Source organism: Papaver somniferum, chromosome 7, assembly GCF_003573695.1.
Source record: "Papaver somniferum cultivar HN1 chromosome 7, ASM357369v1, whole genome shotgun sequence".
Classification (NCBI taxonomy): Eukaryota; Viridiplantae; Streptophyta; class Magnoliopsida; order Ranunculales; family Papaveraceae; genus Papaver; species Papaver somniferum.
Genome location: NC_039364.1, coordinates 203,053,961 through 203,126,049, shown reverse-complemented (window position 1 = coordinate 203,126,049; position 72,089 = coordinate 203,053,961). Strand labels below are relative to the sequence as shown.

The 72,089-nt window shown below is 37.5% G+C and overlaps 2 protein-coding genes and 1 long non-coding RNA gene across 6 annotated transcripts; all 3 read right to left on the bottom strand.

Moving 5' to 3' along the window:
• Positions 1-27,092: 27,092 nt before the first annotated feature.
• LOC113299398 lies at positions 27,093-36,476 on the bottom strand. 4 transcript variants are annotated; one of them, XM_026548418.1, is made up of 9 exons: positions 36,048-36,476; positions 33,224-33,511; positions 30,666-32,848; positions 30,399-30,497; positions 29,788-29,912; positions 29,518-29,703; positions 27,998-29,007; positions 27,675-27,890; positions 27,093-27,563 (listed from the first exon to the last, which is right to left on the bottom strand). In XM_026548418.1, exons 3-7 carry the CDS (start codon positions 31,231-31,233, stop codon positions 28,930-28,932), a joined length of 1,056 nt encoding a protein of 351 aa, XP_026404203.1. In that variant the 5' UTR covers positions 31,234-32,848; positions 33,224-33,511; positions 36,048-36,476; the 3' UTR covers positions 27,093-27,563; positions 27,675-27,890; positions 27,998-28,929. The 4 variants fall into 4 exon arrangements, with proteins under 4 accessions (XP_026404203.1, XP_026404204.1, XP_026404202.1 ...); XM_026548419.1 differs by having other exon boundaries at positions 30,666-33,534; XM_026548417.1 differs by having other exon boundaries at positions 30,666-33,511.
• Positions 27,501-28,096, bottom strand: LOC113295821. Its single transcript, XM_026544152.1, has 3 exons — positions 27,998-28,096; positions 27,675-27,890; positions 27,501-27,563 (listed from the first exon to the last, which is right to left on the bottom strand). The coding sequence occupies exons 1-3, from the start codon at positions 28,094-28,096 to the stop codon at positions 27,501-27,503; spliced, it is 378 nt and encodes a 125-aa protein (XP_026399937.1).
• A 26,720-nt stretch (positions 36,477-63,196) lies between the features above and the next one.
• LOC113299397 lies at positions 63,197-64,853 on the bottom strand. The gene is made up of 2 exons (XR_003334858.1): positions 64,589-64,853; positions 63,197-64,412 (listed from the first exon to the last, which is right to left on the bottom strand). It is a non-coding gene; the product is annotated as an uncharacterized LOC113299397 (long non-coding RNA).
• Between the last annotated feature and the right edge of the window lie 7,236 nt (positions 64,854-72,089).

Sequence of the window (72,089 nt, the reverse complement as noted above, 5' to 3'; positions counted from 1 at the left end):
TGTGCAGAAGAAGTACCCATTCCTGTAGTGGAAACTGATATGGAAATCTCCCTACATGCTCTCAATGGACATCACAGCACTGAGACTATCAGAATATTGGGGTATCTCAAAAAACAGGCAGTGACAATCCTTGTGGACACAGGCAGCACTCACAGCTTTATAGATGCTGCTCTAGCTAAAAAGTTAGCCTGCTCTGTTAAGCCAACTTCTCAATTACTAGTCACAGTGGCAAATGGTGACAAGGTTACCAGCTCAGGAGTGTGTCATCAAATGGAGTGGTAGATGCAAGACCATCAGTTCCATACTGATTTTCATGTCCTTGCATTGGGTGGATGTGACATGGTTTTGGGAGATGGATGTCTCAAAACTCTATGTGATGTAATGTTTAACTTTTCCACATTAACTATTTGATTTACTCACAAGGGCACCAACATAACCCTTACTGGTATTTCTAATAAACCATCATTTATGATGGCTAGTGGTCAAGATGTTCACAACTTCATTAAAAACCATACCCCAGCCTTTGTGGGTCACTTTTTTTCCATCTCAGCTGAAACACCTATTACACCAACACCCACACAAGTACAAGAAGTATTGGATCAGTTCTCAGATGTATTTACTGAACCAACTCAATTACCCCCTCAGAGAACACTAGACCATAAAATACCACTCAAACCTGGTGCTCAACCAGTTAACCTCAGACCCTATAAATGTCCTCACATTCACAAAGAGGTGGTTGAATCCTTAGTGGAAGAAATGCTCAATGTTGGTATCATCCAAGACAGTCACAACGCTTTTGCATCCCCCATTCTCTTAGTAAGAAAGAAAGACAATTCCTGGAGGTTTTGTGTGGATTATAGGAATCAGAATGAACTCACCATCAAAGATAAGTACCCTATACCTGTCATTGATGAACTGTTAGATGAGCTTTATGGTTCTAAAGTTTTCACAAAGCTTGATTTGAGATCTGGATACCATCAAATCAGGTTATTTTCAGATGACATTCACAAAATTTCCTTCAAGACCCACCATGGTCACTTTGAGTTCAAAGTGATGCCATTTGGACTCACTAATGCACCAACAACATTTCAGTCCCTTATGAATTCAGTTTTTGGGCCTTACTTAAGAAAATTTGTATTAGTTTTCTTTGATGATATACTTATATACAGCCAATCACTTGAAGAATATGTAGAACATCTTTCTATAGTTCTAGGCTTACTAAGACACCACCAACTTTATGCTAAATTCTCTAAATGCTATTTTGCTCAGTCATCCTTGGGGTATTTGGGTCACATTATAACTGCAGATGGTGTAGCTGCTGACCCAGAAAACATTGATTGCATGAAAAATTGGCATGTACCTACTTGCCTTAAAGAGTTAAGGGGTTTTCTTGGGCTTACTAGTTATTATAGAAAGTTTGTCAGGCATTATGGACTTCTTTGTAAGCCACTTACAGATCTTTTGAATAAGAATGCCTTCCACTGGTCTCCAAGTGCAGATGAAGCCTTTCAAAAACTCAAACAAGCTATGTGTACAACACCAGTGTTGGTGCTTCCTGATTTTCAAAAAAAATTGTGCTAGAAACAGATGCTTGTTCTGTGGGGGTAGGAGTTGTTCTAATGCAAGAAGGCAGGGTTATCATCTTCTACATCAAACTTCTTGGTCCTAAATCACTAGGACTTTCTACTTATGAAAAATAACTTCATGCAGTAGTCATGGCAGTAACAAAATGGAGACACTATCTTTTTGGCCACCACTTCATCATTAACACTGATTAGCAAAGCATTAAATACTTCATGGATCAGAAGATCAACACAGTTCTACAACAAAGGTGGATCATGAAGTTATTGGAATTTAATTATACCATTCACTACAAAAAAGGCATGGAGAACAAAGCTGCAGATGCACTCTCAAGGCTCCCTACTCATTCTCATTGTTCATCCATGTTTGTGTCTACTCCCACTTGGGCGCAAGAAGTTATTTAAAGCTATGACAATGATGAATGGGCCACAACCATCATTACTCAACTATTGGTAGCTCCATCTTCTGATCCTCATTATACTTATACAAATGGTATTCTGAGATATCAAGGCATAATATATATGGGTACTAATAACAATCTCAGGTATACCATCCTACAATCTATTCACTCCTCTGTCATGGGGGGACACTCAGGAATGCAAGGAAGTTACATCAGGGCCAAGAGACATTTATATTGGAAGGGTCTCAAAAAGGAGATGTTCATGTTGGTTAGTCAATGTGATGTGTGCCAAAGAAATAAGATAGAACACACCCTTCCTGCAGGATTACTCCAACCTTTACCAATTCCTTCACAAGCTTGGCAACACATAACAATGGATTTCATAGAGGGATTGCCAACTTCAAACAAAAAAGATGTTATTCTTGTTGTGGTTGATAGGTTTACAAAATATAGCCACTTCATTGGCTTAACTCATCCTTTTATAGCTTCCACTGTGGCTCATGAGTTCCTTAATCATGTCTTCAAATTGCATGGTCTGCCAACCTCAATTGTATCTGACAGGGATAAGATATTCACAAGCAACTTCTGGCAGGAACTGTTTAAGGCACTAGGCACCAGCTTACAACTAAGTTATGCATATCATCCTCAGTCAGATGGTCAGACTGAAAGAGTCAATGCCTTCTTGGAGAATTATCTCAGGTGCATGACAGGCCACCAGCCCAAACAATGGTTCAAATGGCTGCCCCTAGCTGAATTCTGGTACAATACAAATCATCACACCAGCTTAAATATGACACCATTCAAGGCATTGTATGGTTATTCCCCTCCACATCTTGCCTTTCCAAATGAAGCTCTTACTTCTGCGGCTGCTGTTGAAGATTATTTAGCTCAAAGAGATACCATGTTGGAGCTCTTAAAGGATTCATTGCATAAAGTTCAAGAGAGAATGAAAGTTTTTGCTGACAAAAGGAGAACTGATCGACATTTTGAGGTGAGAGATTTGGTTTTCTTAAAGCTGCAACCCTATCACCAATCTTCCATTGCTCTGCGCAGAAATTTCAAACTCTCAGCAAGATATTATGGTCCCTTCCATGTCATTGCCAAAGTTGGCCAGATAGCTTATAAACTGGAACTACCTTCTTCATCTCAGATCCACCCGGTGTTCCATGTCTCACAACTTAAGAAGCGCATTGGCTCAGCGTTTATCACTGCTCCAACTCTTCCTCAGACTGACTCTGATGGTGAAATCATTCTGAAACCAGTGGCATTGCTTGGCACCAGAGAAATATTCAGGGGATGTGTTGTCATTCCTCAAATGTTAATCCAGTGGTCACACACGAAAGCGGCAGATGCCACATGGGAGGACACATCACACGTCAGAGCCCATTTTCCTAAGTTTCATCCTTGAGGACAAGGATGTTTTCAAGATAGGGGTATTGTCATGTATCCGTACAATTGGCTGCCCTTATCTAAAGCGGGATGCAATTGACAGTTATTTAAGTAATGATTAGCTTTAATTGTTAGGTTAGGAAGTTTCTTATTCAATAAGCTAATAGGAGCGTGTGACAGGATGTTGTCCACGTGCAGTTTGTAGAGCCGTTGTTGCTCTTAGCTAGGGTTATTATTATTATTTATACTCGCTTTCTCCCTTGTACTGAACTTAAGAAATTAAGAAGAAAGAAAAGATGAGTCCAGTGAGGCTGCAGCGTACTTTGGTACTCATCTCCCTCAATAATCCTTTGTGTAGTCATCATCAACCATAACATACCCCAAATATTCAGCTCCATGTGTCAAATTGCACTAAGTCTAAAGAAGCTTGGGATATCTTCGAAACCGTATTTGAAGGAAATACCAGTGAAAAGGAAGCTAGGCTTCAAAACCTTAATTCCGATTGGGAAAACCTTTGTACGGAAGATGAATAAACATTTGATGAGTTTAATCACAAAGTGTCTGAAATTGTTAATGCATCTTTTGCATTGGGTAAGACTATTTCTGAAAAGGACATTGTGATGAAAATTCTCAGATCGCTGCCATCTAGATTCGACTCTAAGAAGCATGCCATCGTCAAGGGAAATAACCTAGATAATCTCTCCAGAAATACGCTGGTTTGGAAGCTTAAGATCTTTGATCATGAGCATTCATCCAAATCTAAGGATGTTGCGTTCAAAGCACTAAAGGACACTAAATTACTTGATAAAAGTAAAAAAGTGTATATCTCTGAAGACGATCACTCTGAGACTGATTCATCAGATGAAGATCTTGACAAATCGGTCTCGATGATCACAAGACAGTTTAGGGATCTTCTGTTGAAGAGAAGTAAACGGTTCTCCAGAGATAAGCCTAAAGCATCAGTCAAACCTCATAATCGTGTTCCTCCTAAAATAGGGATATTGATGAAACTGATGACGAGGATATGCCTCAGTGCTTTAAGTGTAAAGGATTTGATCATTTTGCAAACGAGTGTCCAAATCGTAGAAAATACACTGGGAACAAAGGTCTTGCTGCAACTCTTGATGAAATGTCTGACAGCTACGATTCTAATGAAGACGAAAAATCAAGTGTTGCACTTCTTGGTGAAAATATGGATTTTGATAATTGTAGCAATACATACATCAATCTTGATATTCTTTCAGAAGAAAACCCAACTAATCTGGAAGAAAAAATTGACCCTTTTCTTGGAAACTCTATATGTAATGTTTCAGGTTCCACCATGTGTCTAGCTTCTTGCACATCTCAGAAGCCTTATTTTTATTCTAGATTGACGTGCTCGTACTGTTCTATAAAGGTTCATGAACTTTTAAAGTGTTACAAGTACAAACACCTTGAGGCACGTCAACAAACTTCAACGAAGAGCAAATAAAGTAGCACACAAGCTTAAACTTGCTCAGAAGACCGCTGAGGTATGTAGGATTTTATCTTCGTCTAAGAAGTTAGTTTCCAAGGATAAACCAAGACCATTAGAGAAGAAATTATGGTCAAATCGCTTTGATAGACAGAAGTCCGTGGATTCCTCTCAAGAGGAAAATGGTGGAAAAATCGTTGTTCACCGCAGCACAACTTGATTGTGTTGATTGGTAAATTCTGTCTCATGTGCCTGATCAAAAGAGACAAGATTGTGTACCTCTCAGGCTTTTAAGAAAAGTTTTTTTCTCTTCTTTTCTTAATTTTGTGTCTATCAATTAAGGAGGGTTATTCTCGACAATTCTACTCTCTTTAGGGTTCAAAATTGTGCGTGCACGAACCTGTTAAAGGTTAACCCTACATTCCTTTTTCCTTCCTTGAAACTTCTTTTCATCTCAAGACCACTTGTTGAGATTGTGATTTCCTCTCACAAACCCATACGCCTATGGATGCTCCAAGTATCACGTCTTCTGATGGAAAGGATGTTAATATGATTTTCAATCCACCAATCATGAAGGAAAAAGATAAATCTCCGCTAGCTCCGACATTGAAAAGAAAAAGAGAAATCTCCGCTAGCTCCGACATTGAAAAGAAAAAGAAGGACTGTGAGGAAGCCTAGAGTTGTTCCTTCAAATTCTCAGAAGTTTTCCGATGTTCTTGAAGTGTTGAAGGAGATGCAAAAGGAGATTCATCAAATAAAGGCTTTTGTGTTTAAGACTCATGAGATTAAGAAGGCCCTGGTTCGACATCAGTCAAGAAGGTTTATTGATATTAACTCCTATCTTCATGAACCTTATGTCCCAATGGTTATTGACGACAAGTAGTTCGAGGACGATAAAGAATTCTTCAAAGGTCTTAACGTCTAGTAAATCTTATATTTTCTTATTTTGTTTAGAAGAATAACTAGAGTTTGGAATAGACATTATTGTGATTACACATAGCTATGTCCAACGTTTTCATCTTCATGTTTTTAGATTTATTGGTTTAAATTCTAAAATTGTTTGGAAGATGATTTTTGCAGTATTAATCTTTATGGTTTTATATATTGCAATTTGCTATGGGATATATGTGTTTGCGTCCGTGAACCGTGATTGTCCCATACCTTGTTGAAAGTTAAGTCCTTTATATGTCGATATGCATGTGTTGATAAAAGAAGGAATGAACTTTTGACAAATACAAAAGTTAAGCCTATTATGTCAATTATTGATGGAAGATAGGATAAAATCTTTTGTTTTCAAGGATTATGTCTATTATATGTCATTGTGCAAATGATGATGGAAAATAGAATGAATCCTTGTTTATTCCACGGTATAAGGTCGATCTCCGATCCACAATTTTTGTATACATACTGTGTTGTTCCATAAAGTGTCTTATGTTGAGCACAATCGACTGAGTTATTTTTAGCTTAGTTGTTGCTCCGTGAAGTACTTTATGTCGAGCATGTTCAACTAAATTAATCATTCTCGTTTGGTTATTTAGTTGTTGCTCCGTAAGTTCTCTTATGTCGAGCATGACCAATTAAATTGATTACTTTTGTGGTTAATTTGGTTGTGTATTCCGATTAGATTAATTATGGGTTCTCTTGTGATTAATCTAATTGAGTATTTTTGAGTCTCCATAAGTTCACTTATGTTGAACATTTCCGATTAAATTAATCATGGATTCTTTTGTGGTTAATCTAATTGAGTATTTTGGATTCAAATTCATACTTGTATGTGATTTGTTATGTCCAAAGAAATCCTTCTTTTCTTTTGAAATTAAGGTCGCTTTTGTTGTTCCTTTGGGAATGACATATTATGGGGGAGATTTCTTAATTGAACTTGTGCTTAATTGCCAAATCTTTGTGGGGAGTGCGGCTGTGGAATATTATAGGGGTTATCTTGTATCTTTATAAACTCCTTGATGAATGCATTTAGCTTCGGCTACATGATTGCATCTAAATAAGATGATATGTGCTTTCTTTTGGTCATGAAATCGGAAATTTCATTAGGATCCCGTTTTCGTACCTTTGCCAATTTTATTGACAAAAAGGGGGGGGGGGAATTAATATGTAGTTCACACTACAAATACATATGGTTTTCGGATCATTATGTAATGGGGGGTGGTTTCCATGTGAGACGGAGTATTGTCTAAGGGGGAGTGATACATATCACCATAGTATTGTTGTCGAAGTTGTGATGCAATTGAACTTTGATACTATATAATGATACTATGACACTGTATAACAATGATTGAGAACTCTTGTTTTCTCTTTGTTATAGCTACGGATTTTCAACAACGATGATGCTGAACTTACAACCTTTGGGATCATTGGAGTACTTGGAAGTGACGAAGATTTCGAGTAATGTTGAAGATTAGGCATGTGGAATAGGAGCTACAAAAGTTAATTCATTTATTTTTTGTATTCCATATGTATTGATAGTTTTGTCACTAAAATTGACAAATGGGGAGATTGTTAGAGCAGTGCTCGGTCGAACTCGCATGCGTTGCTATCTCAAGCATGTTTTTCAATGTCAGTGATCAAAACTATAAGTCTTGATTTCTAGTCTACTATGGCTAAGTCTTGGATTAGGATAGAAAGTGTAGTTGAGCTCAAGAACTCCATGGCAATCATCATACAAGACGAAGAACTACTCAAGGAACTGGTGGATATTCATCGACTAAAAGGTATGTGGAGACTTGAACTTATCTATCACTCAAAAGTCTATCTACTTTATCTCCTATTTTGAGACAAAAGTCGTTTTGCTATATAGACTTTGATTATACACATTTGCTATTTCGAGCCGAGTTTATCTCGCCTATCTATTTCTCTAAATGTGTGTTGGTAAGCTTTTGCTTTGGCGAAGTTCATCTTTACCTAGTGACGAAAGTCATGACACGTTTGAATCACCTTGAAAATTGCTTACTTTGACGAAATGTCCTCTAAGAATGTTTCAATGGTTGAAATGAGAGTTTAGATTAAATAGCCAATGATGGATATAAGCATTGTGTGGCAACACATATATGTATAAGTCCTTTTTTCCTTGAACCGAAGTTCGCGAACTTTGTTGATCAAGAGAACCGGAACAAGAGCCGCGAACCCAGTCCGCGAACTGGCGGAAGTTCTCGACCCGAGAAAATCTGCTGGAGTTTGAGAACTCCTTCCGGGAACTTAAGTCCGCGAACTAAGTCTACGAACTTAAGCTGGTTATATCTAAAGACGATTGTTTGTGAACTTATTTATATTATCTAAGGAATGCTAAATGCAAACCTTGGCTATATAGTTCATGAATCGATTCGAGTGAATCAAATCGTTTTTACTTCAATTGTGTCTTGTGTAGTTACATAAGATTTCCTTGCAATTGAACAACTCTCTAACTAGTTCATTTGAGTCATTTGAACTAGTTATGGAGAAGAAGAACATGGTTGATATAAAAGTGCTCATATGGCTAACCTTTGGTTAACTATTATTGAACCAACAAAAGTTCATGTTTGGGTACGGTTACATAAACCCAAAATAGTACATTTCATTTGTGTATAACAAGCAAAGTTTTCGATCCAACGGTTGAAAGGTATTAGCTTGAATCTAATCAGGTTTTCATCTAACGGTGAATATTGAATGCTTTGTTACCAAGCTAACATTGATTGCAAACCCTGATTTGAAAGATTATATAAGGGAGAACTCAAGCAACTGGGAAACCTAATCCCCACACCTCCTGTGTGATACTAGTTGTATTAACTAGAGCCGATTCTCCTTTAACCTTTGGTTTCTTCTTAAAAACCAGGTTAACGACTTAAAGACTTCATTGGGATTGTGAAGCCATACCGATACTACTTTCTCATAGTTGTGTGATCTGATCTTGCTGATTCTATCGTTTTGAGTACAATCGTAACGATTGGCTTGAGATCTTTATCTCCGATAGGCAAGATAGAAAAATAGTCACAAACATCTTCGTCTCATCGTTTGTGATTCCACAATATCTTCTTTCGCCGCTGATCGCTGTCATATGCCTCAAAAATAATTTCACTTTCTTACTTAATTTAAAATAAATATAGTATGCGATAAGAAAGAGTTCGTTCCCACAGAGAGGCTTTTGTTGTTATCAAATTTCAGTTTCTTAGTAACCAATGGGGGATTTTTGTTTTAGAAAAGCAATAAAAATAATTGAAATCAATAATATATGAAAGTAATCAATAAGAGGGAGATATCGGTCACGGGATAGTATCATTCACAAACATGTATTTTCATCAATGACTAGAATTGGTATTTTAATCTCTCATTTATTAAAAGTCCTAGGATACCTTGATCGCAAGTATATCCCGCTAATTCCCCGATTTCATCACAACCACATTAAAAGATGCATATGTGAATTCTTCCTAGAAAGGAACCTGAAGCGTAAAATCACAATTAAGTTTAACTCCCTAAAAGCACTAAGTTCTATGGAATAAGACTAATCAAGGCAATCAAACGTGTAAAAGCACTAATTCAATTTAACCAAGGTTATGATTCATTTGTGACTAGTAGGATATATCACTACAAGCACTACCCACAATTATGCTACTTAGAATCAGGGATAAACAACTTTTTCGTATTGAAAACCCTAATATAGCTTTAGAAATGAATATAAATCGGATTGATTCCGGACTCAACCAAACAAAAAATCAAATCATATAACAATATAAACCATGAATCATAAATAATAAAGTTGAGACAAAATTAATTCATTGAAACAATATCATGTTGTGAAATCAACTTTATCTCATAACCAATAATATTTGTTTAGCTACACATAGCTTTTGAATTCATCATATTCAATAATAAAATGAAGAAGATGAAAAATAAATGAAAGCAAACCCTAGTCGTCGGTCTCTCCAAAAGCTCCAAGTAGTAGTGTAAAGATACGTGATCCTCCAAAAAGAAGAAGCTTTTCCTTTTTGTATCCTTTCCTCTTTCCAAAACTAGGTCTTCAAAGCCCAAAGTCCAAGTGGTCCACCAAGCCCATATGTGAGAAAAACCCAAGTGAAAATATGTCCCAAAAGTAGTTGCCGGAAAACTGGTATTATGGCTAGAAATTGGCCGGAGAAGCCACAAGGAAGTAGCTCAGCTGACCAGCAAAGTCCACCCGGTCACCGGACAAAGTATCAGTCAACCGAGTCAACTCTGTCTGAGGATGAGTCAAGGCAAATCAGCTGGGTCAGAGTCTAACTTGTCTTAATAAGGTCTAGGCCAAGGATGTTGTCATTTTGCACAGGACTAGGAATCTTGCATGAGCAATATCCTCTGTGTTGCACCATTGTGGTGCATCACAACTCCATTCCTTCTTCAGCCAATTATCAACACACCTCTCATCTGCAGCACCGTCAATTCTACCAACAAGTTGTAGCAGCTTCATTAACATCTGCAACAACTGACATTCCCTTGCTCAGTTCCTTGAAGTAACAACAACTCATCTGTAGCTTCTTTAACTATAGCTACCAGTTAATCATTGGAACACCCTTCTCTTGCCATTCCTGCAATTGCCTCAAGCTCGTCTTGCGCCTGCTTCTCTTTTAGCCGCAACTCAGACCAATCTGCAACTGGCATAACCCATTCTCTGTAATAACAGTACCCATTACAGCACCACCATTTTTCCAGTTCAATGTTGAACCTGACAATTCAACTCAACATCATTATAATTTCACCACTTGAGACAACAGCAGCAACTCCAACTGCCTGCACTCGAGCATCAGACAGATCCATAAAACACCATCATAGCATCTCCTCCTTGAATTGCACCTGCAACTTCATATTCTTCTCAGCTACATACCATCACCAGTTCCATCATCGCCTCCAATTCATCACCAGAACCAACAACATCTGCAGTTCAAGTTCACGTGCGAGTTCGCCATCGCCTGAAGTTTTATACCATTATTGCCTCTACTTTCTTTCATCTCAACTCTGCTATTGTATCAGCTGTAGCTCAACTTCACAGCCACACAATTACCAATGCAAATTGACTGCAATTCCATTGCCATCGCTTCCACCTCTGGAGTCACAGCCAAACAGACTCCAATTACAGCTGCTACAACATTATCTTCAGCTTCATTACAAAAATACAGCTGCAACACCACTTCCCAGGTCAGAGTTATTTCCATTACCAGAACCACCACCAGCAGTTGAGCTTCAATCTCCATTTTCAGCCTTGCAGTCTCCCTGACTTCACTGTAACCAACATGGCACCATTGAACCAAAAACAACACCAACACTTCAGTCATGTAACCTGTAGTGCCTTAACCAATTCCCTCCATCAACTTTAGTTCATCCAGCACATTCATCTAATTCAGCTCAATTCCTTCCACAGAAATTCCATCCTTGACTGACATCAACATCATAAACTTCAGCCCCTTTGCATGCAATTCAAATCCTTGAACCCATGAAGCAGTAACAGCACCACCTTGTATTCGATTCTCCATCTCAGTTCATTCCCTGCACATTCCATTCATATACATATTCCTAATCATTCATCTAGTGCAATTTAGGCATTCTCACAGCTCAACCTTCAATCCATTGGCTGTAGCTTCCACTTTCAGCTGCATCTTCTATTCTGCAGCTCATTAACAACTGCATCTCATACTTTCCATCACCTGCAACTCAAGCAAAGTCTCAACTCACAGCCACTGCACTTGTACCTCATTTACCTTGCATCCATTATAATATCTTGGCTTGACTATAGATTGATTCAAACCCTAACATACATCTATCTCAGCTTCAAGCCTTCTCACCACCAACTACAGTTCACAACAAAGAATCCCAATAATCCATTAAAGCAACAACAACAAAATTACCACCTTCTTCTTCCCTGTAATCTCCATAGATCATTCTGTAATTCTGCTCAAAACCCATTGTTTCTTCTTCATCTCCTGAATCACAGAAACAAACCCATTCTCGATTCTATCTCATTAATTTGAGCATAGCTGCTTGAATTCCTTCTCCAATTTACAGATTCTTCCATTTTCAGATCCCTAATTTCACATCTCAGCTCCCCTTCAACCAACGACACAATTCATCACATCAACAATTAGCTAAAACCCATTTCTCCAATCTTGTTTCCTCCATGATTCTCAGATTCAACATAAAGAGCAACCTAACTGATTGCAATCATTTCTGCTAACTGAACTCCTCAATTTCCTCCATCAACAGATACTAGAGACTATCTCAGTACCTCCATCAGAATCTCTTGAAGTCAACATCATCAACGTCTTCATTCAATTTCAGATACATTAAATGTGTGTAGCCTCCTCCTCTCACTTTCAGGGGAAGAAAATAACGAAAAGAGATGAATCTTCTCTAGACTTTAGGGTTGTGTAGGAAAAGGCTAGTGGATATGGCCACCTTGGTGAAATGGATAAGGGTTAACCAAGAATATTTGGCTCTCAGTTTCAGATAACTGACTGCCCATTGTTTTCTTGCTAAATTGCCAGTTGCGCGGAATTGACAGCTCATTTCTTCACCTCCTTCTTGCGCAACCTAGCCCGCTCCAAGTATCTCTCGCATCTGAATTGACCTTTTTTTCTCATTACACTCCAAATTGACGTTTTCTCATTCTTTTACTCCGGATGACCACATTGCACCTAATAAACACAAAAGCAAACATAAGATACATAATTTACAAGAAAAGTAGCAAAGAAAGCATAAACAATAGATAATAGATAAGGTGTTTACAACATCTATCAAATTCCCCCACACTTAGACTTTGCTAGTCCTCGAGAAAATCAAACAAAACTTATTTTAAAGGATACATACAACTCTAGTGAGGGTTTACTAGAGATCTACCCACAAAACCCACATTTCCAACTTACTAGTTCTCCGTAATGATAATATCCAACTCGCTAAGAAGACATAGAGATTCTGCACACTAGTCATAAGAAGTTAGACACATATATGAACACAAACTCATCCTTAAAAGTTGAGAGAGAAATAACCATCCCTTATCGAAAGAAATTCGGGTTCGGAGTGATTGAAAGTCTCGACTCTGCCTCACAAGAAAGGGTTTTATGAAGTCGCTCTCAATAATAAATAGCTCTTTATGGGTCACACATGTGTCCAGGTAGGAATGAAGAGAGAATCCTGCGACACGTTGAATAGTAGGAAGGTAAAACCCTCCGAATTGTTTTGAAAACCCACATCTTTTATTCACTTTTAAAACCCTTTTTCCTGACGATCTCTAAGAAAGTAAATCAACCACTTAACGAAGGTGGGAATATGCTTACTTACCTCGTTATCCGTTCGGCGTGCAGTTAGCACCACTCTCACAGCATCCATAGAAACGTCTTCGGTCTTCAATCCTTGTCTTCATCTCCATCTTCGGTCTTCAACTCTTGATGATGAAATCTTGAACTTCGTAGAATCTTGACAATGTGATTCTTTCCTCTAATTCCTTGTTGCTTGAAACTCCATTATAAATATTTCTTCTTCCATTGGCTTTATTGAATGCATACAAAACCAAAAACGAACTAAACAAACCAAATATGATGCAATGAATTTCTTTTTTTTTTTTTTTTTATATTTTTTTTATAAGATGCAAAATAAATAAAGTAAATACAAAAACAAACAAAATATTAAAACTAATGATGGACCTAATGAACATTTCTCTTATTTTTATTTTATTTTTTTGGACAAGAGAAAATAATATACAAATTAACAAATAAGATAACTAAAAATGCAAGTACAAAGGCCATGGTGTAAGTACTTTACCGCTTGATTCTTCACAAATTGTATGTCTCGATATCATAAACTTCTTGAACTCATCTTGATAATCTTCACTCTTGTACAATAGTCTTCAACTTGTAAAAATTCTGCTCCTTGTCTTGTTGCTTTACTTGAATCTGAAATCTTCTCATTTCTGTATCGTTGCTTGTAAACCTTGAACGTCTTCAATTTTCCTTCGAATTTGTGATTCTCCTCTTGTTGATGATGATAGTGTCTCTATGGACCTGTTGGTGTAGAGAGAGATAAAGTAGATGATGCTAACTGCGAACAAGATTACAAGCGGTATGTAAGTTAGCAATTCGATGTCACCATCATGATTGATAAAATAGCACTCAAGAGATCAAAATAGTGCTTCTATTGGTGGGAGGTTGGGTAGCTCACCATTCTGCCCGGAGTTTATGTACGGTGACACACACTCTAAAAGCACAAATTTAGACAGGTACAAAGAAGTGAAGGTCGGTGCCTCTCATGATGTAACATGGGTAGTCTCCACTATAGGGGACCACTACTCTAATACCGAATTCAGTCTGCACCTTATTTGCCACTGGCATGGATAAATCCAACTTTAACTCTCATACAAGTAAGAAACCCGATCATGTTCTCTGTCATCTCTAAGTTCAGTCACTCTTATGAGAATCTCGATGTAATCTTAGTAACATGTATACTATGTGACTCTAAACTAACTACAAGTTGGAGTTTTTTTTTTATTCACTAAATTACACAAAAGTTGAAATTTTTTAAAATTTTACAATGCAAATGCTTAACCACTCCCCCACACCTAAACTTTACATTGTCCTCAATGTAAATCGACTCATCCAAAGTTAGTCAAGGTGGGAAATTCTACATGATAATGTGACAAGAAATCAGAAAAAGTAAATGCAAGACAAGAAAAAGCTAAAAACAAGACAAGAAAATAAAAATAAGACAAGAAATACTCATCCTATGGGTTGCCTCCCATTTAGCGCTTGGTTTAAAGTCGTAAGCCCGACTATCTCCTTGCTTTATATGACTCCTCCAGAGGGAGTACATCCACAAAATTAGCTCCTTCCACCACTTCGAAAGTGAAATTTTCATAATATGGTTTCAACCAGTGCCCATTAACTTTAAGTTCATTTCTTATAGCTATGCTACGAATTTCCACTGCACCATGAGGAAACACATTAGTAACAATAAAAGGTCTGATCCATCATGACCTTAATTTACCCGGAAATAAATGCAAGCGAGAATTAAACAAAAGCACTTTTTGTCCAACACAACATTATTTTCTAGAAATCATAGTATCATGAAAGGCCTTCGTTTTCTCCTTGTAAATGCGTGAGCTTTCAAATGCATCATTGCGAAGCTCCTCTAGCTCTTGGAGTTGTAACTTCCTTTGCTTTCCAGCCCCATCCATCTCCATATTGCATTGATTAATAGCCCAAAACGCCTTATGCTCAATTTCAACGGGTAAATGACAAGGTTTACCATACAAAAGCCTAAGGGAGACATCCTGATAGGTGTCTTGTATGAGGTTCTATAAGCCCACAAAGCATCATTAAGTCGCATGCTCCAATCTTTCCTTGTTGGATTCACCGTCTTCTCTAGAATGGATTTCACCCTCCCGGTTAGAAACCTCAGCTTGTCCATTTGTTTGGGAATGATAAGGTGTTGCAATCTTGTGCGACACATTGTACTTCTTCAACAAGCTTTGTAAGATCGTGTTTTTGAAGTGAGAACCCCCATCGCTAATTATGGCTCTTGGAATTCCAAACCTTGCAAAAATATTAGCTTGCACAAAATCTGAAACCACTTTAGATTCATTAGTTACGGTGGCCTTAGCTTCCACCCATTTGGAGACATAATCAACAACAAGTAAGATATAAAAATTCCCATGAGATTTGACAAAAAGACCCATAATATCAATACCCCATACATCAAAAACTTCAATAAATTGAATAAAAGTTTGTGGCATTTGATTTCGAGCACCTAGATTGCCTGTTCTTTGGCACCTATCATAAGTTGTACAAAATATATATGCATCCTTGAACAAGGTTGGCCAATAGAAACCACTTTCAAGTACCTTGTGAGCGGTTCTCTTACACCCAAAATGTCCTCCGCAAGCATAAGAATGACAAAAAGACAAGATAGAATGAAATTCAGATTCGGGAACGCACCTTCTTATTACTTGGTCGCTATAATGTTTCCATAAGTATGGATCACCCCATATGTATTGGTTCCCCAACTTCTTAAGTTTGTCCCTCTCAGCACGAGACAAGTTCTTTGGGATTTGTTTATACACCAAGTAATTCACAATGTCAGCATACCATGGTTCTCCAAAGGCAATTGAGAATAGTTGCTCATCCGGGAAACTTTCACGCAATGGGATAGCTTCCTTGTCCACAGCAAGACGGCTCAAATGATCCGCAACGGTGTTCTCAATTCCTTTCTTGTCCTTGATTTCAATATCAAACTCTTGCAAGAGTAAGATCCATCGTATAAGCCTTGGTTTCGCTTCTTTCTTCATTAGCAAGTACCTAAGTGTTGCATGATCAGAAAAGACAACAACTTTTGTACCAATTAGATAAGAGAGAAACTTTTCCAAAGCAAAAACAATAGCTAACAACTCCTTTTTAGTGGTTGTGTAGTTTTGTTGGGCCTTATTTAACGTTCCAGAAGCATAATAAATAGCATGAGTTATCTTCCCCACACGTTGCCCAAGCACCGCACCAACCGCATAGTCACTTGTATCACACATGAACTCAAAAGGCTTGCTCCAATCTGGTGGTTTAATGATAGGGGCTGAAATCAAAAGTTCTTTCAAACGATTGAATGCCTCCATACACTTTTCATCAAAGTTAAAAACCACATCTTTTTACAATAAGTTGCAAAGTGGTGATGTTATCTTGGAAAAATCCTTGATAAATCTACGATAAAAACCTGCATGACCAAGAAAAGAGCGTATCTCCCTCACCGTAGTGGGAGGGGTTAAAGCACGAATAAGGTCTATTTTAGATTTATCGACTTCCAAGCCTTTAGAAGATATTATATGGCCTAAAACTATGCCATGAGTTACCATGAAATGGAACTTCTCCCAATTCAGCACAAGGTTTGTTTCAGCACATCGTTCAAGGATTAGAGACAAGTTGTTCAAGCAAAGGTCAAATGAATCACCAAAGACACTAAAGTCGTCCATGAACACTTCAATTATGTTTTCAACATATTCTGAAAAAATACTTACCATACACCTTTGAAAGGTAGCTGGAGCATTGCAAAAAGCCAAAAGGCATCCTTCTATAAGCAAAAGTACCGAAAGGACAAGTGAAAGTAGTTTTCTCTTGATCCTCCGACGCTATCATAATCTGATTGTAACCTGAATAGCCATCAAGGAAGCAATAGCAAGAGTGTCCAGCTAAACGTTCAAGCATTTGATCAATAAAAGGCAATGGAAAATGATCCTTCCTAATAGTGGCATTCTGGTAGGACGCGAAAGATACCTACAATTATATTGCAAGTGCACAACGTCTATAGTAGACAGCGCAAATACAGGTCGATCCCACAGAGACTAGGGCGATGTAGAGTTGATTTTAAGGTCTTTCTATACTGATTAGCGAAATGGGTTTGTCGATACGACTAGTATGAATGATTATACTACACAAACAATATTAGAATGCAATTAGAAAGCACTAGGGCAGTCGAATCCACCGCTTAGCCTGCACTACATAATTCAGTTATGGATATTACTCTTGTCCTTTTAGTGAATAGCGGTGAAGATTCGTGTCTGCCGCTTATTCAAGGTGATCTGAAGATGGATGACTAATCACAACTAAAGTATTTATCCTAAGTAATAATTGTCTGATTAAAGCACAACTATTCAAAAGATAAATCAAATCATTTAAGCATGAGTTGCAGCACAACAACATAGAATTGTTCCAACTACCTACATTGCATGACAAACAAGGTGAAAGTAATATGTTGTAGCACAAAGATAAAATCTATCCTTAAGCAGTTAAGCACAACAAGAACAAATTCATAACCAAAATTATCTGATATTAGATTAAGAGCTTCATCTAAGCCCTAGTTAGAAAATTAGAACATTATAAGAACTAAAACATAAACCTAAATACTACTACTTGCTTGCACCGGCTAGTCCGGGGTTGGTTCAAAATACAAACTCTTCCTCCATTTATATAAGAACCCCATACTCATAATCCCCAAAATCAAGAAATACCCAAGCAAAAATTTTGGGATTTGATAGATTACAACTCAACACTGCAGCAGTACTTTTTATCCTCCACAACCATGACATTATCTTCACTGAATTGCTGATGTTGTCGCTGTTTGAAAAGAGATCAGATTCAGACCCAATTGACAACGCCTGCTGCTTGTGTTCTCTTGTCAATTCGCTGCTGCATTTTGTTGGTGTTTGAAGGAACATCAATTTCAGACCTAGCTTGTCAATTTATTCACTCTTGAGAACCAATTTAGCCGAACTATTCTTTCTCACATAATAATTACTGATTCTAGGTCTAGCTTGATTGATTTGTGAAAGATGGAAATAGGGTATAGAGAAGATACAGCCTCTTAGGGTTAGGCTCTGGTTTAGGTGTTTGAACAGATGGATGGAGATGTTTCTGGGTGAGAGATGAGGTGATGTCGGGTGTCATGGTTCTGATGTGAAATGGTAAAGTGGGAGGCAAAAATATAGAATACACAGTAGAGGGATGGGTTAACAGACAGATAAAATGGAGAAGAAACATCCTCTTTTCTCACGCGTGGATGTGTAGGTTTAGGTGTTGGTGAAGTCATCAAGGGAATATTTGGTTGCTTACTTTAGATTTGAGTAGATATGATTTAATGACACACCTTTCCTTGGATATTAACTGTGCTAGCCTCTCAGTAGCAAGACCAACTTATCATACTTTGTCTTCACCAGCCCCCAGTCTTTGGTTCACCATTTAGTATCAGTACCTACACCACAACGCAAAAATGAAATTATTCCGACAATATTACCCGCTAATAAACATATGCACCAAAATACAAGATTTGATATAAAATGAGATCTTATAACACTTGGGATGTGATAAAAGACAACAAAATGGCCAAGAAATATGCATTATTAGGCACCGATCACACCCCCAAACCTGAATTTTGCTCGACCTCGAGTAAAACAGAAAACTAAGAAATATAAGCTCAGATTCCATGAAAGTGATACCTGCATTTTAGCTCACAACAAAAGGATATGTCAATCTAGCTTTCAAAGGCACAATTATAGCACTGAAACAACTAAAGACATGTGATAAGAGTGTAAAGTGTATCTACACATGTTTAAAGAATGATCAGAAGTTATGACCGCCAATTCCTAAGAGATAGTTTTTAGGCTAAGAACTGAATTCAAAGCCAATCTAGATGTCCGGCTTTACGAGAATTGTGAATTTTCACCTAAGAGTTGGTGATATTTCAGCTTACCCGCGTTGTACATCGATGGCTACACCCTCCTTCCATATTACAAGACCATTTACAACACATAACAACAAAGAACATTGACTGCAATCTTTACATTGACTACTCTCATTTTGAGGCAAGAGAGACACTTTAACATTTTTACTGAAATAGAACATAATAACAGATAATGAGTACTTTTTTTTTTTATTGAACTGAATTTTTTTTCTTTCTGGATTTTTCTGATTTTCTTTTTCTATTTGATTTTTTCTCTGAGTATGGAATAGCAAGATATACAAACACAAGATGACGCAACAACTTTACACAAAAACAGAACAATACATTACATGACACTTTTGGCAAGAGGCAGCCCTTTTCGATGCACCCAGTCAAATTTAATGGTTGCTTTTCTTAACGTATCCTCCAACTTCTATCCCAGCCAACCAAAGAACAAGCTAGTCAAGTCTCATTCAGTATTCTAGATGATTGGCAGTCTACTTAACCGATAAAACACCTGCGACCCGAGGCTATACATGCATCGGTAGATCGTGCATGTGCAAATTTCTTATCAACATGTGAATTGTGCTAGAATCAGGGGTGCCTCATCATCTAGACTAAGAATCCTAAGATATTATACATGCGCAGGCATCACAAATCAAGGTAAATGAGCTCCATTTTTCATTTTTTTTTTATATGGCAGAGTTCAGTTTCAAAATATAACACAGTGACAGTCAATGGCATCTACTCTCCACCCCAAACCTAAACTGAACATTGTCCTTAATGTTTCTAAAGATTAAAAAAATTATAATTGTAACATACCAGGAGAAACATGCTGAGTTTGAGAAAAAGGAAAGAGATTACCAGATTTGACGAAACAAAGAACCGAACTCCATTATTCGCGGCTGGAATCCAACATTTTTCAGCTGAGATCACATTGGATTAGCACAATACATACAAAAGAAACATAAGACTCAACTGAAACATTACCTACTGGATTATATACAAGAAAACTTCACCATACACATACAACCTAAAGAGTTGAGGATCAACCCAAAAGATGATGTGCAGAAACATCATCAGTCTTACACATATATAGCATGGGAGTGTATGTAAGACTACGGATGAATATGAGATACCCCCAAACCTGAAATTTTCAACATATGTATTTTTGAGCACAAAATCTTGCAACTTTAGGGGTGCAACATGCACAAGGTCTAGTTCAAAGTGAACTATGTTAGGAACGGGCAATGATACACATTCCAACTGTGGCTCCTTAAAGATGTTATATTTAGATGCAAAATGGTCCAAAAGAACTTGAGAAGCACACAGTTCTAGTCCTAGATTAGTGTGGATGGGGAAAAACGATTTGCTGGTTTTTAAGGAATTGAGGAGACGACCGTACGGAGGAGACTCCTCGAACCGAGCGAAATGTTAAACCTCACACAGATGCACCGCTGCAAATGGGGTGCTTTAGATTCTAGAGATCAATCTGTAGTACTCCGGCCTAAATCAAGACAATGACCATTCCAGAGTAAATTCGGTCACAAGAGAGGATGGGTTGATCTGTAGGAGGGAAGGTGGGAAATGTGTGGAATCAATGGTAATCAAAGATTGTGGGTGTGTGAATTCCGAATATGATAAGCTCTGAATGATTGAAATTTCTCAATTGATGAGTTGATGATCTCGTGTTGTCGATGAGACGTGAGATTGATGATACTGTTGATGCTGATTCAATCATGATTCAGAGACTTATTTATATTGATGGAATTGTAGACACCATGATTCCATGAAGTGTGACAGTTGATGGAATCAAGGAGTGGGGAAGTGGAGATCGTGTTTGAAACCAGTTGCTCAACGTGTGGAGACTTGGTCGATTTTCCACCCACTACCTCGTGAATTCCTTCAACTGATTGCACGACTTGCTCACATTCCATCGTGTGTTTGAACAAACGTGTCGTAGACCGCCAGACCAAAACCATAAGTGATATCCCCCCAAGTGACACGATTGACGTCTCATGGTTTGTTAGTCAATTGATGACTTCGTGGTTTGATGGGACGATGAATCCATGTAGTCGTTGAGTTAAACATGATGTTCTGAAACTCATGAATTGAACATGTCATGGGACAGAGGTATAGTTCTTACGATGAAGTGAGCAAGTATTGCTCATTCGGTGGATCGTTGAATATCGATTGTTGAACCATTATTCCTTGGTTTGAGCAAATATTCCTTATCTGAGCAAATGCTGCTCATGTGATGAATTGTTGAATATTTGATCGTCTGAGCATGTGTTGCTCATCTGATGGATTATTGGCAGCGTACCAAAATATTAATTAAAGTACTGGTTGTTGAACCGAGCATGATTAATAAGATTAATGACCATGAGGTCGTCATAAAATTATTAAGGTTGGAATCTGGAATGATGATCCTTGGATTCAGACCCTAATTTGATCAATTGATGATCAATTCACGGTTCGTCAGAATTTTAACCATGGGACGAAGGAGGGAGCGACTACATGGGACTATGGATCAACCATGTAGTGTCCATATGCTCACGTGAGAAAATACGAAGAACTCCTGAAGAGTTGACGATTTGTTGGTGAAAGAATGATTAAATGCTGGCTTAATCATTTATTCAAAATGCTCGTATGAGCCTTAGGTGAGAAAACCTAATTAATTATAACAAGGTGAGGGACCGACCATGGAGTCATGAAACCAGCCCTGGGTTGTCACGTGACTGCCTGACGATCACTTCATGAAAATCCAAAGTGTTTGGAAGAGTTTTGGACCTAATACGAGCAATTGTGCAAATTAGGTCAAAACTGTGAAAATTGATGGGACCGGCTTCCGTGAGCCAAAGAGACAATCTTGGTCGGTCAAGATAGCGTGCTCGTGTCCCCAAGGCGTCCGCGGCTCAGTCCTGAGAATTTTGATATTTTCTGGCGTGCGATTGAGCATCCATTCGAGAAAATATGCCAAAATTAGGGTTTCGACGAAACTGAGGAAAACACCATGAGATGATGAAAAATAATTATAAAATAAGGAATGAGGAGGCGTGGGACCACCGTGGTCAAGGCATGGTCGGCCGGTCGTGACCACGATCCCGTGGTGCCTTTTCCTTAATTTTATAATATTTTGATGATTTTATGAAAAATTCATGAATTTTGAGAAATTTGATGAATTTAGGGAGTTTTCATGAGTTCAAGGAGTTTTCATGAGTTCAAGGAAGCAAAAAATATTAAAATAATAAAAGCAAGGGCGTGTGGGACCGTGGAAGGCATGGTCGGGCGGCTAGGGGTCGGTCCCACGAGTTTCCCTAATTTTATAATGATTTTATGAAAAATTCATGAATTTTGAGGAATTTGATGAATTTTGGGAGTTTCCATGAATTGAAGGAGTTTTCATGAGTTCAAGGAAGCAAAAAATATTAAAATAATAAAAACAAGGGCATGTCAGACCGTGGAAGGCATGGCCGGCCAGCTAGGTCCCGGTCCCACGAGTTTTCCTAATTTTTTAATATTTTTAGGTATTTTGATGATTTGAGGGAATTTTTCCTAATTTGAGAGAAATACCATGAAATCAAGGAGTTTGATGAATTCAAGGAAAACTAAGAATAAAATAATAAAACAAAGGGGCGTGTGGGACCTGCTAGGGCATGGCCGGCCGGCCAAGGCCCAGTCCCACAAGTTTTCATAATTTATTTTATTTTATTATTATTTGATGATTTGTGCAAAAATACCATGAAATCAAGGAGTTTTTTCATGAAATTAGAGAAATAATAATAATAATAATAATAAAATAATAAGGAACCGTGGGGTGTGCGGCCGGTTGGGACCAAGGCATGGCCGGTTGGCCAATGGTCACGCCCCACACTCCTTTCCTTAATTTTATATTATTTTTTATGGATTTATGGAAGTACCATCAAACCGAGGAGTTTCCTCGAGACGAAGGAAATTTGATAAAATGAGAGAATTTTCATCAAATCATGAAAAATAATAAAAATGCATTAAAAATATAAAACTGGCGTGGGATTGACCACGACATGGTCGGTTGGTCGTGTGTCCGTGCTCCCAACACCCTGGTCAATATTTTTAATTATTTATTATTTTCTTCTCTATTTTGCATAGGTTCATCGTTTCGTTGTATTTTTGAAATACTCGTTCATGCGGTGACTGTTAGTGTATCATCGTTGGATACACCTTCACCATTTGAATCGGGGCTTACTTAGAGGTAGTTCAGACGCCCGGTTGTTGATTATTTATTACTAATTGTGGAATTCAGTGGAGAATAATTCACAAAACTGAGTAATAAGATGTTTATTATTAATTCATAGGATCGGCTGAGGACTCGACTACGAATTCAGAATAATAAAGTGAGCATTACCATTCCATGGGATCGTAGATTCGACCATAGAATCAGAGTAATTAAGATTTATTTATTACCATTTATGAGACCAGTTGTGGATTCGATCATGAAATCGGAGTAATGAGATAATATATTTATTGCTATTCTATGAGATCAAGCCGTGGATTCGATCATAGAATCAGAACAATTGTTTATTGCCATTCCGTGGGACCAGTCGCAGATTCGACCATGGAATAGGAGTAATTGTTATTGCCATTCCATGGGACCAGTCGTGGATTCGACCATGGAATAGGAGCAATTGTTATTGCCATTCCATGGGACCAGTCGTGGATTCGACCATGGAATAGGAGCAATTGTAATTAAGAATAATTAACTTTGTGGCTCTATACTAGCAGAGCAAGCTGTCTAGGAGCATTAATTATCCCGATATGAGCTTGTCGGTAAGTCATATCCTTTATTTAGTCAGGGTAAACTCGTTGTTTGTTCCTGAAGACGTTATCGCTCTGTACTAGCAGAGCAAGATGTCTAGGAGTCGTCCATCTCGTGATACTATATAGAAATAATCACTGAAAGTGTTCAGTATTCATGAGATATGCCGTTGTCCAGTCGTGAGACTACATATCTACATGTACTCTGAGAGAAAGTACTCTCCGTTGAGAATTCGATGAGAGACCCGCGTCTCAATACTCACGTCTAATTGCTGGATCAGAGCTTCGTATAATTATGAGTTTACGAATTTAGCCCTTGTCGAAAATCCACCATCTACAATTAGGTATTCTCAGAAAAGATGGTTTTACAATTTTGTTACAAACCAAATCTAGGTTGGGTGGAAGAGTCTCAGTTTGTGACTTAAGCAGGGAGGTAGGCACATCTAAGTTGTTTTCGTGTATAAGACCATTAGTACCATCACACACTATCCCTAAGTTAGAAACAAGTATATCATGCTCACATTCATAGAAAAAATCAACAAGACCCAAATCAGTATCATGATTATCATCATCTAAAACTTCAGTTTCATGCATAGGGATATCATAAGAAACTTCACACTGTGACCTAGGCCGACAATCAGACACATCAATTATATTTTCATGCATTGAATCATTTGTGTCAACAGACAATTCAACCTTTTCTACGCCGGACACAAAATGTGTGTCTTGCTCTTTTTCACAGGTCAGTTGCACAATATCTAAATCAGTAGCCACATCATTCAACAATTCAATGTTACGAATAAGAAAATCAGAAGAAACATCATTTCTCGAAGTCACAACAAAGGAGCCTAATGTCTCAGAAACAACAGATTCCATAACAACATTTTCAGAGTGGACATATTCTTCTAAATTGTTATCATCATCATCGTAACATGAGTGGTTTATCCCATCAAAAATAATAGTATTTCCAGTCCATTCATTTGTTTCTACAATAGGTTCATATGCAATATCAGTTGCATGAGTAAGACTAGACACACTGTTTCCACAATTTATTTCATTAGGACAAACACACATTTCATTATGAAGTTCCTTCATTTCTTCATTTTGTAAATGAATCAGGTTCATTTTCAGAATCATATTAAGTTGTTCTATGGAAGGAGAGTCTTCAATAGTGGGCATCCTCGTTTCATATGAACATTCAGTACATGGTTGTGCATGAGGTCCACTATCGAAGGGAAATTCAGATGTGTTGCTATATGGATGAACATGCGATGCTTGCAGTTCAAATCTAGCATTATTTTGTTCAATGAGTTTGAGATTCTCCATCACAGATTGCATACAAGGGCTCATGTGAGTACAAAATTGTTCAACATCGCCTGGTGGTGGATGATACATGTGTGAATAATCATTAGGGTCTATATATTGTAGCTCAGGACCTAGAAAAGGTCCATAATTATCCCTATAATTATCGACACCATGATCTAATGGAAACTCAAAATGTGAAGCATGTTCATGTGCGAGTTCTCTAATGTGTCTGTGTGATGATTTCTCATCCCCAATACCAGTCCAAAATCCTGACTTTTTTTTTTAATACTCCCTCCGTTACTTTTTAATAGGCTGGTTTCCTAAAATAGACGCTTCAAAAATATAGGATGGTATCCCAATTGGGATTTCACTTTTACGGTTTTAACCTTTATAAAATCGTTTTTTCTCTTTCTACCATTATCACCGAAACACCTTCACCGCCATTACAGGCCTCCTTCAGCTTCATCTTCTCCCACATAAACCACCACCAGCAACACCGTCGCCACCACTACACCACCAGCAACACCGTCGCCACCATTACAGCAAAGAAATGTCAAAAACCCATTTCCCATAACAAAGATCACAACTTTCAGGAGGCCCTTCAATTTCTTCAATAATTTTCTTGATTTCTGGATTCTGTTTAGGAACCACCACTGATTCAATAATGGGTTGTTGGATTTTTGATGGTTTAACATCAGAATCATCAACATGGGTTTCTTGGATTTTTTGATGCTATTGATTTAACATCTTCATTATACATAAACCCAGCAAAAAGAAAGATTGAGAAAATTACAACAATGATTGAAAGATTGTTGTTTCTTCTTCCACCACCACCACCACCTGGATATTTCATTCCTGCTCCTACTTCATACTCCCATGTGTAGAGCAGCAATTACTCTATTAATTGTACTCGAATTGACTGTATATATGTCTAAGAGAATCGGCTTTATTTCAGGTTCTACGGTTGTGGTTGTTAACTCAAAATCTGTCCTTTATAGTGGCTGGAGTTACAGTGACTTGGTTACTGGTGCACTCTGGATTGAGACTTTCAGGTTTTGCACTGTTAATTTCACTTGTTGTGCTGACAAATGTCTCTGGGGCGATCGGTACTCTTTCTACTCTTGCTGGGACTATTTTGGTTGAAAGAGAATGGTAATTAGCTTGATACTAGAATAATTTTCATTTGATTGCTTTGAATTCTCAGTTATTGAAGTTATATTGATATTACAGGGTGATAGTGATTGCGAATGGGGAACCTCCATAAGTGTTAACCAACATGAACTCAGTTATTAGACGTATCGATTTAAGTTGCAAACTGTTCACCCATGTTTCTTCTGGTTTCATTATCAGTTTTATATCGCTTGAGGCATCTGTGAATGGCAAATGTTTGACGTCCATATCTGTGAATGAGAATATCAGGTTTACTAATGGTGCTGAATGGCAAATCTTTGATGTCCATCAACAACTCTGACCTGAAATGTTACTTTGTTGGTAGTGGCTGTGTAAGTTACAGGATATGAAAGAGGTTATGAAGTTAATAATGATGTTGCTGGGTTTGGTGTTAGTTGAATGGTAGTGATCGACAACTGAGCTACTGGAGTTTCAAGTTATGTTGCACTGTGTTGCAGAATTTGGAATTGGGAGAATGGGTGGTAAGGAAATGTCATGAGTAATAATGGACGGTAAGTTTGTAATGGAGTAGATTCTTGTTGTTTCAGTTTAGTCTTAAAATGATTATTGCATAATGATGTTGCTGGGTTTGGTGTTAGTTGAATGGTAGTGATCGACAACTGAGCTACTGGAGTTTCAAGTTGTGTTGCACTGTGTTGCAGAATTTGGAATTGGGAGAATGGGTGGTAAGGAAATGTTATGAGTGATAATGGACGGTAAGTTTGTAATGCGAGTAGATTCTTGTTGTTTCAGTTTAGTCTTAAAATGATTATTGCATAAGTTTGTACTCGGGTCTAATTACGTGTGCAATGGAAAATGAATCATTTCTATAATCTCTTGTACTCCCTAAAATTTGTTCAGGAAGTGTTTTTATTGAAATGAGTTTTTGTTAATGAATCATCATGAATACAATCTCTAGACTTCAATGGAGTACTAGAAGTTTGTGTTAAAGAATGAGTCACCATGAATACAATAGCTGGACTTCAATTGAGTAAGAACAATTGGACTGCAGAAGGAAAAAAACTGGTTGGCGAACTGTCAACGCTTTCCTTCCCTTTCCTTTTCCTGTACAGACTCCTTTTCTGTATTTTCCTCCTTGGCAAAGGCTTTTCTTTAGTGCAAACCAATTTGGTGTTTTCCTTATTGCTATCCTGCAACCTGAACAAATATCAAAGTGGCCTGATTGAAGTTCTGGATCTGACATGTTTACTTGGAAAGCTTTTCCACAGATTCCATAGCTTTTTCCACAGCATACATCATCTTCTTCGCCTGTACGTATGTGCAGCCACAATTATTCAAATATTTTCAATACGGGAGCTGATGCGTAACCTATAGCGCCATTCAAGTGATGGGTTCTGTGTATAGTTGAGTGAAAATTACCTTACAACCCAAAGAACAAAATCTGAATGAATCAAGCAAGGTCCTGGCACAAATTTCACATGTATTTGTAACTCCTTTACCATGTCTTAATTGAGGGCGTTCGTTGAGAAAAACGATTTCAGCATTGTTGATTACATAATGTTGAACACCAGAAATGTCTATGTGCTTCTGAACTTCATTAACCCTTATAACGTTGTGGTAGTTAGACCTCCTTATCTGCAATTGGTGGAACAAAAATGTTAATAAGAGTTCAATCTTCGAAGTGGGTTTTCAAAGATCAAAAAAAAAATCAAAAAAGAAACCAAAAAACTGAGAGAACTTACTTGAACAATGCGATGTTCTCTATGATGAATCAGACAGTAAGAACAAATGGATTTACCCATACAATCCAAGCAGAAATATTTGGATTCACTTTTAGACATTTCTTCCCCATGGTCACTACAAGGATTGAAATAGTTTGCTTCCAGTAATGGCCTTAACCATTGAGCACCAAAGCCATCGTTTTCTTTCATTGGGATAAGCGGAACGACTTAATCAGAACACACAAAGAGACAAACAGAAATCAATACTAAAACTCCATTGAAACCCAGGAAAGAAACCGAAAGCTAGAACAAATAAACTAGAAAAATTGTGGACTGGTGTGTCTTATTAGTAGGCTTGTTCAAACACTTCTACACCTTTCAGTTTTAGCTGATGTACCATCATTACTAAGGAAACGAATGACGAAAAGGAATTGGATTGACATTGTCCCATAGATGTGTACAAAAAGCACTGCAGGGTGTGTATTTACTCCTAATGCTTTCAGATGTTAACATGAAATAAACATTCAGATACGGTACTAGTCTACTGCACTGCGCTATTCGTTCTAGTTCCTACTGCTTTTTCTGTTACCAACCTGCAAGGGCCACGGATCTACAATCATTTTGCAACCTTAACTGAACAAATTCCCTAGAGCAGGTTCAAACAAGAAAGTGTTTTTCTGCGCCATCTTTGTTCGAATAGCTTCTCGCTGGTAGGAAATCTTTGCTTCAGATTTCCGTATATTATTCTTTACCTCTAGAATTTCAGTCTCAAGTTCGTTTTTTCTTGAAATAAGACCAAGGAAACCAATGATGAAAAGGAACCAAAGCAACCAGCAAGCAAATTAAAAACCAAAAAATAGCCTGTGTACTTGCTAACCTAGACATGCTGTTGGATATAAAAACCAAAAAACAGGACTGAAATGAACAAGAAAAATAGCCTGTGTACTTGCAGATCAAGGAACACTGCAGTGATAGAACAATTGTCCACAATTTAGAAGCCTGCGAGAAAAGAACTCCAAGGAGCCTCTTTCCTGATCATCCAGAAAAGAACTATAAAGACGTGACTCTAAAAATGTGTATAAAGCCACTAGTTGAACTGTATAGTCAAATGTAAATTCTACGCTGGATGGGAGCTAATGTAGATAACACGGAAATGTGAAAAAAGTTTAAGAAATGACCAAACACATGAAAAACTTTGGCCACACAAGTGAATGCCTAAACACAACGGGAGCTATATAACGGAAAGGTAACAAATATTCCCCCTGCAACTAATGCCTTACCTGTGCCGCAAGACGCGTCCTCACAAGATATACGAACCATAAACGTAGAGTGCAATATGAGAGACAGAGAATCATTAAACACACAATTATCCATTTTATTCATGTGGGGGCTGCTGAAGTGATTCAGTTTTTCTAAAGTCTAACTTTTCTTTCGAATTATCCATGGTTCAAGATTCATGTGGGGGATGCTGGAGTAGTTGCATTGTTAAAAAACTGTATGCAATTGTATGTACGAAATCAAGCAAGAGATAATAAGCTTACTGGTTCAGGTGGCTTGGGTGCTGAATCACGAGGTGGACGAATGTGGATGCTTCTCCTATATAGCTCAAGCAGTGGCTTCGGATAATAGACCTCTGTGCAATGCTTGCCTGCTAACCCGCATACAATTGCTACTGGAGGGAGGTCCATGAGCTGTGCTATCTTCAATTTATTGATAGATTTGGCTCTCTGCAAAAACATCATAGTACAAAGGTGTTTTTAGCTACAAGGAAAAGACTGCAGAGTACATAGAAGGTGGTGCAATATTAAAACCTTCTTTCTTCCGACAAGGTCAGAGGCGTCCTCAAGCCAGCTCTTGTAAATATCGTTGCCGATGATAGTTTGTTTAAAATCCATAGCAAGCTGGCCCGTTCTTTTTCTTTTCGTAAGCACACATACTAAATATGACAGCAAAGAGCAAATTAGATAAAAGAAAAACAAGTCTTTGAGAACTGTGAATGGTGAAATCATGGTCAACAACATTTAAGAACCACTACCACAGCTTATCGCCCTCATAACCATACTGACATGTATCATTGTAGGAATTAATCATTCTTTGGTAGCTAGCTCTATGTTTTAGCTTGGTAATGCGCATCTGTAAAGGTAACTTATGATCTCAAAAAACTTAGTGGGGAATGAATATCAGTTCATTAAATGTATAAACTGGGTATGCCATAGTAATCCATTTCAGTTAATTAGAGGGAAAGGGGAAACTCAACTAGTAAGAGAGATGCAGATGATTTTCACTTGACGAAATTCCCAGATTCCCACTCAAACTAAAATAATATCTGGAACGTTTGTATTCAACAACAGCAAATTTTCTAATTCATCTACAGATGGTGCAAATTTTTGCATATTAAAAAATGAGTAATACGGATAATAACCTTTCTTATCAGAATGTTTAGAATGCTTGTGCGATTTCTTGTCTCTGTGGCTACTACTACTGCTGCTTTTATGCTGTTTATCGCTTTTAACCTTGTCATCTGTAAAAATAAATAAAAAGAATTCAAGCTTGCCATTAAAGACTTCAATAATGTGTAAAAGTTCAAGAAAATGTCTAGGAATATATGTGAAACTAACTATATGCATTTTGGCATGAGTTAACACCTAGCTAGTCAAAATAAGCGAAAAACAAGTTTGAAATCACATACCTGAAGAACTTTCTTGCATAATTTCATACTTTCTCATAAATTCCCTGGCCTCATTCAATACTTGAGGATCACACTCAAGTACATTTGGGAGTTGTCCATCTCTAATTAAACGCCATTTATGCATATGAGGAATCTTGTAGTGAATCCCACCCTTGATTCTAAGAATCTCCTTCATGCAAGATTGTAATGTTATGAAAACATTATTTGCGTGTTCAACCGAGAAACTTTCAAACGCTCTCGTAACACTTGCGATAAACTCATCTACTGTGGTTGGAGCATCAGTATGATGAAGTGCAGATATAGCGCTGAAGAACCCAAGGTCTAAAACATTCAAGTCGGGACTGTTTGGAGGTTGACACAACAACTCGATATCTAGCCCATAACTTCTAACCGCTTCCATAATTTTTTTATCATTCTCGTGGACATGTGGTTTTGCATTATCTTGTTGTATAAAGATTTTCTTACAATTATTAAACGGCCATTTCTTCTTGATAGCAGGCAGCAATTTCTCAATCAAAAAACACCTCATAACCTCTTTGTTAACAGATTTCATGGCCTCGGTTTCCATTGTCCCAGCTTTGCGGTTTTTGCTGCTCCTTTAACAACAAAAGGCCATATTCCGATCTTACCATCAAAACCCAAGCGAGGACGAGCCACGGCCGTTAAAAACATGATTTTGGTAATACATTTTTTACTTTTACACGTGCGTTAAGGCTCTTCTTCTTCGGCATGAAGATAATACTTTTGTGCTCTTCTTGTAATGTAAAACCATTTTTGATCTATATGAATTCGATCCAACATGTCAATGAATGAATTTGAAGATTGGGTCATACCTTTGTCTATCATTTTTAAGCAAAAATTCACCCTTGCTATCTTGTTTGCATCTGTAAGTCCCGGCCTCAAGGCATTCGAGTGTGGTCGAAGATTCCCATCCTTGATTCGTCGATGTACTGTTGCAGTTGACAAGTTTAGTGCGTGTGCTATTCCTCTTATCGTTGTTCGTTTGCGAAGAGGTATCAACTTAATTCTATGTAAATCTAATTGAATTCTCTTTCTACCAACTCTGCGGACCATCTTAGAAGAGATATCAACCACATCTCCATTTGCATCAGCCAGTTTTGCATCATGCCATAATCTCGAAACAGTTCTGAAACCAACTTTTGCGAAGTCTCCCATCTGTGCTTCCTTGCATCAATTTTTCAAGAATCCTTCTCTTCACATTAGAGGTTAAATTCTTCTTCTTATTTCCATGGCGAATAGGTTCTGGTTCTGCGATGGTGTTAATGGGACAATGTATCTCTTCCTCTTCTTCTTCTTCTTCTTCTTCTTCTTCTTCTTCTTCTTCTTCTTCTTCTTCTTCTTCACTATCACCATCATCACTTTCTTCCGGGTAACATTCGTTTAAATCGATGAGACAATATTGATCTGAATCATTAATAGTTGGAGATTGAATTATAATTGGAGATGGAATTGTAATTGGAGATGGGAAATTACCTTGAGATAGATTATCCTCAGGAATTTGATTCAAGTCAAAACCCATTTCACTCGGTAATTTTATCAAACACGTAAAGGGTGAATCCCCATTGACACACACTGAGAATAATAGCTGGAATTCATCAACACAGTTCACTCAGATTCAATACTTCCATATCAGCTGGAATTCATCAAAACCCATTTCACTCACATTCAATACTTTCATATCAGCTGGAATTCATCAACACAGTTCTCCTTCATCACCATCATACCAAGCTAAAACAAACGAAATAACAGCAGCAACAAGTAAAACCCTAACTAGAGTATCATTAAACTGATCTAAAACCAAACTCCAAATCGAAGGACCGTCATGTTTCTCAAATTCATTCAAACCCTTAAACAATCTGACGACGCTTCTCAACTTCTTCTTTAGTTAATCAAAATTCTTTATCAACTTTAAACTCTCTTAAACAATCTGATTCATCCTTTCCCCATCTTTAATTTAATTCAACAGATCCAGAAAACACACGAATTTTGAATTTGGAAGAGTTGTTTTCTCAGTTTCAATTTCAGAGAGAAGTTTTGAATTTGGTTGTTCTCGGTTTCAATTTTGGAGAGCGGAATTTATTAGGTAAGGGCAAAAATGGAAAAAAACATAAAAAAACGGCGGACTGATAAAATCCTTAATCACGCCGCTATCCCAAACCGACCTATAAAAACGAAACGGAGGGAGTATAAAAAGAAAAGAATGCTTCTACCAATTCCTAAATGATGCAAACAAGTATATAAGCTACTAAGACTAAACACGATAGGCTAAACACACAGTACAAGCTAAAAATTACACAAACTAACAAGAAAAATTAAAAATGTTGCAGATGTGATAATGGCAGAGTGTTGTAACGTCTATCAATCCTAAACTGGGTTTCTATTGGACTATGGCAATAAAAATATGGCAGCTAACGAGAGGCCAACTCATATTCATTAACAAGATATATAGCATAATTGTTAAACCCAATACCCAACCGTTCAGGCTAAGCAATAACAAAGCAGAGACGTCATTTTGTTGTAGTGTTTGAGAAACTTACCTCCGGTGCGCATCCGAGAAAGGCTATTCAGACTGAACGTCCCCTCTTTTCGGTTGAATCTCCTTTGTTCTTACCTATTTAATGGAAGTTTCTCTTAACCACAAACAACTCCAGCGACAGGATAGCGTAGGTACCACAAATCTGGCTCTTTACTTAACTTCTTCAGGCCGGTGAAGAGGTCTTTCAGTCACCTGACAGTACTGCGAGAACGGCCGAGAATGTGAACAGCAATAACGACCTGTGTGAAAGCTTTAGCACTGTCGAGTTCTTTCCTAGCACATTGTAGCACTAAACAATCAAAGCTTTAGCACCTGTGTGAAATCAAATTCTATACAATCTAAAATCTAAATGCAGATTAACAAAATTAAAAAAAAACTGACCAGCAGTACGTACGCCACTAACAGAAGAAAAACAACCCCCCCAAAAAAAAATAAAAAATTACAGCATACAACCAAAACTGGACACAAATCCAAATGTGTCAACGATGATAGTGAGATGCTCTATACTACCGAAAATGGAAGACAACTACATACTAACAAAATATGAAACAATATATTACGAAGATGATTTATGGTTTACAAAATTATTAATAATAGAACTGTGAGATCCTAACACGAGCTAATAATTCTTAAACAATCTATATACACTACAGACTAAACTATACATTTAGCTACAAGACAAAATCTAAAGTGCTAAGATGAAAAATATTAGTAAAGTGCTATGTACAGACGGTTTCAAGCTGAAAAAGAAAACAAATAAGATGCAAAATGCTTGGATTGATATTGTACAGGGTGATAGTGACAATGATCTACTTGATACAGCTACAGGATTATGTAAACTAATAAGCTACAGCACGCAACTGACTTGACTTACAGAACTGGTATGATACAGGACAAAGGGAACAAACTGAGAGACAATTATGTTACAGAGAATGACGAACTTGAAAATGAGAAGTTACAGCTAATAATGCAAAACTAAAATGCAGATTAACTCTACTTACGCTGACACGGTACAAGGAACAAATTTTTACACTAAAACATCAGATATGTAACACCTACTGCCATTATTCAGCCAACATAGAAAAGTTTTCAGCATATTTGAGATTAGTACCACAATGCAACTGAGACAGGGACAAATCAGGCTTGCAGATTATATAACAGATGGATTACAACCAAGTTATACTAGCTATGACTGAAAACAGAGAAATCTAAACACATATTTACAGTACCTACAAAATCTTTGAACTGACACTGAGATGCAGATTACAAAAATTTGTGACTATACTACTGAGATAAGACTGACAAGAGTAAAAAGAAAGAAAGTTCAAGGTATTTACAGGATCCTAGATGATGGGTATCAACAGATGGTAATATGTTTAGACTACGAAAGAAAGGAAGTCTAGCAAAAGTACAACTAAGTTACCGGACACCACTATGAAAAGATGCAGAAATAAAATGACTAAAATTAAAGGTTCCAGCTAAAGGATTTTACAGAATGCAACTACAGACAGCTTTAAAGTAAAATGGAAGTTACAAATTCAAAACATGCTTATATGCTACTGATAAATACTAAAGAGGATAATATCTTACAGGACACAAAAATATTACAACAACAGACAGGGAAACAAGTTTTAATCTATGGCAACTAAAGAGCTACAGCTATAATGTTTTCTTTTTTTTTCTTTTTTTTTTGAATTTAAAGATATGAGGAATGCAGGTAAACAGAATGGTTGAAATAAAAAATAAAAAAACTACAGCTAACTACTATAACTTATATGCTACAGAACTAAGTTACACAGATGATGGAAATAACTAAGTTAAACTAAAGACAGATAAACTGCAAAATGCAACGACAAATGATTTTAACTATGCAGGATATATGATGACGCTAGAAAAATCAAAATCACAACTATACTAACCAACAGAATGCAGTGATCTAACACATATGTACAGGATTGAGCTAAAATCAGTAAAGTGACGACGAAATTTCAGCTACACCGCTACCGAGTCCCCGGCAGCGGCGCCAAAAACTTGGTAGGACGAGAAATATACCTACAATTATACTGCAAGTGCACAGCGTCTATAGTAGACAACGCAAATACAGGTCAATCCCACAGAGACTAGGGCGATGTAGAGTTGATTTTAAGGTCTTTCTATACTGATTAGCGAAATGGGTTTTTCGATACGACTAGTATGAATGATTATACTACACAAACAATATTAGAATGCAATTAGAAAGCACTAGGGCATTCGAATCCACTGCTTAACCTGCACTAGATAATTCAGTTATGGATATTACTCTTGTCCTTTTAATGAATAGCGATGAAGATTCGTGTCTGCCGCTTATTCAAGGTGATCTGAAGATGGATGACTAATCACAACTAAAGTATTTATCCTAAGTAATAATTGTCTGATTAAAGCACAACTATTCAAAAGATAAATCAATTCATTTAAGCATGAGTTGCAGCACAACAACATAGAATTGTTCCAACTACCTAGGTTGCTTGACAAACAAGGTGAAAGTAATATGTTGTAGCACAAAGATTAAATCTATCCTTAAGCAGTTAAGCACAACAAGAACACATTCATAACCAAAATTATCTGATATTAGATTAAGAGCTTCATCTAAGCCCTAGTTAGAAAATTAGAACATTATAAGAACTGAAAAATAAACCTAAATACTACTACTTGCTTGCACCGGCTAGTCCGGGCTTGGTTCAAAATACAAACTCCTCCTCCATTTATATAAGAACCCCATACTCATAATCCCCAAAATCAAGAAATACCCAAGCAGAAATTTTGGGATTTGATAGATTACAACTCACCACTGCAGCAGTACTTTTTATCCTCCACAACCATGACATTATCTTCACTGAATTGCTGATGTTGTCGCTGTTTGAAAAGAGATCAGATTCAGACCCAATTGACAACGCATGCTGCTTGTGTTCTCTTGTCAATTCGCTGCTGCATTTTGTTGGTGTTTGAAGGAACATCAATTTCAGACCTAGCTTGTCAATTTATTCACTCTTGAGAACCAATTTAGCCGACCTATTCTTGCTCACATAATAATTACTGATTCTAGGTCTAGCTTGATTGATTTGTGAAAGATGGAAATTGGGTATAAAAAAGATACAGCCTCTTAGGGTTAGGCTCTGGTTTAGGTGTTTGAACAGATGGATGGAGATGTTTCTGGGTGAGAGATGAGGTGATGTCGGGTGTGATGGTTCTGATGTGAAATTGTAAAGTGGGAGGCAAAAATAGAGAATACACAGTAGAGGGATGGGGTTAACAGACAGATAAAATGGAGAAGAAACAACCTCTTCTCTCACGCGTGGAACCCTAGGTTTAGGTGTTGGTGAAGTCATGAAGGGCATGTTTGGTTGCTTACTTTAGCTTTGAGTAAATATGATTTAATGACACACCTTTCCTTGGATATTAACTGTGCTAGCCTCTCAGTAGCAAGACCAACATCTCATACTTTGTCTACACCAGCCCTCAGTCTTTGGTTCACCATTTAGTATCAGTACCTACACCACAATGTAAAAATGAAATTATTCCGACAATATTACCTGCTAATGAACATATGCACCAAAATACAAGATTTGATATAAAATGAGATCTTATAACACTTGGGATGTGATAAAAGACAACAAAATAGCCAAGAAATATGCATTATTAGGCACCGATCACATTCAATTTCCTGTAATCAATACAAACCCTCCAACCGGTTTGCACACGAGTTGGGACAAGTTCGTTCTTATCATTCTCCACCACCGTCACACCTGATTTCTTTGGTAGTACTTGTACCGGGCTCAGCCACTTGCTATGGGATATGGGGTAGATAACGCCCACGTCCAAAAGATTGAGTATCTCTTTTTTCACAACTTCCATCATGGGAGGGTTCAAACGACGTTGCGCTTCCCTTGTAGGCTTTGCATCGTCCTCCAAACAGATCTTGTGCATACAAACGTCAGGGATTATACCCTTGATATCAGCAATTGTCCATCCTATGGCCGTCTTGTACTTCCTTAGCACCCTTAGAAGTTTTTGCTCCTGTAATTCACTAATCTTGTTAGAAACAATCACAGGTAAATCTTCCTTGTCACCGAATACAAGTACTTTAGGTGATCGGGAAGAGGTTTCAATTCTAACTTTGGAGATTTAACAATGGAAGGTACAAGCTTTTCATCACTGCATGGTAAAGAAATAAAAGAGAAATTATGAGTTTCCGGGCATCCTTTTAGTGAATTAAGATCATCAAGGGCTTCCTTGACTTCATTACCACACTCTACACCATTATCCATGGATGTAGTTAAAACGGTTTCCAAAGCATCGCCACCATTCAATCCAAACACTTGTTGTGCCAATGTATCCATAACATCAATGGAGAAACAAGAGTGGACATCACTAGGATATCTCATCGTTTTGAAAATGTTGAAACGTATTAACTCCATAGTTAGCGTTCCCTTGTCCACATCAATAATGGTTTTCGCCGTTTTCATGAAGGGACGCCCAAGTAATAATGGAAGAGACGATTCCGGTGAACCTTCATTCATATCTAACACACAAAAGTCAGCTGGAAATACAAGTTGATTAACCTGCACAAGAACATCCTCAATAATACCCATTGGGTAGACATTAGAGCGATCAGCTAATTGCAATACAATTCCAGCCTTTTTAAGAGGACCTAAATCAAGTGAATTGTACATAGATGCAGGCATAACATTTACGGATGCATCTAAAACCAACATTGCTTTGTCAAATGTAGTGTTACCAATCTTGACGGGAATGTCAAAGCTACCCGGATCCTTGCATTTCAGTGGGAGTTTGTGTTGTAAGATTGCCGAAGCATTCTCCCCCACACTTAGCACTTCATTTCCTTTGAGCCATCGCTTATTGGTGCACAAGTCCTTCAACACCTTTGCATACTTTGGAACTTGCTTAATAGCATCAATGAGTGGTATGTTCACATGGATCTTCTTAAGAATGTATAAAATCTCCTTTTCTAGTTCCTCCTTCTTGGACTTTGCAAATCTGCGAGGGAAAGGTAAAGGAGGAACATAAGTAGAAACCGGAGTTTTAGAGTTAGGAATAGGTACCTCGGGTGTTTGGGGAATTTCATCCCTCTTTTCCTCCAAAACTGGCCCCATGGGGACTTCTTCTTTACCCAAGTCAGTAACTTCGGGTTGCACAAGTTGTGTACCGCTTCTCAATGTAATTGACATCCTCTTTTGGGTTAATAGGTTGAGAAGGGAGTTTCCCACTATTTTATGCCTTCAATTGGTTCAATTCAATAGCCATATAACCCATTTGTGTCTGCAACTCCTTGATAGCACTCTTAGTCTCTTGTTGGATTTCTTGAAACATAGTACCAATGCCCTTCATCATTGCTTGAAGCTTTGCATCGATATTGGAACCTTGACTTTGTGGTTGTTGCTGCGGTTGCTGAAATTGTTGTTGTTGTGGTTGGAACCCACTTGGACGGTTGAAAGTAGGTTGTTGAACTGCACCTTGCTTGTTGGCATAGCTGAAATTGGGGTGATCTCTCCATCCCGGATTGTAAGTGTTGGAGTAGGGATCATACCGTCTTTGCTGATTTGGAAAGATTGCACTAGCTTGCTCCAACTCTTCGTCGTATGAAGGTACAACAACTGAAGCTATCTTTTGCATCATTCTCTCCATATTATCCATCCTTTAATCACGGTATGATGATGAATCAGTAACTTCATGCACTCTCCTAACCATTGGTTCACCTCTTGTGTAAAATTGTTGCGAGTTTGCAGCCATGCTTTCAATCAACTCGGTAGCTTGGGCCACCGTCTTGTTCACTAGTGCACCACCACCTGCAGCGTCAAGAAGATATCTATCACTTGGTTGGAGACCTTCGTAGAATTATTGTATTATCATCAAATAGCTAAATTGGTGGTGAGGGAAGCTTGCCACCAATCTCTTATACCGTTCCCAACATTCATACAATGACTCCCCGTCGTTTTGTTGTATTCCACAAATCTCCTTACGAATTTGAGTAGCTTTGGATGCAGGAAAATATCTCTCAAGGAAAAGTTTCTTCAACCCGTTCCATATAGTGACACTCCCGGATGGTAAATAATCCAACCATTCCTTAGCATTGTCTGCCAAAGAGAATGGAAATTCTTTCAACATTGCACCATCGGCATTAGTCTCCTGTGGAATCATGGTCGTGACTATGGTATGGAAATCCATGAGATGCTTGTTTGGATCTTCATTCACCATGCCATGAAAAACTCTCTAATCAACCCCGGTTTGATCTCGAAGGTTGAATTTGTTTCAATACACCACCGTTGTGCATCAATCCTATGAGAAGCCAAGTCCTTGAGTGTACGATCACCCATTGCTTCTTCTTCAATTAGTGGTTATTCAACTAGTGGTTCTTCTAAGAATGGAACCTCTTGTTCTTCTACTAGTTGTAACTCTTCTTCCACTTCTAACTATTGTTCTTCCGTTGTGTCTTGACTTGGTTGGAGTATTGTGCCTCTTCGAGTAGTTATCCCGCACCTTGGATAGTTCCAATCTTTAGAAGCCAGGGATTAGGTACCTGGAAAAAAATTTCGCAAAAAAGTGAGAAACAAAACAAGAAAACAAAAAGCAATGATAAAAGCAGAAATTATAAAAAGAAATTAAAAACTTAATAACAAGTCGTATGCCTCCCCGGCAACGGCGCCAAAATTTGATCGATGTCGTATGCGTCAAAAATAATTTCACTCTCTTACTTAATCTAAAATAAATATAGTATGCGATAAGGAAAAGTTCGTTCCCACAGAGAGGCTTTTGTTGTTATCAAATTTCAGTTTCTTAGTAACCAATGGGAGATTTTTGTTTTATAAAAGCAATAAAAATAATTGAAAGTAATAAAATATGAAAGTAATCAATAAGAGGAAGATATCGGTCACGTGATAGTATCATTCACAAACATGTATTTTCATCAATGACTAGAATTGGTATTTTAATCTCTCATTTATTAAAAGTCCCAGGATACCTTGATCGCAAGTATATCCCGCTAATTCCCTGATTTCATCACAACCACATTAAAAGATGCATATGTGAATTCTTCCTAGAAAGCATCCTGAAGTGTAAAAGCACAATTAAGTTTAACTCCCTAAAAGCACTAAGTTCTATGGAATAAAACTAATCAAGGCAATCAAACGTGTAAAAGCAATAATTCAATTTAACCAAGGTTATGATTCATTTGTGACTAGTAGGATATATCACTATAAGCACTACCCACAATTATGCTACTTAGAATCAGGGATAAACAACTTTTTCGTATTGAAAACCCTAATATAGCTTTAGAAATGAATATAAATCGGATTGATTCCGGACTCAACCAAACAAACAACCAAATCATATAACAATATAAACCATGAATCATAAACAATAAAGTTGAGACAAAACTAATTCATTGAAACAATATCATGTTGTGAAATCAACTTTATCCCATAACCAATAATATTTGTTTATCTACTCATAGCTTTTGAATTCATCATATTCAATAATAAAATGAAGAAGATGAAAAATAAATGAAAGCAAAACCATTGTGGTGCATCACAACTCCATTCCTTATTCAGCCAATTATCAACACACCTCTCATCTGCAACACCGTCAATTCTACCAACCAGTTGTAGCAGCTTCATAAACATCTGCAACAACTGACATTCCCTTGCTCAGTTCCTTGAAGTAACAACAACTCATATGTAGCTTCTTTAACTATAGCTACCAGTTAATCACTGGAACACCCTTCTCTTGCATTCCTGCAATTGCCTCAAGCTCGTCTTGCGCCTGCTTCTCTTTTAGCCACAACTCAGACCTATCTGCAACTGGCATAACCCATTCTATGTAATCACAGTACCCATTACAGCACCACCATTTTTCCAGTTCAATGTTGAACCTGAAAATTCAACTCAACATCATTATAATTTCACCACCTGAGACAACAACAACTCCAACTGCCCGCACTCGAGCATCAGACAGATCCATAAAACACCATCATAGCATCTCCTCCTTGAATTGCACCTGCAACTTCATATTCTTCTCAGCTACAGACCATCACCAGTTCCATCATCGCCTCCAATTCATCACCAGAACCAACAACATCTGCAGTTCAAGTTCACTTGCGAGTTCTCCATCGCCTGCAGTTTTATACCATTATTGCCTCTGCTTGCTTCCATCTCAACTCTGCTCTTGTATCAGCTGTAGCTCAACTTCACAGCCACACAATTACCAGTGCAACTTGACTACAATTCCATTGCCATCGCTTCCACCTCTGGAGTCACAGCCAAACAGACTCCAATTACAGCTGCTACAACATTATCTTCAGCTTCATTACAAAAATACAGCTGCAACACCACTTCCCAGGTCAGAGTTATTTCCATTACCAAAACCACCACCAGCAGTTGAGCTTCAATCTCCATTTTCATCCTTGCAGTCTCCCTGACTTCACTGTAACCAACATGGCACCATTGAACCAAAAACAACACCAACACTTCAGTCCTATAACCTGCAGTGCCTCGACCAATTCCCTCCATAAACTTTAGTTCATCCAGCACATTCATCCAATTCAGCTCAATTCCTGCCACGGAAAATCCATGCCTGACTGTCAGCAACATCATAAACTTCAGCCCCTTTGCCTGCAATTCAAATCCTTGAACCCATGAAGCGGTAACAGCACCACCTTGTCTTCAATTCTCCATCTCAGTTCATTCCCTGCACATTTCATTCATATACATATTCCTAATCATTCATCTAGTGCAATTCAGGCATTCTCACAGCTCAAACCTTCAATCCATTGGTTGTAGCTTCCACTTTCAGCTGCATTTGTCATTCTGGAGCTCATTAACAACTGCATCTCATACTTGCCATCACCTGCAACTCAAGCACAGTCTCAACTCACACCCATTGCACTTGTACCTCATTTACCCTGCATCCATTATAATATCTTGGCTTGACTGTAGATTGATTCAAACCCTAACATACATCTATCTCAGCTTCAAGCCTTCTCACCACCAACTACAGTTCACAACAAAGAATCCCAATAATCCATTAAACCAACAACAACAACATTACCACCTTCTTCTTCCCTGTAATCTCCATAGCTCATTATGTAATTCTGCTTAATACCCATTGTTCTTCTTCATCTCCTGAATCAGATAAACAAACCCATTCTCGATTCCATCTCATTAATTTGAGCATAGCTGCTTGAATTCCTTCTCCAATTTGCAGATTCTTCCATTTTCAGATCCCTAATTTCACATCTCAGCTCCCCTTCAACCAACGACACAATTCATCACAGCAACAATTAGCTAAATCCCGTTTCTCCAATCTCGTTTCCTCCATGATTCTCAGATTCAACATAAAGAGCAACCTAACTGATTGCAATCATTTCTGCTAATTGAACTCCTCAATTTCCTCCATCAACAGATGTAGATGGTGGATTTTCAACAAGGGCTAAAATCGTAAACTCGTGATTATACGAGCCTCTGATCCAGCAATCAGACGTGAGTATCGAGGCACGAGTCTCTCATGAATTCTCAACAGAGAGTACTTTCTCTCAAAGTACATGTAGATATGTAGTCTCACGGCCGAAAAACGACATATCTCATGAATACTGAACACTTTCAGTGATTATTTCTATATAGTATCACGAGATGGACGGCTCCTAGACAGCTTGCTCTGCTAGTATAGAGCGATAGAGTCTTCAGGAAGAAACAACGAGTTTACCCTGACTTACCAACAAGCTCATATCGGGATAATTAATGCTCCTAGACAGCTTGCTCTCCTAGTATATAGCCACAAATTTAATTATTCCTCATTAAGATTAATTTTGGCGTGACATTCACTACTGAATTCCCAGAATAATTTATTATTGCTCCTATTCCATGGTCGAATCCACGACTGGTCCCATGGAATGGCAATAACAATTGCTCCTATTCCATGGTCGAATCCACGACTGGTCCCATGGAATGGAAACAAACAATTGTTCTGATTCTATGATCGAATCCACGACTTGATCTCATAGAATAACAATAACTATATTATCTCATTATTCCGATTTCATGATTGAATCCACAACTGGTCTCATAAATGGTAATAGATAAATTTCAATTACTCCGTGGTCGAATCTACGATCCCATAGAATGGTAATGATCGCTTTATTATTCGTAGTCGAATCCTCAGCTGATCCTATGAATTAATAGTAAACGTCTATTTATTTTATTACTCAGTTTCATGAATTATTCTCCACAGAATTTCATAAATTAATAATAAACAATCAACAACCGGGCGTCTAAGCTACCTCTAAGTAAGCCCCGATTCAAATAGTGAAGGTGTATTCAACGACGATACACTAACAGTCACCGCACGAACGAGTATTTCAAAATACAACGAAACGATGAACCTATGCAAAATAGGGAAGAAAATAATAAATAATTAAAAATATTGACCAGGGTGCTGGGAGCACGGACACACGACCGATGACCGTGTCGTGGTCAATCCCACGCTAGTTTTATATTTTTAATGCATTTTTATTATTTTCCATGATTTGATGAAAATTCTCTCGTTTTATCAAATCTCCTTCGTCTCGAGGAAACTCCTCGGCTTCATGGTGTTTTCATAAACCCATGAAAATAATATAAAATTAAGGAAAAATAGTGTGGGGCGTGACCATTGGCCAACCGGCCATGCCTTGGTCCCAGACGACCCCACACCTTATGGTTCCTCATTATTTTATTATTATTATTATTATTTCCCTGATTTCATGAAAATTCCTTCAAATCATGGTATTTTCAAAATACATAAAAAATAATAATATAAAATTAGGGAAACACGTGGGACCGGGCCCCAGCCGGTCCCACACGCTCATGTATTTTATTATTATTATTTTTAGGATTTCCTTCATCCCATGAAACTCCTTGATTTCATGGTATTTCTCTCAAATTAGGAAAATCCCTTCAAATCATGGAAAAATACATAAAAAATAATAATATAAAATTAGGGGAACACGTGGGACCTGGCCCAGCCGGACGGCCATGCCTCAGCCGGTCCCACACGCCCATGTATTTTATTATTTATTATTTTTAGGATTTCCTTCATCCCATGAAACTCCTTGATTTCATGGTATTTCTCTCAAATTAGGAAAATCCCTTCAAATCATGGAAAAATACATTAAAAATACATAAAAATTAGGGAAACTCGTGGGACCAGGCCCTAGCCGGCCGGCCGCGCCTCCACGGTCCCACACGCCCTTGTTTTTATTATTTTAATATTTTTTGCTTCCCTGAACTCATGAAAACTCCTTCAATTCATGGAAACTCCCTAAATTCATCAAATTTCTCAAAATTCATGAATTTTTCATAAAATCATCAAAATATTATAAGATCAAGGAAAAGGCACCACGGGACCGTGGCCACGACCGGCCGACCATGCCTTAGCCTCGGCGGTCCCACGCCTCCTCATTCCTTATTTTATAATTATTTTCCATCATCTCATGGTGTTTTCCTCAGTTTCTTCGAAACCCTAATTTTGGCATATTTTCTCGAATCGATGCTCAATTGCACGCCAGAAAATATCAAAAATTCTCAGGACTGAGACGCGGACGCCTTAGGGACACGAGCACGCTATCTTGACCGACCAAGATTGGCTCTTTAGCTTACAGAAGCCGGTCCCACCAATTTTCACAGTTTTGACCTAATTTGCACAATTGCACGTATTAGGTCCAAGACTCTTCCAAACACTTTGGATTTTCATGAAGTGATCATCGGGCGGTCATGAGACTACCCAGGTTCGATTTCATGACCCATGGTCGGTCCGTCACTCCGTCATAATTAATTAGGTTTTCTCACCTAAGGTTCAGACGAGCATTTTCGAATAAATGATTAAATCAGCATTTGATCATTCTTTCACCAACAAATCGTTAACTCTTGAGGAGTTCTTTGTATTTGCTCACGTGAGCATATGGACACTACATGATTGATCCACGGTCCCGTGTAGTCGCTCCCTCCTTCGTCCCATGGTTGAAATTATGACGAACCATGAATTGATCATCAATTGATAAAATTAGGGTTTATGAATCCAAGAATCATCATTCCATATTCCAAGCTTAATAATTTTACGACGACCTCATGGTCATTAATTTTATTAATTATGCTCGGTTAAACGACCAGTATTCTAATTAATATTTTTGGTACGCTGCCAATAATCCATCAGATGAGCAACACATGCTCAGACGATCAAATATTCAACAATTCATCACATGAGCAACACTTTCTCATATGATAAATATTTTCTCAAACCAAGGGATATTGGTTCAACAATCAATATTCAACGATCCATCGAATGAGCAATACTTGCTCACTTCATCGTAAGAACTATATCTCTGTCTCATGACATGTTCAACTCATGAGTTTCAGAACATCATGTTCAACTCAACAACTACATGGACTCATCGTACCATCAAACCACGAAGTCATCAATTGACTAACATACCACGAGACGTCAATCGTGTCACTTTGGAGGGATATCACTTAGGGTTTTGGTATGGCGGTCTATGACACATGTGTTCAAATACACGATGGAATGTGAGCAAGTCGTGCAGTCAGTTGAAGGAATTCACGAGGTAGTGGGTGGAAAATCGACCAAGTCTCCACACGTTGAGCAACTGGTTTCAAACACGATCTTCACTTCCCCACTCCTTGATTCCATCAACTGTCACACTTCATGGGGTCATGGTGTCTAAAATTCCAGCAATATAAATAAGTCTCTGAATCATGATTGAAGGATCATCATCAACAGTATCATCAATCTCACGTCTCATCGACAACACGAGATCATCAACTCATCAAATGAGCAACTACTCTCAATTGAGCAATTTCAATCATTCAGAGATTATCATATTCAGAATTCACACAGCCACAATCTTTGATTACCATTGATTCTACACATTTCCAGCTTCCCTCCTACAAATCAACCCATCCTCTCTTCTGACCGAATTTACTCTGGAACGGTCATTGTCTTGATTTAGGCCGGAGTACTACAGATTGATCTCTCGAATCTAAAGCACCCCCTTTGCAGTGGTGCATCTGTGTGAGGTTTAACATTTCGCTCGGTTCGAGGAGTCTCCCCCGTACGGTTGTCTCTTCAATTCCTTAAAAACCAGCAAATCATTTTTCCCCATCTATAACAGACACTAGAGACCATCTCAGTACCGCCATCAGAAGCTCTTGAAGTCAACATCATCGACGTCTTCATTCAATTTCAGACACATTAAATGTGTGTAGCCTCCTCCTCTCACTTTCAGGGGAAGAAAATAACGAAAAGAGATGAATCTTCTCTATATTTTAGGGTTGTGTAGGAAAAGGCTAGTGGATATGGCCACCATGGTGAAAAGGATAAGGGTTAACCAAGAATATTTGGCTGTCAGTTTTAGAGAACTGACTGCCCATTATTTTCTTGCTCAATTTCCAGTTGCGCGGAATTGACATCTCATCTTTTCACCTCCTTCTTGTGCAACCTAGCCCTATCCAAGTATCTCTCGCATGTGAATTGGCCTTTTTTGCTCATTACACTCCAAATTGACGTTTTCTCATTCTTTTACTCCGAATGACCACATTGCACCTAATAAACTCAAAAGCAAACATAAGATACATAATTTACAAGAAAAGTAGCAAATAAAGCATAAACAATAGATAATAAATAAGGTGTTTACAACACCTATCAGCTGCGTCGATTAAGATTATTGTGAGGTGATTGATAATACTAGGTTGTTCTTCGGGAATATAAGTCTGGGTTATCAATTAGTTCCTATCACCTTGATTTATCAAAAGACGGAACAAAACTTGTAGGTTTATCTGTGGGAGACAGATTTATCTATTCTGTAGACTTTTCTGCGTGATACAAATTTGTTTATTAAAGTCTTCGACTTTGGGTCGTAGCAACTCTTAGTTGTGGGTAAGATCAGCTAAGGGAATCAAGTGTGTAGTATCCTGCTGGGATCAGAGACGTAAGGAGCGCAACTGTACCTTGAATCAGTGTGAGATTGATTGGGGTTCAACTACAGTCCAGACCGAAGTTAGTTTGTAGTAGGCTAGTGTCTGTAGCGACTTAATACAATGTGGTGTTCAATATGGACTAGGTCCAGGGGTTTTTATGCATTTGCGGTTTCCTCGTTAACAAAATTCGGGTGTCTGTGTTATTTCTATTCCGTGTTATATTTTTATATAATTGAAATATCATAGGTTGTGCGTTTGAATCAATCAATTGGAAATCCGACCTTTGGTTGTTGATTGAAATTGATTGATCCTTGAGCATTGTCTTTGGTACCGTTCAAGTGATTTCTCTTGTATTCAATTAGACTCGCAGATTTCTATTTGCTTGAGAAAGAATCGAATCGAGAAAGAGAGATAAAACTCTTTGATATACTTTTTGTAGATTGAATCTTGTTGATTCTCTTAAAAGTATATTGGAGTTTGTCCATACAGATTGCTAAGCGAAATATTGGGTGTGGTTGTTGTACCCCTGATTTTTCACTTATCTACTTTGATTGATTTAGTACAACCTGTGATATTTCAATTATACAATTAAACAATATAATGCGGAAAAGAAATAACACAAGCACCAAAAATTTTGTTAACGAGGAAACCGCAAGTGCAGATAAATCACGGGAACTTGTCCATACTTGAACACCAAACTGTATTAAGCCGCTACAGACACTGTCCTACTATCAATACTTCGGACTGGAATGTAGTTGATACCGAATCCACCGTTACAGTAATTCAGTTACCCGGGGACTTTACGCATTTGATACAATTTTATGTTGAGCCAGGCTCCAGAAAAGATAAGCATTCAATGTTAATTTCTTTTTACATGAATATTAATGCTCTTGTGCTCTAAACTTGAATGTTTTTAAAAGAAAACTCGTTTATTGAGCTAAGAATGTTTATTGATATTCAAGAAGGAACGTATATATCATAGAAAAAGGTAGAAAAATTGCAGTACTAAAAAATATTTTGTACTCTCTAAAGATGTTTATCACTTCTGAAGACTCTTGGGTCAAGAAAAAAAACAGTATAAGGACTGTTTTGTATCCTAAGAAACCTCTTGAGTTTCCGTACGTAAACCCTATTTTCTAGGAAAGGTCACGAACCGACCCTTACGCCCAGAAAATACCTTTTGAAAACTTGTTTGAATACCTTAACTTGTGTTGAGAAATTCTCATCCAAGGAGTTCCGCAACCAAGCATGTCTTCTATGTCATGAACTTTGTACGAAAACATGGAAGAAGCTCCTAATTATTGCAGTGGTATTGAAACAAGAGGAAAAAAGAGAACTCTGGTAGACGACAATGTTATTGAAACTAGTGCATATGAAGATCTTCATGGTATGAAATGTTATTTAGCATATGATCATCAAGACGTGGAGCGTGAAGAGATGATCTCCGCTAATTAGAGCTGTCAATTTATAATCCGGCCCGCGGGTTGACCCTAACCCGGCTTGTTTCAACCCGGCTCGGCTTGACTTGTTGCCTAAATGGGTCGGGTTAGGGTTGGAATATATAGCCCTAACAGAAAACAAGCTGGGCTAGGGTCAACCCGCGGGTTACCAGCCAACCCGTTGAATTATATTACCTTGACGAAATATAGAAAACCTAGACCTGATCAGACCTTATTCCCGTTGATTTCTTATTTTCAAGATGTTAATCATATGTATGTACATCTAAACCTTTATTAACTTTTAAGTATACACAAACAAGTGCTAAAAAAACATAGATTTATCAAATAAGATGAACAATAGAACCAGTCCAGAAATTTGAAGATTTAGTTAATACCCATTCTTTTAATCCATACAAATCAAGCAACCATAATATTAATCAAAGAAAGAGAGCAACAAACATGTAAGGAGAGGAATGTAGGATGGATATGTTTTATGTACGATATTTACCATACAAATCATAATCAACTGATTCAATAAATAATAAAAAAAATAATCAACTGATTGTGAACAGCTTCCTAGAAAAATCTAGGTATAACAAGAAAGAAGCAAAATGAAAGGCGAGAGGATAGAGAGGTTGTATCATAATTAAATCCTGATCTAAAAAGGTAGAGAAGCAAGTAAGGAAAAATAAAAAAAAGAGGAAGGAGGACGAAGGAGATGCAGCAACCGAGGAAGGGAAGAGACGGTGATGCGGAGAAGAAACGAGAAATGTAGTTGGGCGTAGGGTTTTTATTTTAGGTGAAAAAGATAGTATGTAAAGCATGTACTTACGGGATAAAGTCAAAGGTGCTCCCGTAGCCCAGTGGTCAAAATGCTAAGTGAGAACTTGGTAGAGCTAGGTTTGATTCTCAGTAACATCAGAATTTTTATTTTTTTTTATTTAAATAAATAACATTGACCAGCCAACGCGTCAACCCGTAGGGCTGACCCGCTTAGGGTTAGGGTTGGGGTTTTTGGCTTGTACATGAATAGTACTAGGGCTAGGGTTGACCCTAACCCGTCAATGGCTTGGCAAGCTAGGGTCGGGTTGACCCTAGCTTGCCCCGTTGACAGCTCTACCGCTAATGTTGTTTATGATTTTCTTAAATAATTTGAGGAAGCAAAGATGGAACTTGTTGAAACACTGAAAGGTCTAGACATGTTATGAACTAAGTTGAAAAAGGTTTCTGCCGACCTTGTTCTCATGAAATCTCATGTGTGTGCTCTTCTTAATGAGGATATTTTTTCAGAAGAGCTCGTGGATACAATTGATGACGCACTCAAGGTCCCGATAACAATGACTAGTCTGGAAGAAGCTAGTTATTCTCTTTTTTATTTTTCTAATTACTAGGAAACTTCTTATAAGAATTTATTCTTGTGTTCGAGAAGGATAACTAGGGTTTGGTATAGCATATATAATGGGACGGAGGTAGTATTAAAGTTTTTGGAAGATGTACTTGCAATATTTAATCTTTATTGGTTATATGTATTGCAAAGTATTATGAGATATATGTGTCCTTTGTATTTTGTGAATTGAACTGATATCTCATATATGCTCAAAAGTTAAATCTATTAAGTCTTTATGGATTTACTAACTAAACGTAGACTAAACGTTTTGATAATTTCCGCAGTATTGATCTCTCCATGGTCACACTTTTGTGAAAAACTGCATTATCAACTCTGTAAGATTTCTCTTATGTTGAGTCATATCATTTAAATTATCTCCTTGTTCGTAATTTGCGTTGAGATTAATTTAAGACGATGTTTTCAGATACAAGTGCGTGTGATTTGTTAATGTCCAACAAAATCATTCTTTTATTAAAGCAAGGTCACTCATGTTGTTCTTTTGGGAATGACACCAAGTGGGGGAGAGTTCTTTTTGAACTTGTGCTTAATTGATACATCTTTGTGGGGAGAGTAGATGTGGAATATGTAGGGGATGCTCGTATCTTAATATCTCCTAGATGAAGACACTAAGTATTTTATTCTTTGATATCATTCAACTTAAAGTTGATATGTGTTTTTTTTAGTCTTTGTTAGAGCATAGCTCGGTTGAACCCACCAAGCGTTGGTATGTCAAGTTTGGTTGTCCTATTTTAGTGAATCAAAACTCAATTAAAGAGTCACTTGATTATGTACTAGAGATAACTTCGTATAGGTTAGGCTAGAAAGATTAGGATAATGAGACATACAAGTATTACTCAAAGACTTGAAGAATGTGAAGAAGTAACAAGCTACGTCGATGACATCATCCTTCTTCTTCAAGTTAGTAATATTTTGACTTGAACTGTTTCATTCCCAACGTATCTTTCAAGTCGTGCTATATTGAAAACATAACTGCGAAGTTGTGAATGATTATACTCAAGTAGACATAGTATTTAGGAATTACAATACGAAGTATAACACTTATCTTTTGAATTTCATACATAAGACATCGACATAATCGTATGAATGCTATTGTGATTATGTGTATGGGTATGGTTGAAGATTTCGTCCTAGGAAACAATGATTATATTCGTTTAAAAGAAGTACATTCATGAACTTGTTTTATGAATCAAAAGGGAAATCGCTAGGCTTATCGGTATTGTTATTCATTGCATATCTTTGGATTACCAATATGTGTGATCAGTACAACCGATCATAATTTATTATTATATTGGTAAAACTATTCACAGTGTCTGACTTATGTATTGGTATGACTTTTATTAGTGTAACCGATCCTAAGTAATCACCTAAGACGGTATGATCGATATTTGTAATTGGTGTGACCGACCATAGTAATTGGTATAACCGATCCTAGTAATTGGTGTGACCGATCACGAAAGATTTGTAACCGATCCTTGTAATTGGTGTAACCGGTCCTGGTAATTGGTGTAACCGATCCTGGTAACTGGTGTGACCGATTACAAGTAATACCATGAGAATATGGTAACCAGTCCTGGTAATTGATGTAACGAATTTGGTAACTGATGTAACCAGTCCCAGTAACCATATTAAGGTAGAACCGATCCTTGTGTTTGGTAGAACCGTAAACCCATGATTAGTGTGTTGATTTGATCAATCACATAGTTCTTGGAAATCAGATGAACCAATTCTAAACTTGTTTGGAAGTGTGGTATAATCAGTTTCAAGATTGTAATTATGAAAAAGGATTTACAAAGAAATGAGATTTCGACATACTTCGAACATGTTCAGTAACTCTTATCTTTTATTGTTCAAAGATATTCCTTAATAACTCAAGGAGATCCCATACCGAAATAAGTTGAGAATCTTTTAATTAAGGTTTCTAATTTTATATGATTTTAATTACCAACAATTAAAATGCATATCTCTGGAAAATAAAAATTGGTAATGTGCATTTACTAATTGGAGATTTTCTAGTAGGATTTTGGTTAATATTGGACAAAGCATTTCTAGGAATTACGAAAACCGAATTTGGGAATATATTGCATATCTTGAGAATATTTTCGGTTTTGGAAATTCCTTGGTGTCCAAACATCCTCGGTCTATAAATACCCAAGTTTGCATTTCGAATAAACTATGCTAAGAGCTAGCAAAACTACCTTGTTGTGTTGTTACTAGTGGAGCCGTCTATTCGAAGAGGAAAGTACCCTAATTAGGCGAAATCTCTTACGACCGCTGTTTAAAGACTTCCGCGGGATCAAGAAGCTCTACGAGTACCGTTGGTGGGAAACTAGATAGTTGCAGTATTATTAGTTTTCAATTTGATTTGATTGACTAACGGTTGTTGAACTTTGATTGCACCTAATTTGTTTATTCTTAAGAATCTTCTCTTCTGATATAAGATTCACTCAAACTAGATCGAAGTGTCGATGGGATCTTTATAACTGCTTGTAGATCTAAAGACTCTTGTGATAATCCATTGTTAACATATCCGTTCTGTGCGTGATTGATCACAAGAGATTCAAGTTGTGGTGTGCAGGTGTTTATTGGAGATTTAAGAAGATTTGAAGAGAAAGAAGATTTTTGATTTGGGTTCATAATCTTTGGTGTGCACAAAACTTGATCGGCTGGGATCCAACTATAATCGGTTTATCTTTGATAGATTTGATTGATTAGTTGCGTAGATCGACATCAGTATTTAGTATCTTGATAGATCCTATTATTGATTGCATAATCTTATCTCTGCTAATTTGGTAGTTGTTGGATAAATTGATCTAAACCCGACAAAGGAGTTTATTGGATTAAACATAAGAGCCTTTGTCTAACTCATATCACTGAGATTGAATAAAGTTGTTAGCGAACAGATTTGTTGTTCCTTTGCTGTTTGGAATACGACCAAAGGAATTATTCCAGTGCGTGCACTTATTGAATGTCGGAAGCGCAGGGATACTGAAGAAACTAGGTGAACTATATGTTTAGTTGCTTGGTCTCAACTATACGAAGTTATTTTGATTTTGTATAGCGGCTTAATTCTTAGAGTATTCAATTCTAGACTAGGTCCCGGGGTTTTTCTGCATTTGCGGTTTCCTCGTTAACAAAATCTTGCTGTGTTATTTACTTTTGTTTTCGCAATTATAATTGTTGTTATTATAATTTAAAGTAAATTACACAAACATTAACTCTGTATTACTTGATAGTGCTCCTATAGAGTTTGGTTAAGTATGAACCTATTATCAAGTAATCACACTTTGATTGTTGTATTGTCTCGATCTCGTATCCATAGACGATCACACAAAGTGTGAATACCGATTCGTTATATTGTCTCGACTCAGTCCATACACAATCACTTTCGGGTAAGAGGTCTGGTGGAAAATTTTTAGATTGAGGTATATTTGGTTACCCTCGTCTTTTCAATTGGCATCATAGCAGGCAAACACGAAAAGATCTAACAATCTGTGTTTGGTGCGATCCAACCTATAAGAAATGAGTCTGCAAAAAGGTAAGGCAAAACCGAAAATAGACTTTGTTAACGTACCAGAAGATTTGAGTAAAACTCATTGTGGGTTTAACTTCAGAAAATGTTCAGAAGGGATGTCTTCTATAAGTTCTACTTGCTCTTCTGAAAATATGTCCTTGTGTTCTCAAGAAGAAGTTAAGTTAAGCCCTGTATTCACAATCGATGACTCTGATGATAAAGAAGATGTTGATTATGTGAATATAAAAAAATCTCATCTAAATGAACTGAGAAACGAGTTCCTCTCATGTGCAACTGAACTCACACTTGCACCAAAAAGTGAGGGAAAAATTCTTAAAGATCTATGTGATATGAAAGATGAATATGATCAACTCAATCTTGATCTATCGTCTCTTAAAGCTGATCTTGAAAGTCTCAAGATCAGTTCTTCCTCGAAGATTCAATCCTTAGAAGCAAAGTTAAAGGAAAGTATTGATCGAGAGAAGAAGATTGAGTTGTCAAGAAAAAAAAAAGCAACAGATGAATACAATGCCTTACAAATCTCATATGATTATGAGATAAAGACGGTCTCCAATCATGTCAAAAGGCTGAAGAATGATATGTGTTAATTATTGTCTGAAAATCAGTTGGCTGCATCTTTTCCGGATGAATCTAGAAATTCTGGTTTAACCCTACCTTCAAGAGGGAAGAATAATGTCGTTTTTCAAAAAGGGGCTTCGTCTTATAAAAAGAGATCTATTCTCAGGGGATCACAAGGTGAACCATCTTCATCAGAGTTTGCCACAACATCATAAGCATCATTACAAAAGATGTTTTCATTGTGGAATCAAAGGTCATGTTACCAAGGATTGTCAACGACTATCCTATTCAAAGTCTGAAAAAACCGTCTCTGATCTAAGACATAACATGAGATCAAAGAATTCTCAAAAGAAATCTTCTAAATAAGTTCATCATATAGACCAGAAGACCAGGAACTCCTGGAAGTGGGTACCAAAAAAGACCATGGAACTAAACAGAAAAGAATTTGGAAAACTCTTCAAATCATCAACACAACAGGTAATACCTAAATATCTTGATGATAGTCATTTTTATGATAAATTTGGTTTGTTTTCCAAACGAAGTAAGGTCCTTAACAAAACAGATAAGGAGAAATTCTCTATCACTTATGAAAAAGTTAATCTGTCTCAACCAGATACCTAGTATCTTGGGAAAATACACTGAATCATGAAGTGCACAAACTTTTGTTTGATGAGTTCAGTGTATATTAAACAATAGTTCAAAAAACTTGCGAGATTTATGGAGATATTCACAGGAATGCACTTTCTTAAAAATCCTTAATATTAAATTTTCGGTTATTTTATATTAAGGGAGAATATTTGATTTCCATAATCGATGAACAAGTTTTTGGAAACTATTGGTGTATAAAGTTTCGGTAATGTTTGAGTTTTTTTTTTCGATCATTCCTCTGGAACAAAGAATCATGTACAATTCAGATTACCGTACAAATCTTTCTACAAGGGTTTCAGAAAGGTATGCTGAAAAGATGGTCGGTGATTCGTTCGAACTTTTTAATTTCAATGGAAACGGGACCACCTCCTATATGAATATGAATCATTCACCCTCTATGATCCAATACAAAAAGGAGTTTCACAAGTTGGCTCGAACCTGTGCAGAAACTAAGTTGGAAGTATTAATGTTTAAACGTAGTCTTGAAAAATCTTTACTTGTTCAAGCTCAAGTTCTCAAACAACTATATTTACTCTCCAAAAGAGTAAACGAAGAGGAACCCAACTTCCACAAAGTTGAGGAATTATTCTTCAATCAAGGATCTCTTCAGGGAATTCGGAGAATTATTCCTATCAAGCGAAAGAGATCCCAAGTTCATGAAGGGTTCTGATTCTTGCAACAAAATAGACATTAGTTTTTTATTTCTTTCAATTATTATGTAAGGTCTATTGCTGAATAAAACTATCTATTATTTATGAATAAAATTATTATTTTATAATTTTTCTTGTGATAGTTTTTCGATTACATAGCCTGTGCTTGAATGCTTTATATTATTGCTATGTGTATGGTATGTTTGATTTCGGTTTTCATAACCTTAATATTCGATCTGATATGATGTGTGAACCCTTATGGTTTGTGTGGCTTTTTGATTTAGCGGCATTAAGTTCTAGCCCATGTTGGTAGGCTTTATCAATGGATCATAAGGTGCTCCGATTGAAACTCATATGTGAAAAAGTCACAATATGTTGAATTTTTGTTTAACATAAAAGCATATGTGTTTCGGGTTTTCAATTTATGCTATTTGCATTAGTTAAAATCGATTCAACCTTTCTCTGGTAAAGGTTGTTGTTGTTGTTGTTGTTGTTTTGTTCTTGCGAGAGGATGACAACATAAATGGGGGAGAGTTCTAACTTGAACTTGCGCTTAATGATATATCTTTATGGGGAGAAGAGGATGCAGAATTTGAGGTAACAAATTTTTTGGTTAATCGTTTTCCTATTTAAGAAAAGCTTGAGTTTATTGCATATATTTTGCTTTTGCTTAACAAAATTCGGTACAATTGATGTTTATTCCATTATGTGTGTATGGATGGATGTGTGTCTGTGTGTGTGTGATTCAATTGTTTTCGGTTAAGAAAAACTGGTTTGATATCTTTCTTTATTGTTTGGTATCAATTGTTTTAGACTTAACGAAATTTCGGTGCTTTAATGTCTATGTTTGTTTCAATTGCTTCCGGTTAAGAAAAATAATTGTGCAAGTCAATTTATTTGGTTTGTATGTACTGTTTATGGCTTAACAAAATACGGGATCATTTGTTTATTCCAATTCGATTTCGGATAAGAGAAACTAAGTTAATTCTGATATTAGTTAGACTTATCAAAAGTAAAGGATTCGGTTACTCAAGTATAATAGAATGCCTTGACAATAAATATTAGTTAACTAACCTAGTATTTGTCTTGTTTAAAGTGGAATGTCTAAGTTATTGTCTGCATAATTAGTTCCTAAGAAAAATAAAGTTAATTCTGATCTTTATTTTGGTCTTATCGAAACAAGCAATTGTATTTGTTCAATCGGTTTAGCAAGGAACTAAGTTTTCTTAGTCAATTTGTTAAACTATTAGGGAAAATTGCTTCTGGAAATTGTTTCCTTGATAACATATTAAAACCAAATTACTTGTAGTTTCGAGTTTTGATATTGGTTATCTAAAGTGGTATGTGAAACCCTCGTGCTTAACTCTTAGAGGTTGTATAATTCTTTTAGATTGTAAGATCCTTTCGGTTTTTGGTATTTGCTCGGACCTTTGTCATTTTGTGACAAAAAGGGGGAGAAATATATGGAGTAAACAAGTGATTTGTAATTACTTAGGAAAGGACAATTGTGCTTAAATGTTATATATAAGGAAAGAGTAAAGCATTGACTAAGGGGGAGAAACATATCATATGATGATTGTAGTTATTTGGACTACAAAGGGAAATAACAAAGATGTGCGGATTGAAAATCTACCTTTTTCATCTTTAGGGGGAGTATTAGCTTTGTTATTTAAATGCCAACATCGGCATTTATGGATTGAATATATGCAGGAGAATTATGTTGTTGAAACTTGGAATCAAGCGTATTTATAATGAATTTTTGTAATTTGTTTATCCATATGATTGTAAGAGTTTTGTCACTAAAATTGACAAAGGGGGAGATTGTTAGAGCATAGCTCGGTTGAACCCACCAAGCGTTGGTATGTCAAGTTTGGTCGTCATATTTTAGTGAATCAAAACTCAATTAAAGAGTCGCTTGATTATGTACTAGAGACAACTTCATATAGGTTAGGCTAGAAAGATTAGGATAATAAGACATACAAGTATTACTCGAAGACTTGAAGAATGTGAAGAAATAACAAGCTACATCTACGACATCATCCTTCCTCTTGAGGTTAATAATATTTTAACTTTAACTATTTCATTCCCAACGTATCTTTCAAGTCGTGCTATATTGAAAACATAACTGCGAAACTGTGAATGATTATACTCTACTAGAAATAGTATTAAGGAATTACAATACGAAGTATAACGCTTATCTTTTGAACTTCGTACATAAGACATCGACATAATCGTATGAATGCTATTGTGATTATGTGTATGTGTATGGGTGAATATTTCGTCCTAGGAAACAATGTTTACATTCGTTTAAAGGAAGTACATTCATGAACTTGTTTTATGAATCGAAAGGGAAATCACTAGGATTATTGGTATTGTTATTCATTGCATATCTTTGGATTACCAATATGTGTGATTATTACAACCGATCATAATTTATTACGTATCTTGGTAAAACTATTCACAATGCCTGATTTATGTATTGGTATGACTTTTATTAGTGTAACCGATCCTAAGTAACCACCTAAGATGGTATGATCGATATTTGTAATTGGTGTGACCGATCCTAGTTACTGGTACACCAAAATTGATAAGGGGGGAGATTGTTAGAGTATTTCTTGGTCGAACTCACAAGTGTTGTTGTCTCATGCTTATTGTCAAATTTAGTTGATCAAAACTATATCTTGATTTCTAGTCTACTTTTAGTCAAGTCTCGTATTAGGATTAGAAGTGTGTAGTTGACTATCAGATATCACTGCATTCTACCGTCTGAAGGCGAAGATCAACTGAAGACATTTGGAGACTTCATCGATAAAAGGTATGTGAAGAATGAACCAACATATTACCCAAGTTTTCACCTTTGTATCTATGAAACTAAGTCGCATGACTAAGTGGACTTTAAAGTATTGCACAATAGAAATTTCGAGTCAAGATTATCTTTTAATTATTCTCGAAATATGACTAAGCTTAAGAACATTTGTTCAATACTTGATGAATTTGGTTAAGAACAATTTGATGTTTATAACCTAAATCATGTATCAAGTTAATCATTTGAAAATATCCTGGAACAATGATATGTATCATTGATGTTATTTGGGAATGTTTCAAATCGACAATTAAAGAGATATAGAACTACTGAAAATCTGGATACATGACAATACACATACCAGTACACATACTATCTTAACTGTTATAGTTCCGAATCCACGGTACATGTACCAGTATGTATACCAGTGTAACTATATTTCGACAACAAAATTTGGTACACATACTCGTATGGACACCAAAAAGTTCTGTTTACTCGTGAACTCAGGAAGGTACACGTACCAGTACGGATACCAAAAGTTCTTGAACTGTTTTTTGTCTTAAAAGTATACACACTCGGTACATGTACTATGACAGAACTGACTCACGAACTGTATGTAAGTACACATACCAGTATGCGTGCTTACGCAATCGAATATATTTAGATGCATTAGAATTATTTCTATGAGATAATCAACATTTGAATAACTATCTAAAAACACACTTAGACATATTTGATCACATTATAACCTATGGTTGTGACTCAAGATTAAAGTCTAAAATGTTAAATAAAAATGGTTAAGCTTATGGTTCGTTTGGATAGTTTCTCCTAACCATACTTGAACAAGTCATTATACATGGTTTGGTTGCGGTTCATCCTAACCAGAGTGTATATTCTGTTGAGTGTTTCTCAAGTCGAAGATTCATCTAACGGTGGATATTGATTGATTGATTTCAAATCTACCTTAGCTTAAATACTAAGCAACTTTCTATCTTCAAAAGTCAATATAAGGAGAACCTCAATTAACTGGGATTTTTGAATCCCTGACACTCTTCTTGTGTGTCCTAGTTTTAAACTAGAGTCGTCCTCTCCTTAATACCATTCCAGGGTTTAACGACTAAAAAGACTTTGCTTAGGGAATCGTGAAGCCACGTTCGACTATGTTTATCTTGATAGTTCGTGTATCCTGATCTACCTACTGATTGTTGAGTCTCACTCCGATCAGGAAACATAGATAAAAATCGCAATGTTCTTCGTCTCAGACTTCGTGATTCCACAAGTATATTCCTCCATAACGATTCTTCATTGAAATAAGAGTAGGTTTTACTTGTGAAAAAGCGGGGGTCTAACAACCACACCCAATATTTCGCTTAGGAAATCTGTATGGAAAAACTCTAATATAATTTCCAAGAGAATCAACTAGACAATCAGACTCAATCAATGGAAATATATCCAAGAGTTATATTATGTTTCTCAATGTAATCAGCAAATCAAACCGATAGAATCCGTGAGCCTGATTATCATGAGAAACAACTTTAACGGTACCAAAGACAAATGTTGAAGTGTCAATCAATTTATATCAACAACCAAAAGTTGGATTATCTAATTGATTGAACTAAGCACAACCTGTGATATTTCAATTATATAAACAAATATAACACGGAAAAGAAATAACAGAAACACCAGAAATTTTGTTAACGAGGAAACCGCAACTGCAGAAAAACCCGGGACCTGGTCCAGATTTGAACACCACACTGTATTAAGCCGCTACAGCACTATCCTACTGCAAGTTAACTTCAGACTGGAATATAGTTGATCCCTAACCAATCTCACACTGATCAAGGTACAATCTCGTTCCTTACGCCTCTGAATCCCAGCAGGACTCTGCACACTTGATTCCCTTAGTTGATCTCACCCACAACTAAGAGTTACTACGACCCAAAGTCGAAGACTTGATAAACAAATCTGTCTCACACAGAAATGTCTATTGAATAGATAAATCTGTCTCCCACAGAAATACCTATGAGTTTTGTTCTGACTTTTGATAAATCAAGGTGAACATGAACCAATTGATACGCCAGACTTATATTCCCGAAGAACAACCTAGTAATAACAACCACCTCACAATAATCTTAATCGTATGGTAGAGAAACAAGATATTGTGGAATCACAAATTGTGAGACGAAAATGTTTGTGACTAATTTTTATCTTGCCTATCGGAGATTAAATCTCAAGCAAATCTTAGAGAAGATAGTACTCAATACGACAAAATAAAGCAAGATTAAAACAAACTACATAGAAAATAGTTGGGTTTGGCTTCACAATCCGAATGAAGTCTTTAAGTTGTTAACCTATAATGGTTTTAGGGAAAACCTAGGTTAAATGAGAATCGACTCTAGACGCAACTAGTATCACACAGTAGGTGAGGGGATTAGGTTTCCCAGTTGCTAGAGTTGTCCCTTATATAGTCTTTACATCAGGGTTTGCAATCAATGTTACCTTGGTAACAAAGTATTCAATATTCACCGTTAGATGAAAACCTGATTAGACTCAAGCTAATATATTTCAACCGTTAGATCGAACTTAGCTTGTTACACATAAATGAAAAGTGACTTCATTTAGATATGGGTAACCGTACCTAAACGTGTACACCTTGTTGGCTCAACAATAGCTAATCGAAGTTAGCCATATCTACACTTTTATATCAACCTTGTTCATATTAACACAACTAGTTCAAATGACTCAAATGAAACTAGTTATAGAGTTGTTCAATTGTTTATATTCTCATAGAAGTATACAAGACATAATTGAAGCGAAATCAATTTTGATTCACTCGAATCAATTCATGAACATCATAGCCAACGGTTTGCAAAAGATTACATTCCTTATTTTATAAATGTATTAGTTCATGAACAAACCGATTTAGAACATAACAAACTCAAGTATGCAAACAGGTACGCATACCTAAGTAGCCGGACTTGGTATGGGTTCGCCAGTATGCAAACGAGTACGCATACTGTCGTAGATGACCAAACTCAATTGAATTCCCGGACTTGAACTGTCACGTCGGTACGCATACGGGTATGCATACTAAGTTCCCGGACTCCAACTATCAAACCAGTATGCATACGGGTATGCATACTATGGTTCCCGGACTTGGAATAACTTGCAACAGTTAGCATACAAGTACGCATATTGTGATATATACAATCATGGTTATTCAACCATTGAAACATTCTTAGAAGATGACAATAGCTGTCTCACACAAACTATTAGCTTCAAAGCAATTTTCAAGTGATCAAATGATCAATACGAAACATTCTGAGTCTACACCAAACGATTGTCTCACACAAATCATATAAGATGTTACCAGGTGATTTTCACATGATCATCTTTTGACTTTCGTCAAGAATATAATATTAACTTGGTTAAAGCGAAATCTTACCAACATATATTTTGAGAAATATGTAAGCGAGTTAAACTCAGCTCGAAATATCAAATGTGTATAATTGAAGTCTATATAGCTATACGACTTTTGTCTCAAATAAGAGATAGAGTAGAAATAGACTTTTGAGTGATGGATGAGTTCAAGTCTCCACATACTTTTTGTTGATGAAGTTCCACAAGCTCCCCTTAGTAGTTCTTCGTCTTCAATCGATGAACACCGTGGAGTCTAAAACTCAACTACACATTCTATTCTAATCCGAGACTTAGCTATAAGTAAACTAGAAATCAAGACTTATAGTTTTGGCAACTAAACTTGGCAACAAGCTTGAGATAGCAACGCTTGCAAGTTCGACCTTGCAGTGCTCTAACAATCTCCCCCTTTGTCTATTTTAATGATAAAACTATCAATACATATGGATTACAAAATAAATAAACTTTGTAGCTTCTCATCCAAAAGCTTGATTTCCTTGGTTCTTCAACATTACTCGAAATCTTCGTCACTTCCAAGTACTCTAGTGATTCTGAACGTGTTCAACTTAGCATCATAGTTGTTGAAGATTCGTAGCTATAACAACATATAAAAACATGATGTTTTCGTATTATTATACAGTGTGATACTATTATTACACAGCATCAAAGTCCAATTATATCACATCTTTGACAACAATACTATGGTGATATGTATCCCCCCTAGTCAATACTTTATCTCACAATGAAAACCACTCCCCCTTACATAATGATCCGTAAACCATATGTATTTGTAGTGTGAAATACACAATAATTCTCCCCCTTTTTGTCAATATAAATTGGCAAAGGTACGAAAACTAGCGGGATCATAATGAAATTCTCATAGAGATACTTCATGACTAAAAGAGAACATATCAACTTTCTTTCGATGATTTCACATAGTCGAAACTTAGTGTATTCATCAAGGAGTTTATAAAGATACAAGATAACTCCTACAATATTCCACAACCGCACTCCCCACAAAGATTTGGCAATTAAGCACAAGTTCAATTAAGAACTCTCCCCCATAAAATGTCATTCCCGAAAGAACAACCAGAGCGACCTTACTTTTTCAAGAAAAGAAGGATTTCTTTGGAAATTAACAAATTACACGAAACATGAATTTGTATACAAAAAACTCAGTTAAATTAACTACAAGAGAACCCATGATTAATTTAATCGGAAATGCTCAACATAAGAGAACTTACGGAGCCGCACAGTACTTTCACATAGAAGTGGATCAGGGAAAGATCAATACTGTGGAATATACAAAGATCCATTCCATTTTCATCAATATTTGCATAATGATACAATAGACTTAATCTATTTTTTTTTTATCAAAAGTTCATTCTATTTTCCATCAATATTTGCATAAAGACATATAATAAACTTTTTGACAAATATGGGACAATCATAGTTCACGGACGTATATACACACATCCCCTAAAATTATTTTTGCAATATATAAAACCAATAAAGATTAATACTTTAAAATCATCTTCCAAATAAACTTTAGAATTTAAATAAATAAATGGGACATTTACAAAATAGTCATACTTTTTATAATTCAGTTACAAAATCATCATACTTTTGTAAATGGCTTACAAAATGATCATACTTTGGGCGACATAACGGTTTTGGCAGAAAACGGTGTTAATCTTCTCCAAAATACCCTCCTTCCTAACTCATCCTATTTAACTGCAGTTAACCCATCTCACCCAGCATCTCAGTTTCTGCATCAAACACCACCGTTTCTTCCATTTCTCTGGCAATTTAGCTCAATATCACAAAGCAGCAACTCCATTACCACCAACCAGTTCATGGCACAACTAATCCTTGCCTGCAAATCAACTCAACCCAAACTCTCCCCTACAATCTTATAAACTCAGCAACACACATTCTTTCAGCCTCCATACATTCAATCCTAACATTCATTTATCATTTCATTCTTCAACAATTTCTCAGCTCTTGCTTCCACCTGCAGTTACGCATTCGCAATTCAATAGCAACATTCATACATAGACGTCAAGTATCCATTCAGTCACAATATCCAAACATCGCATAAATCTCAGGCAAACCACCAGCAATTCCTTCACTGTCACCAGCACAATCACAAACTCATTGCAGGAACAACTTCTTCTTAACCACCACCAACAACACATCCACTACTCAAAACCATTACAGACTCTATCATCACTACTCTGCACCATCTCACTGAACTGCAGCTTCATTGTCTCCACAACCACTGCACCGTTATTGGCAGCATCAACATCAACTTAAAAACATCAGGCACTGTTGACTTCAATCACTGACATCCACATCCAGCTCAGCTCACAACCATTTTTGCTCTTGGCCTCAGCTTCCAACTGCACCTGCTCAACTGCAAACTCAGCTCAACAACCATTATTGTTTCCCTGATTCTTGTAGCTTCTAAGCCCATCTCCCTTCATCTGAATTCACTAACAGCACCAGCTTCTCAATCTTCCATAAATCAGCAGCATCTCAAGAAGAACCCTAAATTCATCTCAAACTCAAATTACCAACAATTTCGCACATAACCCCTTTTAAATCTTCAAATGAGAAAAACCCATCTCTAATTTCTTATGGTTTTCATCTGCTCGATCTCTATTACCAGCATCATCTCTTCTCTGCAAACCCTAACTAGGTTCTTTACATCCTTCCTGCACAGATAAATAGCAAAATACATACACAATCAATGAGTAACACAACCATCAAACTTACGTTATAAATTTTAATCTTCAATTTTTCCCTAATCAGGGTTTATGAAAAAAATCCTTAAAATTGTTAAATTAGGGTTTCTGAAATAATATCAAATTTAGGGTTTGTGATTACCAACCTCATTATGTTTGCGAACATTGTGTCTTCCTCTTGTAAGAAAACCACCCAATTTCAACAACCAGTTACTGATTTAAGCTTGTCAATCTTCACAAAAACACCACTATAGTTAAATCAAACAACACACACTAACTATGTAATCTTATACGGATCTGTTTGAGATGAAACTCACTGGAAATCTCTCAATCTTCAGTCATTCACCATTTTTGCAGAGCTCAGCTATTAGAAAAGAAGAGAGAAACGACTGCAAATAATGAAAGGGAAATAAAACCCTAAACTGTTATAGATTCTGTTTACTTTGGGCCTATCATGTCCGTCTAAATAATCTTCGAGATATACCTATAGTACGATCTATGGTTACATATATAGTGTAGTAAGGTTAAGGACAAAAAGGAAAATTTACTACCTGATTTAACTCTGATTTGGTGGGGCCTACTGACTTAACCCTTCAACTAACGGAAGTGTGACTGATTTGTTAATAGTTTGTAACTGTATGAATAATTTGTAAATCGGGTCCTAATTGTAGGACTGTTTATACATTTCCCTAAATAAATCTAAAAACATTTCAAGATGAAAATCGTTGGCAATGGCTATGTGTACTCACAATAATTGTTATTTCAAACCCTAGTTATCTTTCTTAAAACACAAGAATAAATTCTCATAAGAAGTTTCCTAGACAGTAAGACCTTTGAAAAATTCTTTATCGTCCCCGAACTCCTTGTCGTCAACAACCATTGGAACATAAGGTTCATGAACAAAGGAGTCAATTTAAACAAACCTTCTTGACTGATGCCGAACCAGGGCCTTATGAATTTCAAGAGTCCTAAATACAACAACCTTTATTTGTTGCAACTCCTTTCGTGTTTCCTTCAACTCTTCAGACTGGAATGTAGTTGAGCCCTAACCAATTTCACACTGATCAAGGTACAGTCGCGTTCCTTACGCCTTTGAATCCCAGTAGGACTCTGCGCACTTAATTCCCTTAGCTGATCTCACCCACAACTAACAATTGCTACGACCCAAAGTCGAAGATTTGATAAACAAATATATCTCACACAGATTAGTCTATTGAATAGATAAATCTGTCTCCCATATAAATACCTATGAGTTTTGTTCCGTCTTTTGATATATCAAGGTGAACAGGAACCAATTGATACACCGGACTTATATTCCCGAATAACAACCTAGTAATATCAATCACCTCACAATAATCTTAATCGTATGATAGCGAAACAAGATATTGTGGAATCACAAACGATGATCCGAAGATGTTTGCTTTTTATCTTTCCAATCGGACATTAAATCTCGAGAAAATATTAGAGAAGATAATACTCAATACGTTATAACAAAGCAAGATCAGAACACCCAACTACAGAGAAAAACAATTGGATCTGGCTTCACAATCCCAATGAATTCTTAGAAGTCGTTAACCGATAATGGTTTTAGGAAAAACCTAGGTTAAGGGAGAATCGACTCTAGTCGTAACTAGTATCATATAGAAGGTGTGGGGATAAGTCCATCTTTAATGGTTGGATACGACTTGATTGATCTTAAGAATCGTCCAAGTACTCTCACGGTATAATCAGGTTCACAGACTTGTTTCCGTTTACATATTAATTGATAGAGAAAGAGATATAAACTCTTCTTATAATTTTTGATTGAATTTCATTACGTTTTTACTCTTGAAATTGTATTAAGGTTTAGTCCATACAGGTAGCCTACGAAAACTTTGGTGGTGTATTTTGGTACCCCGCGTTTTCATCAATAAATTTAGAGGTTGGATGACTGATAATGGGTTGGTTGAAGATGATATTGTACGTAAGAAGTATACATGGTCTAATTGTCAAAGTTTCCACAATAGAGTTGTTTTAAAGATTGACATGGCCATTGTAAATGATGCTTGGATATGAGGTGCAAAGCTTTTCCGAGAATTGCAGCTAATTATTTTCCTATTTTTTGTTTTGCTTTAGAAAACCCAAAGCCAACTATAGATCCTTCTAGAATTCAAAATGTTAGAGCACTTATCGATCGAACTCGCAAGCGTTGCTATCTCAAGCTTATTTTTCAAGTTTAGTTGCCAAAACTATAAGTCTTGATTTCTAGTCTACTTATAGCTAAGTCTCGGATTAGGATAGTGTTTGTGGGTCAAAATTGTTTCTGCTGATTTTGGTAATTTCAGGTGTGTAGATGAGAAACGAATTTAAACCCTAAACAATGCACTGCACGGGAGTACTTTTGATTCGAGAGATCAATCTGTAAAATCCTGGCCTAAACCAAGAAATGGTCGTTCCAGTCTTTCTTCGGTCACAAAGTGAAGGAGAAGGGTTGGTCTTAGGAAGGCAAGCGAAGAGAGTGTTGAGACCATAATATTTGATTCTGAAGGTGTGGTTGTTTATGACTCGTATCTGAAAGTAGAACTGGCTAGCAGAATGGAAATCTACCAGGTGATTTCTAGATACTGTGTTGTTGCCGACCGAAAACTTGTTCTTTGGTGAAAATAGGTGAAGCCTATTCATACAAGTCATATTGAAACGTACCTTGGTCTCGTAGGAAGTGGAAACGATTGAGTGGTGGAAGAAAAGAGTAACGTGTAACCGTCAGTCATTATGCTTCCATGATGAAGGAAGTGAATTCGTTTACACCGTTACTTTTTTACCACTGCTAATTATCCTGCTTCATGACATTTTCTTGTAACGGCGCATTGCACGCCGCACGCTGTAAACCGCCATACCAATACCCTGATGAGCATCCCCCAGTTTGTGACATGTTTGATGTCTCGAGTGTTTTCGTGGAAAACATGTAGCACTTTTCTACGTGTGGCAAGTCAAAGTCTAGAGACTTACCGCAGGAAAATAACATGTAATGCTATTAGGCTCATTTTGGCTGGTCGCCTAAAACTTGCCACAGGTTTGTCAGTTCGGTGGTGAACTTCGATGGCTGAGATCGCATCTCATGAAGGAGGGTAACTGTTGATTATGGCTACCTTGTGTTGGCGCCTGATATGGCGCGGTGGTGTTTTGGTGTACTCCAGTGGCGATGTGGCATGGCTGGCATGGCTCGTGCATGCCAGTGGCACGGTGATGCAAGTGGCGCCTGGCGTAGCCGTGGCCACTGGATTTAGGCAGTTGGTCGTCTGAAACTTGCCACAAGTCTGTCAGTTCGGTGGCGAACTTGGATGGTTGAGATTGCATCTCATTAATAAGTATGACCATTGATTATGACCGCATATTGTTGTACAGCGAAGTGGCGCCATTGGCATAGTGGCTCCCGGCGGAGCCATGGAATAGCGGCATGCCAGTGGCGTAGCCGTGGCAACTGTTTTTGGCATATTGGTGTTAGACCCAAATATGGCTTCTGGCAACATTGGCCTTGTTTCTAAGTTAATCTTGAGGCCTTAGGAGAGTCACTGGACTCAGTTGGCATGGAAAATTTTAGCCAAATTAGGGTTTGGCGTATCGCAACTCTATTTAGCACGTGCGGCATGACTGCGGCATGGCGGTGTGGCTGGCATAGTTAACACATGTCAGTGGCACGAAGTAGCGTCTGGCATTGCCATGGCGACTAGACTTTGGCACCTCGGTGTTGGATCCACATGTGGCGTGGCAACATTGGCCCTGTTGCCACATCAATCCCAACGCTCTGGGAAACGTTACTTGGCTTGGTTGGCGTAGCCACTTTTCCTAAATTAGGGTTTGGCATGTCGAAACCCTAATTGGTGCGTGTGGCATGTGGCCGCGGCATGGCGACACTTTTTTGTGCAAACGGTGCCATAGCTATGCCAAAGGAACTCTGGCGAGGCCGTAGTGTAGAAACGGCCATATGAGTAAGGGTTGCCGTGGGTGGTTATGATATGGCGCCATTCCTAGGGCTTCCTGGGACCACACGGCTCGTGGCATGTTGTGGGGTCGAAGTGGCATAATTTGTGTTGCGAAAATTAGGGTTTTGGTCAATGTAGGGTCGTGCTTTCGACTAGAAAACCCTAATTTGGGATTATCATGGCGTTGGCCCTGAACAGGAGGTAGGTTAGCACGTAGGGCGCTATTTATGGCATGTTTCCACGAAGTGGCATGTTTGGCATGTTGGTGCGGTGGAGTGGCATGTTGGCGTGCCGATCAACTTATTGGTGCAACATGGCACGTTCGGCATGTTGGTGCAGCTTTTTGGAAAGCCAATCAATATGTTGTTGTGGCAGGGCGCATTGGGCTTGCCAATTAGTATAGTGGCGCGACAGGGTGTGTTTGACCTTTAATGTATGGTGACGAGTTTAGAGCGACCTGATTGGTCAATGGGAAGTGGTTCCGGCAAGTAAAGGCCCAGCCATAACTTATGTGCGCGTGGCGAGTTTGAGGCGACCTAATTGGTCGAGGGAAATAAGGGCCGGTTTAGGATGGGGCGTGGCCAATGGCAAGTGGCGCCAGCTGGCATAAGGCATTGCCACGCCTCCTTTTGCTGCTACGGCTCCCTGTTTTCTGATTCTGGGCAGGGTTTTGCACCTACTAATCCATGACGGATTAATTACCTAGTTTGCCTAGGCTTACTTTCGAAAAGCAAGGTCTGGTATACTGTGCAAGACACAAAAGTAATTGATTGAATTCTATGTGTTGACACAGAGTTCTTTAAGTTCATAGCCAGAGAGCAGCATGCCGGTCCCACACTCCATCATTCCCTATTTTATTATTTTATTTCTCTCATCTCATGGAAGTTCCCTAATTTCATAAAACTCTCCAATTTCATGGAATTTCCCTCAATTCAGAGAAAATACATAAAACTGGGAAAAGTATGTGGGACCGTGACTTTCAGCCGGCCATCCATTCCCTAGCCATGGACGGTCCCACACCTTGCAATTCCCTATTTTATTAATTATTTTTCATCATCTCATGTATTTTCCTAGTTTCAGCAAAACCCTGAATTCTTCATATTTTCTCAAAATGTTGCTCAAATGCGCATCGGAAAATATCGAAACTCTCAGGACTGAGACACGGACACCATGGTGACACGTGCACATCCCCTTGACCGACCAAGGGCGACCCTGAGGCTTGCAAGTGCTCGATCCCACATGTCTTAACTATTTTAACCTAATTTGCTCAGTTGCTCATATTAGGTTCAAACTCTTTTCAAACAATTAAGGGTTTGCTCAAACGACCATCAATTGGTCCCACGACCACCAAGAGCCGGTCTCATGACCTCTTGGTCGGTCCCTCATCTTTTCATGGCTAGGTTTTGTTATTTGTCGCTCACACGAGCATTATTTTAATAAATGATTAAACCAGCATTTAATCATTCTTTCACCAACTGGTCCTCAAGAGACTTTGGTATTTTGCTCATTCAAGCATCTGGGAGTTACATGGTGGAGTCATCATCCCATGTAGCCGGTCCCTGCTTCATTCTGCGTTTGATTTTCAATAAATCATCATTTCATTAAAATTAGGGTTTTGAATCCAGAACTCTGCAAAAACATGATTCTGAGCGGATTCAAATACAAATAATTTTATGTTGATCCCGTGATCAACACTTTTATTTATTATACTCGACCCATCAGTCAGTATCTTAAATTAATATTTTATTTGGTCTTGCTACCAACAATTCATCAAACGAGCAGTATTCGCTCAAACCGGCAATATTCGCTCGAATTAGCAATATTTGCTCAGACTCAAGAATATTGATTCAACTATCAATATTCAACAATTCAGCAACACAGTTTGCTCGTCTTAGGTAATCAACATAATAATACCTCATCTCAACAGATATATTTAATTCATGAGTTTCAGAACATTTGCAAATCATGTTCAACTCAACAATACATGGACTCATCGTCCCATAAAGTCAGAAATTGACTCCACAATCACGAGATGTCAATCGTGTTACATGGGGGGATATTAACTAGGGTTTTGGTCTGGCGGTCTACGGCACGCGTGTTCACCCACGACGAGAATGTGAGCAAGTCGTGCAATCAGTTGGAAGAGTCAGCAAAGTAGTGGGTGGAAAATTAACCAAGTCTCCGCACGATGAGCAACTAGTTTTAACACGATTTCCCACTTCCGCACTCTCTGATTCCAGCAACTGTCATACTTCATGGGATCATGGTGTTTTCAACTCCGGCATTATAAAATGTCTCTGAATCCTGATTGAAAAGACAAGATTCGAATACTCGAAAATTCTTCTAGACAAGATTTTCCTCGATAAGTTCATACAGACAATCTTTCGTCTACACGAACTCATCATCTGAGCAATCACTCTCAATTGAGGAAATTCAATCATTCAGAGCGTTCTTACGCAGAATACACTCTCAATCTTTGATCACCATTGATCTCACACATTTCTCAGCTTCCCTCCTATAGATCAATCCATCTTATCTTATGACTGAATTGACTCTGGAACGACCATTGTTCTTGGTTTAGGCCGGAGTCCTACATATTGATCTCTTGAACTTAAAGAACTCCCTGCTTGCAGTGCATCTGTGTGAGTTTAAACATTTCGCTTGGTTCAAGGAGTCTCCGCACGGTCGTCTCCTCAATTCCGCAAAAACCAACAAATCGTTTTTCCCCATCTACAGATTGGCGACCACAGTGGGAGATTAATCTCTCGGTTGTAATCTTAGTCTTTCACAAGATGGTTGATCTTAAGTCACGTACGATCGCAGACCCTAACACAAATGATGCTAGCACTAGTAACAACACTAACGATCATATTCCAGAAACCATTCCTGCTTCCAACGATGGCGGTGGTCGTCAGACCAATTCTGGAGTACATCCCCTCTTCGTCCGGCATCCCGAGGAAGTCAGAGAAAATCCGCCTACCATAGGCGATCTCATAAAAGTGCAGGAAACTCTTGCTAAGAATCAGACTGACATGGCTGCTACACAGAAGGAGCTGTGCAATTATCTCAAAACTCTTACTGACAAGATGTCAGAGAAGACTCAAGGAAAAGGAAAAGAAACATCCTCAGATGCTGATACTGAAGTAGTACCAATTCATACAGTGGATGACAGCGAAGTCTGCAAAGCTGCAGACGATCCATCAGCAAAAGAATCATCAAATTTCATTACTCGGGAAGATTTGGAACTCCTCTTGGAGAACCGTGGAAAAGACAAGACATCATATGTCCATCGTCACCAGCCTCCATACCCTGCTGCTACGCAAAGGATTCCTCTTCCAAAAGGTTATACCTCTCCAACCTTCACTTTGTATGACGGAACATGCAATGCTTGGGAACATGTTTCTCGGTTCCTGGAATCCTTGGGCGAACATGAACATAACCATGTTGTTCGCCTCAAAGAATTTTCAAAATCCTTGAAAGGCAGGGCATACACCTGGTACAACAACATCACACCAGGAACTATCAACAATTGTGGAGAAATGATTAACGCCTTCTACAGAAAGTACTTCTTTGTGTCAGAGAAAATTACTCTCTCTGATCTTGGAAGAATGTTTCAGAGGAGCAATGAACATCCCAATGACTACGTGAAAAGATTCAGAGTCCATGCGTGGACTGTCATGATCCA

Excerpts from the sequence above, each read along its gene's own strand:
- LOC113295821 (XM_026544152.1), bottom strand. The coding sequence starts at position 28,096 with ATGTCTAAAAGTGAATCCAAATATTTCTGCTTGGATTGTATGGGTAAA. Across the intron at positions 27,891-27,997 it reads GAGAACATCGCATTGTTCAA|ATAAGGAGGTCTAACTACCA; the intron begins GTAAGTTCTCTC and ends CACCAATTGCAG. Across the intron at positions 27,564-27,674 it reads TTTGTTCTTTGGGTTGTAAG|GCGAAGAAGATGATGTATGC; the intron begins GTAATTTTCACT and ends ACATACGTACAG.
- LOC113299398 (XM_026548419.1), bottom strand. The coding sequence starts at position 31,233 with ATGGAAACCGAGGCCATGAAATCTGTTAACAAAGAGGTTATGAGGTGT. Across the intron at positions 29,913-30,398 it reads TAAACATTCTGATAAGAAAG|TATGTGTGCTTACGAAAAGA; the intron begins GTTATTATCCGT and ends TGTCATATTTAG. Across the intron at positions 29,008-29,517 it reads CACCCAAGCCACCTGAACCA|GAAAGAGGCTCCTTGGAGTT; the intron begins GTAAGCTTATTA and ends CTGGATGATCAG.